Consider the following 57,667-nt stretch of genomic DNA (forward strand, 5'->3'; position numbering starts at 1 on the left):
ATAGGACATGTCATATATTTTGCTTTTTACAGACCGTGCTCCCATACAAAGGGCCGGAAATGTGGGGGGCTGTTCGCGGCCGGCCGTGGCCGTAATCGCGGACCGTGATTACAGGCGCGGCTGTGTGCATGAGGCCTAAACCAGTTGATCTTATATGACCTAGTGACAGGTTCTCTCTTCAGGGACAACACCTTTTTATATTGCAGCCGCTGTAACTCCCAGCAAACAGCTGACTTTGCCAGGGGTAGCCTCCTCTGTCCAGACGTTTCGGCCGCTGCAGGGACAATGCAGTCCCTGGTGGACATTCAGATGTATGGCGTGTCTAATACCTGGACGGCTGGAGTTCACTAGAACAGGAGCGTCTGGTACAAATAGTGTCCTGGGTGGAGGACCCCCCCCCCCCCTCTATGATGTCTACATACCTTAATATAGGGGGGTTGTCTTCATGAGAGAACTTTTTAATCTATGTGTGTCCCATTAAAGCCAACAATGTCCGTTTTTGCGGTTACAAAATTGTGGGACCGTGTGTGCACCTGGGATTTAATGCAACCCTATAGATTTGGGGGCCCTTTTACACCGGCCAATTATCAGGCAAATGAGAGTTCACAAAATGCTCCTTCCCGATAATTGCCCAACGATCAGCCAACGAACGAGCAAACGCTAAATCATCAGCCGACCGTATCGTTGATGCAGCATAAAATATCCTTGCCGGCAGCGGATCTTGGTGTGTATACAGTAGACGCGCTGCCGGCATGATGGAAATGTATGGGGACGAGCGATCGGAGTAACGAGCGCCCATCCCCATACATAGATCCTTGTGAACGGAGCTAGCGAGCGCCGATCAGCGAGCTGTCTTGTTGATCGGCGCTCGATTACACGACCCACGTCGGGCCGTATAAGAGGACTGGCGATAACGCAATCTAACGGATCGCAAAGTGCAACGATTCCATTGTATAAAGCGGCGTCCCGGCGTCAGAGATAAATAACGTCCTTCACCCTGCTGGCGGTGCGCTACAGAGACCCGCTCACAGTTTTGCTGCCATCAACGGCTCCTTTTTTTGCCGTACTGGGAAATGTGCGGTTTTTACATTTGGCGGTTTATGGTTTAGGGCGGGGATGAAAAGAATGCCAGAGCTTACCCCCTGTGTCATACCCCACCCCCTGTGTCATACCCCACCCCCTGTGTCATACCCCACCCCCGCCGGCCCTGCCCTAACTATAACCCATCGCCCAGGATGCTGTGCAACAAAAGGTCGCCACCGAGGACCCAACCTTACGCCTGTCTGCGGCCATTGATCTGTGAATGTTCTATGAATCCAGCAATATATATATGGGACGATTTCATCCTTTGTTCTCTGCTGCTAAGAAATCATGGATACTATTACACCAGGGAGGATGGGAGGTGTAGTACATTCTAATTCTACCACCAACGCCGTATAATCTGGTAAAATAAACCATCCTGCGCCTCCGGGAATGAGTCCACTGTTGGTTTTTACATGTTGTGATTTTTTCGTAGACCCGGCGGCTTGTTATTATTATTATTGGTCGTTAATTATTAATTAGATTGTAACGACTCCGGAGCGATGCAGGATGGGAGTGCTTAAGAACAATAACCCCCTCCCCCACCCCAACCATTATTAGACCAAATCCACGTCTTATTGTAAGGGGGTCTTGTATATCTCCAGCTGTTGTGGAACTATAAGTAGCAGCAGCTTACGTTTCCGTTACAGTGGCCGCAGGCTATAGATTGATTTAGGCTACTCCTGCATTGTCGCTACTCCCCCCCCCCCCCCCTGACATTGGAACAGCCGGCACGTCGCAGGACGGGAATATTCTGACCTCATCAATACCGCAATCATTTGCTCATCTGACATTTTTAACCCCTCCCATTCCAGCATTTGTAAGTGATCCCGCTACATTCACGGCTCGGGTTGAGGCTGGTTAACGTGGTTGGTCATCTCAAGAACTTCGTGTTCCACCAACGCCTGCCCGCCCTCCGTAGTCACTTGTCTCATCCTTAAGTTGAGGGAGCCATATTTTGTCCTTGGTCCCCTGGCTGTGGTGAATTTCCTCCTGCGGTAGAGCTCCCCTTTACATATAGAAACCATCAGCAGCAGGGAGAGGAGCGTTCCGCCCAAGGTGAGCAAGCCTAGGCCGGCGATGATGCACTTGTCTAGGTGCGAGCCCAGGCGTGCGTAGTAAAGCTCTAACCGCTCCATCTCTCGTGCGGACACAGAATCCGGGCTGACCCGTACTTCACGTGGTATGGTGTACGCCACAGCCACGAGGACTATGCCACCGACCAACAAGACCAGCGAACAGATAAAGCCATAATCCACGGAGCGCGCGCCCGACTCCGCTTCTCGGCTGTCCTCGGAGCGGGGGGATCCGTTCTCCTTTGCGGCCCATCCTCTCGCCTCAGATAAAGGACTCAAACCTCGGACGTCCGGTGGGTCCCGGCTGAAGGCGGTTTCCCCGATCTCTTCGTAGGATGGGTTCTCGAATCCTCTGATGGTGGCTGAGCTGCCCTGATAGGTGTGGTCATCCGCACCAGGTCTTGTACTGAGATCTCGGAGCTCCACCGTGTTGGAAGACGCCATTGATGGATTCTGGTTCTGTTCATCCTGATCATGCGGAACGTCTTCAGACTGAAATAGAAAACAAGGAAATGTAGAAACGGCATCGAATGTCTGAGCAGGAGCGGCTGCAGTGTCGGGCCAGTGTCACGCTGCAATATAACTTTTTTCTATGCAAGCTCAGACCCCCCCCCATACACTCAGACATACCCCCCCCCCCACACAAACACAGACACACCCCTCCCCCACACAGACACACCCCTCCCCCACACAGACACGCCCCTCCCCCACACAGACACGCCCCTCCCCCACACAGACACGCCCCTCCACACACAAACAGACACGCCCCTCCCCCACACAGACACACCCCTCCCCCACACAAACAGACACACCCCTCCCCCACACAAACAGACACACCCCTCCCCCACACAAACAGACACACCCCTCCCACACACAGACACACCCCTCCCACACACAGACACACCCCTCCCCCACACAGACACACCCCTCCCCCACACAGACACACCCCTCCCCCACACAGACACACCCCTCCCATACTCCGTAATAAGTATAAAATGCAGCTATATTACGTCATTACCCTGAGATCATGAAAGTGAATAATATAATAATAATGTAACCAGATCAACATCCTCTACTGTGGGACAAGTTACCCTAATAATGCGTCTACACCCTCCGGATCATAGATAGAAAGCAGAATGTGAGAATGTAGGGACTATAGAAAGCAGAATGTAAGAAAGCAGGGACTATAGAAAGCAGAATGTAAGAAAGCAGGGACTATAGAAAGCAGAATGTGAGAATGTAGGGACTATAGAAAGCAAAATGTGAGAATGTAGGGACTATAGAAAGCAGAATGTAAGAAAGCAGGGACTATAGAAAGCAGAATGTAAGAAAGCAGGGACTATAGAAAGCAGAATGTGAGAATGTAGGGACTATATAGAGCAGAATGTAAGAAAGCAGGGACTATAGAAAGCAGAATGTGAGAATGTAGGGACTATAGAAGGCAGAATGTAAGAAAGCAGGAACTATAGAAAGTAGAATGTAAGAAAGCAGGGACTATAGAAGGCAGAATGTAAGAAAGCAGGAACTATAGAAAGCAGAATGTAAGAATGCAGGGACTATAGAAAGCAGAATGTGAAAATGTAGGGACTATAGAAGGCAGAATGTAAGAAAGCAGGGACTATAGAAAGCAAAATGTAAGAAAGCAGGAACTATAGAAAGCAGAATGTAAGAAAGCAGGGACTATAGAAAGCAGAATGTAAGAAAGCAGGAACTATAGAAAGCAGAATGTGAGAATGTAGGGACTATAGAAAGCAGAATGTAAGAAAGCAGGGACTATAGAAAGCAGAATGTGAGACTGTAGGGACTATAGAAAGCAGAATGTAAGAAAGCAGGGACTATAGAAAGCAGAATGTGAGAATGTAGGGACTATAGAAAGCAGAATGTAAGAAAGCAGGGACTATAGAAAGCAGAATGTGAGAATGAAGGGACTATATAGAGCAGAATGTAAGAAAGCAGGGACTATAGAAAGCAGAATGTAAGAAAGCAGGGACTATAGAAAGCAGAATGTAAGAAAGCAGGGACTATAGAAAGCAGAATGTAAGAAAGCAGGGACTATAGAAAGCAGAATGTAAGAAAGCAGGGACTATAGAAAGCAGAATGTGAGAATGTGGGGACTATAGAAAGCAGAATGTGAGAATGTAGGGACTATAGAAAGCAGAATGTAAGAAAGCAGGGACTATAGAAAGCAGAATGTGAGAATGTAGGGACTATAGAAAGCAGAATGTAAGAAAGCAGGGACTATAGAAAGCAGAATGTGAGAATGTAGGGACTATAGAAAGCAGAATGTAAGAAAGCAGGGACTAGAAAGCAGAATGTAAGAAAGTAGGGACTATAGAAAGCAGAATGTGAGAATGAAGGGACTATATAGAGCAGAATGTAAGAAAGCAGGGACTATAGAAAGCAGGGACTATAGAAAGCAGAATGTAAGAAAGCAGGGACTATAGAAAGCAGAATGTAAGAAAGCAGGGACTATAGAAAGCAGAATGTAAGAAAGCAGGGACTATAGAAAGCAGAATGTGAGAATGTAGGGACTATAGAAAGCAGAATGTGAGAATGTAGGGACTATAGAAAGCAGAATGTAAGAAAGCAGGGACTATAGAAAGCAGAATGTAAGAAAGCAGGGACTATAGAAAGCAGAATGTGAGAATGTAGGGACTATATAGAGCAGAATGTAAGAAAGCAGGGACTATAGAAAGCAGAATGTGAGAATGTAGGGACTATAGAAGGCAGAATGTAAGAAAGCAGGAACTATAGAAAGTAGAATGTAAGAAAGCAGGGACTATAGAAGGCAGAATGTAAGAAAGCAGGAACTATAGAAAGCAGAATGTAAGAAAGCAGGGACTATAGAAAGCAGAATGTAAGAATGCAGGGACTATAGAAAGCAGAATGTGAGAATGTAGGGACTATAGAAGGCAGAATGTAAGAAAGCAGGGACTATAGAAAGCAAAATGTAAGAAAGCAGGAACTATAGAAAGCAGAAAGTAAGAAAGCAGGGACTATAGAAAGCAAAATGTAAGAGAACAGGGACTATAGGAAGCAAAATGTAAGAATGCAGGGACTATAGAATGCAGGGACTATAGAGCGCAGAATGTAAGAAAGCAGGGATTATAGAACGCAAAATGTAAGAAATCAGGGACTATAGAAAGCAAAATGTGAGAAAGCAGGGACTATAGAAGGCAGAATGTAAGAAAGCAGGAACTATAGAAAGCAGAATGTAAGAAAGCAGGGACTATAGAAAGCAGAATGTAAGAATGCAGGGACTATAGAAAGCAGAATGTGAGAATGTAGGGACTATAGAAGGCAGAATGTAAGAAAGCAGGGACTATAGAAAGCAAAATGTAAGAAAGCAGGAACTATAGAAAGCAGAATGTAAGAAAGCAGGGACTATAGAAAGCAGAATGTAAGAAAGCAGGAACTATAGAAAGCAGAATGTGAGAAGTAGGGACTATAGAAAGCAGAATGTAAGAAAGCAGGGACTATAGAAAGCAGAATGTGAGACTGTAGGGACTATAGAAAGCAGAATGTAAGAAAGCAGGGACTATAGAAAGCAGAATGTAGGGACTATAGAAAGCAGAATGTAAGAAAGCAGGGACTAGAAAGCAGAATGTAAGAAAGCAGGGACTATAGAAAGCAGAATGTGAGAATGAAGGGACTATATAGAGCAGAATGTAAGAAAGCAGGGACTAATGAAAGCAAAATGTAAGAATGCAGGGACTATAGAAAGCAGAATGTGAGAATGCAGGGACTATAGAAAGCAGAATGTGAGAATGCAGGGTCTATATAGAGCAGAATGTAAGAAAGCAGGGACTATAGAAAGCAGGGACTATAGAGCGCAGAATGTAAGAAAGCAGGGATTATAGAACGCAAAATGTAAGAAATCAGGGACTATAGAAAGCAAAATGTGAGAAAGCAGGGACTATAGAAGGCAGAATGTAAGAAAGCAGGAACTATAGAAAGCAGAATGTAAGAAAGCAGGGACTATAGAAAGCAGAATGTAAGAATGCAGGGACTATAGAAAGCAGAATGTGAGAATGTAGGGACTATAGAAGGCAGAATGTAAGAAAGCAGGAACTATAGAAAGCAGAATGTAAGAAAGCAGGGACTATAGAAAGCAGAATGTAAGAATGCAGGGACTATAGAAAGCAGAATGTGAGAATGTAGGGACTATAGAAGGCAGAATGTAAGAAAGCAGGGACTATAGAAAGCAAAATGTAAGAAAGCAGGAACTATAGAAAGCAGAATGTAAGAAAGCAGGGACTATAGAAAGCAGAATGTAAGAAAGCAGGAACTATAGAAAGCAGAATGTGAGAAGTAGGGACTATAGAAAGCAGAATGTAAGAAAGCAGGGACTATAGAAAGCAGAATGTGAGACTGTAGGGACTATAGAAAGCAGAATGTAAGAAAGCAGGGACTATAGAAAGCAGAATGTAGGGACTATAGAAAGCAGAATGTAAGAAAGCAGGGACTAGAAAGCAGAATGTAAGAAAGCAGGGACTATAGAAAGCAGAATGTGAGAATGAAGGGACTATATAGAGCAGAATGTAAGAAAGCAGGGACTAATGAAAGCAAAATGTAAGAATGCAGGGACTATAGAAAGCAGAATGTGAGAATGCAGGGACTATAGAAAGCAGAATGTGAGAATGCAGGGTCTATATAGAGCAGAATGTAAGAAAGCAGGGACTATAGAAAGCAGAATGTAAGAATGCAGGGACTATAGAAAGCAAAGTGTATGAATGCAGGCACTATAGAAAGCAGAATGTAAGAAAGCAGGGACTATAGAAAGCAAAATGTAAGAGAACAGGGACTATAGGAAGCAAAATGTAAGAATGCAGGGACTATAGAATGCAGGGACTATAGAGCGCAGAATGTAAGAAAGCAGGGACTATAGAAAGCAAAATTTAAGAAAGCAGGGACTATAGAAAGCAAAATGTGAGAAAGCAGGGACTATAGAAAGCAAAATGTGAGAATGCAGGGACTATAGAAAGCAGAATGTAAGCATGCAGGGACTATAGAAAGCAGAATGTAAGCATGCAGGGACTATAGAAAGCAGAATGTAAGAAAGCAAGGACTATAGAAAGCAGAATGTAAGAATGCAGGGACTATAGAAAGCAAAATGGAAGAAAGCAGGGACTATAGAAAGCAAAATGTAAGACTGCAAGGACTATAGAATGTAGGGACTATAGAAAGCTGAATGTAAGAAAGCAGGGACTATAGAAAGCAGAATGTAAGAATGCAGGGACTATAGAAAGCAAACCGTAAAAATGCAGGGACTATAGGAAGCCGTGTATGAATGTAGGTTCTATAGAAAGCAAAATGTAAGACTGCAGGGACTATAGAAAGCAAAATGTAAGAAAGCAGGGACTATAGAAAGCAAAATGTAAGAATGCAAGGACTATAGAATGCAGGGACTATAGAAAGCTCAATGTAAGAAAGCAGGGACTATAGAAAGCAGAATGTAAGAATGCAGGGAATTTAGAAAGTAAAATGTGAGAATGCAGGGACTATAGAAAGCAGAATGTAAGAATGCAGGGACTATAGAAAGTAAAATGTGAGAATGCAGGGACTATAGAAAGCAGAATGTACGAAAGCAGGGACTATAGAAAGCAGAATGGAGGGACTATAAAGAGAAGAATGTAAAAATGCAGGGACTAGAAAGAGCAGATTGTAAGAATGCAGGGACTATATAAAGCAAAGCGTAAGAATGCAGGCACTATAGAAAGTAAAGTGTATGAATGTAGGGACTATAGAATGCAGAATGTAAGGAGGCAGGGACTATAGAAAGCAAAATGTAAGAATGCAGGGACTATAGAAAGCAGAATGTAAGAATGCAGGGACTATAGAAAGCGTCCACACCCTCTAGTTTAACCTTGATAGGACACCATAGAGTCTAAGCTGTGCTGGAGCCAGACTCCCTGAGCCACAACATTATATTATTTCATTATTGTGGCTTTTAACTCCATCACCAGAAACAAACCTCCTCTGGGTGATAATAAAATGTTAAGATGCAGTCGTTTTAAAAAGAAAACCTCCTCGATCATCGATGTTGGAGCTGAACAGTGTGAATGGCGGCCAAAAACACAAGAATTGGCAGCGATCAGATCGGCGTCCCCATATGTATTCAATATCGAAATATTTCGCTTTGAATCCGACACATGAACTGATAAGTCCCTAACTAGGAGCAGTCGGAGAGTTCTCATTGGCTGAAGTAACGTTCCGCTATATTGTCACCACACACCAATGTGTTCCCAGACGTATCACCCGTACAGCTACTATGACAACACTGCACGTCTGACCTATGGAAATCTGCCTAACATCTACCTGACAAGTGACAACCCAAATACAGAAACAATGTTATAATGTAGCAATGCGTTCAGAAACATAAATAGAGCAGATGATGATGATGTCTGTGACAGGCAGCACAAGAGGAGGACAGCAGCGCGTACATCACAGACAGCCTGACATTCTTCTCATCATAGCAGCGCAGGGAGCTGCGTACATGGAGATCAGCTGAGGAGCTGTCCATTCAGCACCACACATCAGAACCAGCCCTTACAACTTCACAGCAATGCAACGCAACATCAGCGCTGAGCAACACACAGCATTCCGACCACCCTGCACATTGTGTGACTGATTCATTGTCCAGCTGTTCTTTACCAGTAAGAGGCAGGGTCCCTGTGGTCCCTCCACCCCTGTGAGTCCTCCAAGCGAGTGACAACACCACAGCAGGCACAAGGCACCGGGCTCCACAGCCTGTCATCTATAATCACATCCTCCCTATGAGAGCACCAGACACCTACACAAAGAGACTGTGCAAAGCACAACAGCAGACCCTTAATCCCCCCACCCCGGGCTGACACTGACCTGCGTGCACCCAGGGACTCGGTGGCATGGTCACCCCGACATTCCGTGCCAGTCAGAGGAGTGTGGCAGTCAGCTGTGGGTCTGCATTAGGTTATAGCTGCTATTAAATGACCCAATACATCGGCTCCATCATGAACCATGTGGGAGGAGACAGGAGTCACAGCGCCCTCCGTCGGTCAGATGTAGCATTAGTGTCACTGTGTCCTTAACAAGCATCGCCATCTTAAAGCACCCACTGCAGATGGGCATTTACTGGGTGGGCAAGGCTGGGTTTGGTAGCTGTGGGCACTTCTAGGATTAGGATCCCCCATTTATTCAGTACATTTATCTGCAGCTGCGTGATGCCCCTTCAGTGGGTGACTCAGTGATATTCAGGAGGCTCCCTGCCCGGACAGCTGGCAGAGTAGGACATACTGCCTTATGGAGCTGCCCCCGGGACCCGCCCTGTCCTGGCTGAGGAGGGAGCTGGTAAGATTAGTGCTGGGTCATCCACCATCTCATGTTGCTGCAATCACATTTCATCCCTCTGATGGTAGTGAGATTATACCCCACCACCCTATCGCTGCACACACAGCTGTCGTGTGCGGAGCATAGACAGGGAGGAGGGCGAACCACAGGAAGTAGAGAGTGAGGAAGCAGGGACTATAGAATGCAGAATGTGAGGAAGCAGAGACTATAGAAAGCAGAATGTGAGGAAGCAGGGACTATAGAATGCAGAATGTGAGGAAGCAGGGACTATAGAAAGCAGGATGTAAGGATGCAGGGACTATAAAAAACAGAATGTGAGGAAGCAGGGACTATAGAAAGCAGAATGTGAGGACGCAGGGACTATAGAAAGCAGAATGTAAGGATGCAGGGACTATAGAAAGCAGAATGTAAGGATGCAGGGACTATAGAAAGCAGAATGTGAGGAAGCAGGGACTATGGAAAGCAGGATGTAAGGATGCAGGGACTATAGAAAGCAGGATGTGAGGAAGCAGGGACCATAGAAAGCAGAATGTAATGAAGCAGGGACTATAGAAAGCTCAATGTAAGGATGCAGGGACTATAGAAAGCAGAATGTGAGGAAGCAGGGACTATAGAAAGCAGAATGTAAGAATGCAGGGACTATAGAAAGCAGAATGTAAGAATACAGGGACTATAGAAAGCAGAATGTAAGGATGCAGGGACTATAGAAATCAGAATGTAAGGATGCAGGGACTATAGAAAGCAGAATGTAAGAATGCAGGGACTATAGAAAGCAGAATGTAAGAATGCAGGGACTATAGAAAGCAGAATGTAAGGAGGCAGGGACTATAGAAAGCAGAATGTAAGAATGCAGGGGCTATAGAAAGCAGAATGTAAGGATGCAGGGGCTATAGAAAGCAGAATGTAAGAATGCAGGGACTATAGAAAGCAGAATGTAAGAATGTAGGGACTATAGAAAGCAGAATGTAAGGATGCAGGTACTATAGAAAGCAGAATGTAAGGATGCAGGGACTATAGAAAGCAGAATGTAAGGATGCAGGGACTATAGAAAGCAGAATGTAAGAATGCAGGGACTATAGAAAGCAGAATGTAAGAATGCAGGGACTATAGAAAGCAGATTGTAAGGAGGCAGGGACTATAGAAAGCAGAATGTAAGAATGCAGGGGCTATAGAAAGCAGAATGTAAGGATGCAGGGGCTATAGAAAGCAGGATGTGAGGAAGCAGGGACTATAGAAAGCAGAATGTAAGGAAGCAGGGACTATAGAAAGCAGAATGTGAGGAAGCAGGGACTATAGAAAGCTGAATGTAAGAATGCAGGGACTATAGAAAGCAGAATGTAAGAATACAGGGACTATAGAAAGCAGAATGTAAGAATGCATGGACTATAGAAAGCAGAATGTAAGAATGCATGGACTATAGAAAGCAGAATGTAACGAAGCAGGGACTATAGAAAGCAGAATGTAAGAATGCAGGGACTATAGAAAGCAGAATTAAAGGATGCAGGGACTATAGAAAGCAGAATGTAAGAATATAGGGACTATAGAAAGCAGAATGTAAGGATGCAGGGACTATAGAAAGCAGATTGTAAGAATGCAGGGGCTATAGAAAGCAGAATGTAAGGATGCACGGACTATAGAAAGCAGAATGTAACGAAGCAGGGACTATAGAAAGCAGAATGTAAGGATGCAGGTACTATAGAAAGCAGAATGTAAGAATGTAGGGGCTATAGAAAGCAGAATGTAAGGATGCAGGGACTATAGAAAGCAGATTGTAAGAATGCAGGGGCTATAGAAAGCAGAATGTAAGGCTGCAGGGACTATAGAAAGCAGAATGTAACGAAGCAGGGACTATAGAAAGCAGAATGTAAGGATGCAGGTACTATAGAAAGCAGAATGTAAGAATGCAGGGACTATAGAAAGCAGAATGTAAGAAAGCAGGGACTATAGAAAGCAGAATATAAGAAAGCAGGGACTATACAAGGCAGAATGTAAGAATGCAGGGACTATAGAAAGCAGAATGTAAGAATGCAGGGACTATAGAAGACAGAATGTAAGAATGCAGGGGATATAGAAAGCAGATTGTGATAATGCAGGGACTATAGAAAGCAGAATGTAAGAATGCAGGGACTATAGGAAGCAGAATGTAAGAATGCAGGGACTATAGAAAGCAGAATGTGAGAATGCAGGGACTATAGAAAGCAGAATGTAAGAAAGCAGGGACTATAGAAAGCAGAATGTAAGAAAGAAGGGACTATAGAAGGCAGAATGTAAGAATGCAGGGACTATAGAAAGCAGAAACTAAGAATGCAGGGACTATAGAAGGCAGAATGTAAGAATGCAGAGACTATAGAAAGCAGAATGTAAGAATGCAGGGGCTATAGAAAGCAGATTGTGATAATGCAGGGACTATAGAAAGCAGAATGTAAGAATGCAGGGACTATAGAAAGCATAATGTAAGAATGCAGGGACTATAGAAAGCAGAATGTGAGAATGCAGGGACTATAGAAAGCAGAATGTAAGAAAGCAGGGACTATAGAAAGCAGAATGTAAGAAAGCAGGGACTATAGAAGGCAGAATGTAAGAATGCAGGGACTATAGAAAGCAGAAACTAAGAATGCAGGGACTATAGAAGGCAGAATGTAAGAATGCAGGGACTATAGAAAGCAGAAACTAAGAATGCAGAGAATGTATAAATAAAATGTAAGAAAGCAAAATGTAAGAATGCAGGGACTATAGTGGGCAGAATGTAAGAAATCAGGGACTATAGAAAGCAGAATGTAAGAATGCAGGGACACTTTTTTTTTTATGGTTCTGAAGATTTCAGCTGGCTGATTTCATTGTCTTTTACCACAGACACGCTGACTACCACCACCATCATCCTCATAGAGTTGAGTGACTTTCAACAAGCTCATTGGTTGACAAGTCCTTCTCTTCCTTTTACACTTGCCAGAGGTTACTAATCGCTCCCATTTTTTCCTTTAGTCTGAGATGCGTATCCAGGACCAGTCTCTGCTGGCGCAGCTGAAGGACCTTCATGCAAAGATCCGCGAGTATCGGCTTGAATCTACATATTGGTCAAGTGCGCGTACTATTCAGGAGTCGCACGGAGTCAGAGGTCGTTCCACATCGGAGGAGATAAGCCTAAAGGAAAGCGGATCTCCGTCTAATTTACAGATGGTCCTCAGAAGAAATTCTGTCCCGTAGTGTCCATCTTTAAAGGGGTTGTAGGAGATAAGAAAAAAGGCCAGCAATAATTTATCAGCGGGGATCCAACCGCCAGTATGCCCGCCAATCAGCTGAATGAAAGGGGCCGCGGTGTTCCAGCGAGCGCCACGTCCCGGTCATTGTTTACCCAGGCACACCGCCATGCAGATCAGTCCCATTGACTAAGAAAGCATCATTTTCTTACAACTGTATGTTGTGCCGTTCCTCTGTTATTCCTCCTAGAAATGTATGAATAAATTGGCAACTGGGTTCTACCAGTTGGGGGGGGGGTGTCCCTACACGGACCGACACTATCCAATCAGTGCTGACAGAGAGACACTGTGTAGGGACACACCTCTTTGACAAGGGGAATGGTAACACCCAGTTGTCAAATTAGTCATACATTTCTAGGAGGAATAACAGAGGGACGGCTGTCTTTATACAGCCCGTCCAGAGGAGACAGCAATCATTGTGTCATAGGATAGAAGGATTTATGTCGTTCCACCTTTTAGCCTCAGAATGTGACAGCGCCAACATGTCCGCCAGTTCCACTACAATGGATTGGGCTGATTTACGACTGCTCGTAGTGATATCTGCTGTGTGTCAGCTAGCAAAAAGTTGGGTTTAGGGACAAAGATTGCAGCCATCAATCCAAGAAGGCGTCCGAAGTCCCTGGGAACCTCCATCTTCTCCGTCATTATCGTCATGTTGTATCAGCGTGAACATTGCAGATCTCCCGGATCGAGTGGAAGGGGTTTCCTGTTTATTTGTAAATAAATCTGAATAATTGTAATAGACTTTGTTTCAATTCCAATCCTAGCTGTCTGCTTGCAGCCAGTGAATAGAAGCATTCTATCTCTATGCGGGTTTGATTTATAGAATGAAGGTACATACTCGCACAGTCAGACAGGTTATGACCACCGGGGCCCAGACCTTACATGTGTGTATTTTAAATAATATATGTGAGTGGCTTCCCCCGTCTAGAGAGTACAAAATCATGACATCTGGGGGTGCGTTGAAGCTTCCAACTCGTCACAAACTGGGTCCTGTGATCCTTTTGGCACTGCTGACGGATTACCCTCATCTGTCAGGTGAGTGTGCGGTAATATCTGCGTGTATGAGGTGAGTGTGAGGTAATATCTGCGTGTATGAGGTGAGTGTGAGGTAATATCTGCGTGTATGAGGTGAGTGTGAGGTAATATCTGAGTGTATGAGGTGAGTGTGAGGTAATACCTGAGTGTATGAGGTGAGTGTGAGGTAATATCTGCGTGTATGAGGTGAGTGTGAGGTAATACCTGAGTGTATGAGGTCAGTGTGAGGTAATACCTGAGTGTATGAGGTGAGTGTGAGGTAATACCTGAGTGTATGAGGTGAGTGTGAGGTAATATCTGCGTGTATGAGGTGAGTGTGAGGTAATGCCTGAGTTTATGAGGTGAGTGTGAGGTAATGACTGAGTTTATGAGGTGAGTGTGAGGTAATGCATGAGTTTATGAGGTGAGTGTGAGGTAATACCTGAGTCTATGAGGTGAGTGTGAGCTAATACCTGAGTGTATGAGGTGAGTGTGAGGTAATACCTGAGTCTATGAGGTGAGTGTGTGGTAATACCTGAGTGTATGAGGTGAGTGTGAGGTAATACCTGAGTGTATGAGGCGAGTGTGAGGTAATACCTGAGTCTATGAGATGAGTGTGAGGTAATGCCTGAGTGTATGAGGTGAGTGTGAAGTAATATCTGCGTGTATGAGGTGAGTGTGAGGTAATGCCTGAGTTTATGAGGTGAGTGTTAGGTAATCCCTGAGTTTATGAGGTGAGTGTGAGGTAATGCATGAGTTTATGAGGTGAGTGTGAGGTAATGCCTGAGTCTATGAGGTGAGTGTGAGGTAATGCCTGAGTTTATGAGGTGAGTGTGAGGTAATGCCTGAGTCTATGAGTGTGAGGTAATATCTGCGTGTATGAGGTGAGTGTGAGGTAATGCCTGAGTTTATGAGGTGAGTGTGAGGTAATGCCTGAGTTTATGAGGTGAGTGTGAGGTAATGCATGAGTTTATGAGGTGAGTGTGAGGTAATTCCTGAGTTTATGAGGTGAGTGTGAGGTAATTCCTGAGTCTATGAGGTGAGTGTGAGGTAATGCCTGAGTTTATGAGGTGTGTGTAAGGTAATGCCTGAGTCTATGAGGTGAGTGTGAGGTAATACCTGAGTCTATTAGGGGAGTGTGAGGTAATACCTGAGTGTATGAGGTGAGTGTGAGGTAATACCTGAGTCTATGAGGTGAGTATGAGGTAATACCTGAGTCTATGAGGTCAGTGTGAGGTAATACCTGAGTGTATGAGGTGAGTGTGTGGTAATATCTGCGTGTATGAGGTGAGTGTGAGGTAATGCCTGAGTCTATCATCTGAGTGTGAGGTAATACCTGAGTCTATGAGGTGAGTGTGAGGTAATACCTGAGTCTATGAGGTGAGTGTGAGGTAATACCTGAGTCTATGAGGTGAGTGTGAGGTAATACCTGAGTCTATGAGGTGAGTGTGAGGTAATACCTGAGTCTATCATCTGAGTGTGAGATAATATCTGCATATATTGATAAGAGTGTGGGGTAATAGCTGCCTTTGAAAGGTGAATGTGAGGTAATATCTGCATCTATGAGGTGACTGAGGTAATAGCGATGTCTATTAGGTGACTGTGAGGTAATATCTGGATCTATGAGGTAACAGTGAGGTAATAGCCACGTCTATGAGGTGACTGTGAGGTAATATCTGGATCTATGAGGTAACAGTGTGGTAATAGCCACGTCTATGAGGTGACTGTGAGGTAATATCTGCATCTATGAGGTGACTGTGAGGTAATAGCCACGTCCATACCTCCCAACCGTCCCGATCCGGCGGGACAGTCCCGGTTTCTCACCGCTGTCCCGGGCGGTCTGCAAAATGTCCCGCTGGGCGCTGCAGCTGTATCAAAACAGCTGATCGCTGCTGACAGGCGCCCTGCATGCCAGACGTTTGCAGCAGCTGGGACCTCACCGGTCAGGTGACAGAACTGGTCCACTCCCGGGCCGGTATCGACACCAGTGAGAACGCCGCCGCAAGACTCCTGCCTTCTTCTGACGGTGAGTGACATCAAAGCAGAGCGGAGAGCGGCAGCAGTAGGGCCGGCTACCTCTACCGCTCTCCGCTCTGGCGGCATTGTGGTACAAAGTATAAGGGGGTTGTGTGGCACTATGTATAACGGGGAGGGGGGTTGTGTGGCACTATGTATAAGGGGAGGGGGGGTTGTGTGGCACTATGTACAAGGGGGGAGGGTGGGCTGTATGGCACTATGTACAAGGGGGAGGGGGGTTGTGTGTCATTATGAACAAGCGGGGAGGGGGGTTGTGTGGCACTATGTACAAAAGGGAGGCTGTGTGTGGCGCTATCTACAGGGGGGCTGTGTGTGGAGCTATCTACAGGGGGGCTGTGTGTAGCGCTATCTACAGGGGGCAGTGTGTAGAGCTATCTACAGGGGGCTGTGTGTGGCGCTATCTACAGGGGGGCTGTATCTGGAGCTATCTACAGGGGGCTGTGTGTGGCGCTATCTACAGGGGGCTTTGTGTGGCGCTATCTACAGGGGGCTGTGTGTGGAGCTATCTACAGGGGGGTTATGTGTGTGGCGCTATCTACAGGGGGCTGTGTGTGGAGCTATCTACAGGGGGGTTATGTGTGTGGCACTATCTACAGGGGGTTGTGTGTGGCGCTTTCTACAGGGGGATGTGTGTGGCGCTATCTACAGGGGGGCTGTGTGTGGAGCTATCTACAGGGGGGCTGTGTGTGGAGCAATCTACAGGGGGGCTGTGTGTGGAGCTATCTACAGGGGGGCTGTGTGGAGCAATCTACAGGGGGCTGTGTGTGGAGCTATCTACAGGGGGGCTGTGTGTGGAGCTATCTACAGGGGGGCTGTGTGTGGAGCTATCTACAAGGGGGCTGTGTGGAGCAATCTACAGGGGGGCTGTGTCTGGCGCTATCTACAGGTAGGCTGTATCTGGAGCTATCTACAAGGGAGCTCATGTGGATGATTTTTCCATTGACCGGTAGCAGAGTTACACAACTGGAAAAAAAAATCCCCATCATGTAACTCTGCTACCTGTCAATTGAAAAGTCATCCACCACAGGGTCTCCCTCTTGACTTTCATTGTTCTCAGCCCTTTGGTTTGTCCTGCAGCTGCTGCCGCCGTGATGAGCAAATGTTATACCCAAGATAGGAAAAGTAACATAAAGACGATATAACCGGATCCATAATATCTGTGATATCCGGACAGTCCAGAGATCCGCAGTGAGAATGTGCGCGCGTTATTTGCAGAACGATCTGGCCGTGATTTGATGTGTTTATGCGGGATATTGGGCGTGGTTAGGGGGCGTGGCTTAAAATGACCCTCTTTTCCGAATTCAAAAGTTGGGAGATATGGCCATGTCTATGAGGTGACTGTGAGGTAATATCTGCATCTATGAGGTGACTGTGAGGTAATATCTGCATCTATGAGGTGACTGTGAGGTAATAGCCATGTCTATGAGGTGACTGTGAGGTAATAGCCATGTCTATGAGGTGACTGTGAGGTAATAGCGATGTCTATGAGGTGACTGTGAGGTAATAGCCATGTCTATGAGGTGACTGTGAGGTAATAGCCATGTCTATGAGGTGACTGTGAGGTAATATCTGCATCTATGAGGTGACTGTGAGGTAATAGCCATGTCTATGAGGTGACTGTGAGGTAATATCTGCATCTATGAGGTGACTGTGAGGTAATAGCCGTGTCTATGAGGTGACTGTGAGGTAATAGCCATGTCTATGAGGTGACTGTGAGGTAATAGCGATGTCTATGAGGTGACTGTGAGGTAATAGCCATGTCTATGAGGTGACTGTGAGGTAATAGCCATGTCTATGAGGTGACTGTGAGGTAATAGCGATGTCTATGAGGTGACTGTGAGGTAATAGCCATGTCTATGAGGTGACTGTGAGGTAATATCTGCATCTATGAGGTGACTGTGAGGTAATAGCTATGTCTATGAGGTGACTGTGAGGTAATAGCGATGTCTATGAGGTGACTGTGAGGTAATAGCCATGTCTATGAGGTGACTGTGAGGTAATAGCCATGTCTATGAGGTGACTGTGAGGTAATATCTGCATCTATGAGGTAACTGTGAGGTAATAGCGATGTCTATGAGGTGACTGTGAGGTAATAGCGATGTCTATGAGGTGACTGTGAGGTAATAGCCATGTCTATGAGGTGACTGTGAGGTAATAGCGATGTCTATGAGGTGACTGTGAGGTAATAGCCATGTCTATGAGGTGACTGTGAGGTAATAGCGATGTCTATGAGGTGACTGTGAGGTAATAGCCATGTCTATGAGGTGACTGTGAGGTAATATCTGCATCTATGAGGTGACTGTGAGGTAATAGCTATGTCTATGAGGTGACTGTGAGGTAATAGCGATGTCTATGAGGTGACTGTGAGGTAATATCTGCATCTATGAGGTGACTGTGAGGTAATATCTGCATCTATGAGGTGACTGTGAGGTAATATCTGGATCTATGAGGTAATAGCGATGTCTATGAGGTGACTGTGAGGTAATATCTGGATTTATGAGGTGACAGTGAGGTAATAGCGATGTCTATGAGGTGACTGTGAGGTAATAGCGATGTCTATGAGGTGACTGTGAGGTAATAGCCATGTCTATGAGGTAACTGTGAGGTAATAGCGATGTCTATGAGGTGACTGTGAGGTAATAGCCATGTCTATGAGGTAACTGTGAGGTAATAGCCATGTCTATGAGGTGACTGTGAGGTAATAGCCATGTCTATGAGGTAACAGTGAGGTAATAGCGATGTCTATGAGGTGACTGTGAGGTAATAGCCATGTCTATGAGGTGACTGTGAGGTAATAGCGATGTCTATGAGTATGAGGTGACTGTGAGGTAATAATAGCCTGTTAGGTAATTCATCGAGATGTGATGCCGGGGGCGAGGCAGATCACGTGACTAGGACGCTTCACACTTTGAATTTCCCGCCAACAGATCCGCAGTTCCCGTCTGGTTTAAGTGGTTTCGCAGTCTGACTTCGTGTAAGTTCAGCTGACATTTCTCCCTTCCTCTAGAGGAGGCGGTCATAGAGGACTAACGCCGGGCTGCGTTCCTGCATTTTGCATAGAGTGACTGACTGTTGTGTGTGACGGTTATATGCCGGCCGTGGTGCGCTATGTAAACAACAGTAATTGAGGCGAAACGGTGCAAGGCATGATGGGAGTTGTAGTCATACTAGCAAAATAAATAATGATTGCAACTTTTTGTATAAATAATATTGCTTGTGACAGAAGGGTAGCTGGGAGTTGTAGTGTGTGCAAATAAATTAGCATTTCTATAAGCTTTCCGAATCTTATGAGTATAAAAATGGCTTTATTCTGTAAAAGCGTCTTGTCCGCAAATCTGCCTCTGGTATCCGCCATGGGTAAGGCGCCATTTGCGATGGCTTCAATACCGCCCGATTGGGCCTTACCTGGCGTAATTAGCACCAAACTTGGCGCATTTTGATCTCTTTGACGGTCAGAAAATCGAATCCACGCCTGCTATAATGGCGTCTGGATAAATATGAACGTTCTGCATTCTCGCCAGAAAACGGATAAATGTCCCAATGACGTCACCCACAACGTAAGATCCGCGTTAAGTTTTTTTCGTACATTTCCGTCATAGGAACAGAAGAACGAAAAACGGAAGTTCCATTGCATCGCAAACCCTAACGGTGCCCGAAGGAACCCATTGACTTTTACGGGTTCTGTCGGGTTTATGTGAGGGTGTTGGTCGTTTTACCGGAAAAAATTTCGCAGCGTGCCGCACGACTTCCTCCGGAACTGCGACGAAGGACCCTAACGGAGCCTCCGAAGCGAACAGATCCTAACGCAGCGTTCTTGAGTGTTTTTTTTCTTTTCGTTTTATCTTTGGTTTTCTATCATTTTACATTGATGCCCCCCCCCCCCCCCCCCCCGATGCAATGCAAGTGAGCGGCGGGTTGAGCTGCAGTACCAGGCGCAGCCACACAATGGTACGAACGCTACGGTGCCGGGTAATACACGCAGCCGTTTTCCTGCTCCGTACAAGTTGTACATAACTTTAATATGCCGTAAAAGTTTTTGGAGCCATTTAGACCTCCGTATGTGTCGGGTTTTATACAGAAGCGCACGAAGATGTGGAATCTGACAGAAAATAGGGTACCAAAGGCACAAACAGAAAGGTTATATGTCACTCAGAGTGACATGGTGGCTCCCACCAAGAACGGGGGTCCCAAACCCTCCGGTCCTCCTTACTGCACCCCCCCCCCGCGGTGAGGCGGAGCTTGAATGGAGCGGCAGTCGAGCACGTGTCTGCGGCTTCATTCAATGTCTATGGGCCTGACGGAAACAGCGAAGCGCTGTACTCTGGTGTTTCCGTCATTCCCGTAGACTTTTAATGGAGCAGCAGCGGCGCACAGGATCGACCACCGCTTCATTATAAATCCTTCTGCGATCATGCAGTGAGGAGGAAACGGGAGTCAGGACCCCGGTTCTGGAGATCGATGGGGGTCCCAGTGATCATATATTGATCACCGATCCTGTGCATAGGTGTAATTGTGGGAAAATCCTTTTTAAAGGGTCTCATCTCCTGGTTTTGGATTAAAAATTGCATGCAAAATCTGCATCAAATCTGCACTGTGTGAACAAGACAAGGCCTAAGGATTTTCGTTCCTGGCCAGAATAATCCTACAATAAGGTTTCTCTGAATAATGAAGACTTTCTGTACCAAGTTCACTCTAAATACCAACTCCGGGAATGTGTGTTCGGCTTCGGCTTCACGTGACTCACAGGCCGTATTCCAGTCCTGTGATGCAATGTAGTCAATCAGGGATCCCATGACAGTTCCTAATAACAAAAAAACCCTTAATGGACTCCAGTTGGACTGCTCAACTCTGCCGGGAGTACGTCTCAATGGAAGAGTTATTGCATAATGCTATCAAAATGCAGCTGGAAGCTCATCTTACGCCAATCATACATATAACACAACTTTATATATATACACATGCTGTGTATACAGGCGTACCTGCGCTATGTCTACAGATGGTCGCATGGTTCAGGTGGAGCTTCAGAAATTTGCTCAATTAACCCCTTCCCGCCGCAGCCCTTTTTCAGATTTTCATTTTCGTTTTTTCCTCCCCCACCTTCCAAAAGCCATAACGTCTTTATTTTTCCGTCGATATAGTACTAGGAGGGCTTGATTTTTGCGGGACGAGTTGTCGTTTTTCGTAGCTCCATTTATTTTGCCGTATAATGTGCTAGGAAACGGGAAAAAAATTATTTGTCGGGTAGAAAAAGAAAAAAAACAGCGATTCCTCCATTCTGTGGGTCAATACGATTACGGCGATACCAAATATATATCGTTTTTTTTCTAGATTTTACTACTTTAACAAGTAAAAACCTAAGTGTAAAAAAGAACATTTATTTTGTGTCGCCAAATTCCGAGAGCCATACGTTTTTTATTTTTCCGTCGATTAAGCGGTATGAGGGCTTATTTTTTGCGGGATAAGCTGTAGTTTTTAATAATACCATTTTGGTGTAAATGCGACGGTTTGATCACTTTTCATTTCATTTTTTGTGTTAGATGAGGTGACCAAAAAATAGACATTCTGGCGTTTACAATTTTTTTTTTTACGGCGTTCACCGTGCGGGTTAAATAATGATATATTGTAATAGTTCAGACTTTTACGGACGCGACGATACCAATTATGTTTATTTATTTTTTTACTATGCTTTAGTGGGAAAAGGGAGGTTTTTTGAACTTTTAATATATATATTTGTTTTTACACAAAAAAAAACTTTATTTAACTCATTTTTATTATTTTTATTAGTCCCCCCTAGGGGTCTTCGACCAGCGATCGTTAGATCGCTTGTACGATATACTACAATACTAATGTATTGCAGTATATCGTGATTCTGACAGGCCGGAGGCAGGGCTTAATAGGTGTATAAAGATGGCGGACCTGGGGGCCTTCATTAAGCCCCCAGGCAGCCATAGCAACCATAGCCCCCCCCCCCCCCCCCGCGATTGCGTTGGGGGGCATGATGTGCTGTTAGTGGGGGTCGCCCCCTCTCTCTAACGATTTAAATGCTGCGGTCGGTATTGACCGCAGCATTTAACGAGTTAAACGAGCGGCATCGCGCTTGACCGCGATGCCGCTCGTTACTCTGAAGTGTCGGCTGTAACAAACAGCCGACACCGGCATCGTATGGAGCGGGTTCACTCCGTGGGCTCGCTCCATACTTCCCCTACCCGACTTTGGCTTGGCGTATGGATACGTCAAATATCGGGAAGGGGTTAAAGTAAATATTTGTCATACATATTGCCCCGAGATTGGGTTATTCAATCTCCAACCGACCCGCATCTGGGGATGTGACGATGTTATTGGGCCCACAGTATGCTTTAATACCTTGGCTGCGATTGGTCACTGGGCTATGTGTCCCCATGCACATGACTGTGCCCGAAAAATAGGACATACTCCATAATTCCCGGCACGGTTCTACGGCATGGACCCCCATCTGTAGCGCTACGGAAAGGTGTCCGCAACCAATAGAACCGAATGGGTCCATAAAACCACGGACCGTGGTACGGTCCGCGGTTTTACGGTCGTGTGCATGGGGCCTTATCCTGTATGGACACTGGTTAAACAGCCTTATACTCCTCTCCCTCCTTTAGTCGCTTTATGTACAGTGTATCGTTTGCTTTATCTTCTGAAAACACAATAACAATAGAAATGTATTCAGTATATATAACAAAACTGACAACAATCACTCTCCATTTATTTCACAGCTGTAATCGTCTGTATATTTGTACCAGTGTAAGTATGTTTTACACCTATCTGCTTCTGGGCAAACGAGGGATCCTATCCAAGATCTGGATCGCTGCACACTGGGATAAGAAACTAACCAAGGCTCACATATTTGAGTGCAACCTCGAATCAGCCATTCAAAGCATCATGACACCAAAGGTAAGTGCCCCTTTCGCCGTCACATTTGGTACCTCATAGAGATAAATACATCAATTGTTTCTTACTTGTGTCATTACTACGTCATTAAAGGGCCACATAGGTAATCTGTTTCTCTAGGAGACAACTTTTTTTCCCTTTATCTGTGGACATTTGATTCTTCTAGCAAAAGGACTTCTTGCTTTATGGACATACTATATTGGGAGCCCTTCAAGTATCTGATTATCACACTATTCATGGGTGGTTAGTTCCTTTCAGAAGGGGCAGGACAATCACTCTTGGCAGGGCAGGGGGTCTCAGAATGTGCCCTACTAACCTCGGACCTTGAAGCTCAGCATAATACTTGTTACATGTAGTCGTTTATATGATTGCCCGCTCCTCCCTTCCACACCGATCCCTAGCATTGTTATTTATAATACACGATCCCCGTTTCCCTCCAAAACTGCAGAACTGGCTCACCACCCAACCACGGATCTGTAGTAGGGTCCATAACTCATCTCCCAGCTCATCATAATACCTTTAGGCCCTGTTCACACTGAGTTTTTTTTTACGTGGAAATCGTGTTGGAAAACGCGCCAAAGTTCAATGTGAGGCGGAGGCGTTTTTTCCCCTCGAGCGGTATAACTGTCTTTGCGGGAAAAAGAGGCGACGTGCCCTATCTTCGGGAGTTTACTTCTCTGACCTCCCATTGACATTAATGGAAAACACAGAAAGCGTTTTTTTTGCTGCGTTTTTGCCCGCGACGCTCAATGGCCGCAGGCAAAAAACTCTGCGAAAAACGCGGCAAACGTCGTGCAGGCAGATCAAAATCTGCCTCAAAATTCCGTCTGCCTGCAAAAAAAACTCAGTGTGAACAGGGCCTTATTGTAGAGGAAGTGCTCATTGGACCCCAGCATTATTCGCCATTCTCATACAGTGTCCGATTTTGTTTTTTTAATCCATAAATGATGACCGTTCACCTCAATAGCGCCCTAAGAGACTGCTTTCCCATCATGGCTTTTATTCTGAATCATTGTGGGTGTTCGGATCAGAAAGAAAACTCGTCCTATTTCTCAGTTACACATCATCAATAAATACTTTCTGGGAATTCTACTATTAGAAGTTTGTGATCCTGATTGTTTAAAATGATTCCTGCCCACCTTTTTGTTTTTTCTTATTAGCAACTTTCCCTTATAGTCAAAGATTACAAGGCTGAAACCAAGACGCTGAACAAGAATATTGGTTTAAAGAGAAAACTAAAATGCTCCTTTACTTCATCCGGCAGGTTGTGATCGCCCTTAGAACTTCTGGTCATTTACTTCTTGGAGTTGTACGGATATACCACCGAAAGGCAAAATATCTTTTAGCCGATTGTAACGAAGCGTTACTCAATATGAAGATTACGTTTCGTCCAGGTAATGACAACACCCAAAGCCCAAAACCTGCCGATTTTATTTTTATATATTATTTTATATATTGTAATTGTGTGTTATTTATATTTTTTGTTAATTCTACAGGAGCTTTGGATCTTACAGAGAATAACCAGGAGACCAGTTACAATGCGATCACTCTCCCTGAAGAGTTTCCAGACTTTGACATGCAGTTGCCTAATTTAAAGTATTACAACTAATTCGCTTTTTTTCTGTCTGGGTATATGGTCAATTTACCGGTAGCATCAGCCAGGTTCAGTTTGGTTACTTGACCACCGTAACCAGTAATACCGTAGCAATGTCTGTACCCCCTATACACGGTCAAGTCACATTATTATGAGCAGCTGCTAATATCCAGACAGCAACTAGACGGGAGTGGGAGTGACACAATAAGGTGCTGGTCAGTTGTCCCAGGTATCTGGTGCCGCTGACTGCAGAACATCCCACATTTGCTGGAGGGCACGCGGGGGGAGGATCCATAGAGCGAACAAGACGATTGAGGTCCCACAGAAGTGCAATTGGGTTCAAGTCTGGAGAATTAGGGGCCAGGGAAGTACTTGGGGGTCTTGGTCGGGCTCTTCCTATCGGATATTTCTAGCCGTGTGACATGTCGCATTGTCTTGCTGGAAGATTCCATCTGCCCCAGGGAAGACAATCAGCATGTATGGCGGGGGGACGTGATCTGCAGCATGTATGGGGGGACATGATCTGCAGCATGTATGGGGGGGGGACGTGATCTGCAGCATGTATGGGGGGGACGTGATCTGCAGCGTGTATGGGGGGGGACGTGATCTGCAGCATGTATGGGGGGGGACGTGATCTGCAGCATGTATGGGGGACGTGATCTGCAGCATGTATGGGGGACGTGATCTGCAGCATGTATAGGGGACGTGATCTGCAGCATGTATGGGGGACGTGATCTGCAGCATGTATGGGGGGGACGTGATCTGCAGCATGTATGGGGGGGACGTGATCTGCAGCATGTATGGGGGGACGTGATCTGCAGCATGTATGGGGGGGACGTGATCTGCAGCATGTATGGGGGGGGACGTGATCTGCAGCATGTATGGGGGGACATGATCTGCAGCATGTATGGGGGGGGACGTGATCTGCAGCATGTATGGGGGGGACGTGATCTGCAGCGTGTATGGGGGGGGACGTGATCTGCAGCATGTATGGGGGACGTGATCTGCAGCATGTATGGGGGACGTGATCTGCAGCATGTATGGGGGACGTGATCTGCAGCATGTATGGGGGGGACGTGATCTGCAGCATGTATGGGGGGGACGTGATCTGCAGCATGTATGGGGGGACGTGATCTGCAGCATGTATGGGGGGGACGTGATCTGCAGCATGTATGGGGGGGACGTGATCTGCAGCATGTATGGGGGGGGACGTGATCTGCAGCATGTATGGGGGGACATGATCTGCAGCATGTATGGGGGGGGGACGTGATCTGCAGCATGTATGGGGGGGACGTGATCTGCAGCGTGTATGGGGGGGGACGTGATCTGCAGCATGTATGGGGGACGTGATCTGCAGCATGTATGGGGGACGTGATCTGCAGCATGTATGGGGGACGTGATCTGCAGCATGTATGGGGGACGTGATCTGCAGCATGTATGGGGGGGACGTGATCTGCAGCATGTATGGGGGGGACGTGATCTGCAGCATGTATGGGGGGACGTGATCTGCAGCATGTATGGGGGGGACGTGATCTGCAGCATGTATGGGGGGACGTGATCTGCAGCATGTATGGGGGGACGTGATCTGCAGCATGTATGGGGGGGACGTGATCTGCAACGATGGATTCATACCCAAATCACTTCAGAGCCGTCCACATGGATGAGTGACCCAGAGAATGCCATGAAATAATCCCCCGACCATAGCGCTGCCGCCACCGGCTCGTGGTCTTCCAGCAATGGCTGCCGGGTGTTTGTTCTATCTTTCTTTCCTGACGCGCCAACGTCCATCCGTTCCATGAAGCAGAAAACGTAACTCGTTGGAGAAGACGACCCTCTGCCAATCATCGGTGGTCCTATTCTGATACTGCCGCGCAAATTGAAGCTTTTTTTTTTCCGATGCACCTTTGTTACATAGGAGCAGTGACCGTCCGTCGGCTTTGGAGCCCCATATACAGTCGGGTTCGCTGGACTGTTGTATTAGACACACGTCTAGTCATCCCCTGGGTGATTTTCATAGTGAGCTGCTCCATGTAGCGTGTCGTTCAGCCCTCGTACACCTTCGTAGCCGACGTTCACCCCTCACATCAATGGCACGTTGTGACCCGCAGTTTCCACATCGGTTATTCCAAATGGCGCCATTTCTCCGCTCACGATACACGGTCACCACAGCAGCACGAGAACAGTTCACAAACCGCGCTGTTTGAGAAATTCTGCCACTCTTGGCCCAAAAGCCGATAATTATCCCTTATAGCAACTCTGATAAATCGCCCCTTTTACCCATGTCAACAATGAGTGATATGTGATCAGACAGCCGACCACACCCCTTATATACCCACCAAGCCCACCACCCATCACTGCCTTTATGGGCTACGCGCTGCCGACATTGAAAGTAGGAGGTGGTCATAATAATGTGACTCGACTGTGTAGCTATCCTTACAAAAAAAACTTTCTCCAGGACATGTGCCCTTTAAATTAGACCATTAATAGCAATGTCGTCGTCCCCCCAACCCGTGGCTCTCCTGCTTTTGCACAACTATAGCTCCCAGCATGCCCTGACATCAGCAGGCTGGGAGTTGTAGTTTTGCAACAGCTGGATAGCCAGGTAGGAGAACACTGCTCTATATGATAGATTATCGGCACTAAACATTTGGGCTCCCTTCTTTGAACCCTCTTGGACACATATCTACATTTAATTCTCTCTGGTATATTTTTATAGTTTAATTCATATGGTTGATCATTTCACACTGAACCAGAGCCGAGCGGAAGACATCACAATTCGAGAGGAGTATGACAGACCGCTTACTCTTCATGAGGGCTTTGGTGAGAACATAACTAGTTTGTTAATCATACACGTTTTACACACATTGGGCCATCTCTAACCAGAATTAGAATAAGGCACCCGTCATTTATTTGGATTCTGCCTACCCTTTTTCTTTGCACTTGTTTGTAGAAACCAGCCACAATATTTTACAGCATAAAATAAATAATTTACAGGCTGGTAACAAAGGCCCCCTGCATACGGCCGTAACTATAAACCCGCTCCGTGATTACGGCTACGGCCGGCTGCGGACAGTCACCCGCATTTGTGGGGCGTGCTTCCATTATAAAATATGTATTGTTGACCCCACTTACATGTAGCATTTCATGTGTTTGTGTTTTTTTTCCTACAGGAGATGATCTAGATAGACTCCGGCGTGACTCTGCAAGTGATGCCTCTTTTGAAGTTAGCACAAACAGTGTTTTACCTGAGCAGAGTTCTGCCCTCTTTCCTGGGGATACAAGAGATCTTTTTGCTGATGACTTGTTTGGAGATGAAGGAGGAACAACAGATTTTTTTGGTAAGAAAACATACACAGATCAATTTGGCCCCTGGTTATTAAAGTGACATACATTATATATAGAATAAGATTATACTGCTTTTTTTTTTTATTTAAGATAATCAGCTTTTTAATGATTCCAATGAATTGAGTGTTGTGGACAAAGATATGAACCAAGACGTAACGCTTCCACCAGAGGATCAGCCACCGGAGGGTGAGTGCTGTGCTGTGAAATTATCAGCCAAAATGCAAATAGGAACACTTGATAAATGATATTATGTTTATCCAGCATTCACATATTTGTATTATCACTCTCAGTAACTCAATATTATAAAAGGAACCTTTGTATAATTGCTGAGATTGGTTTTACTTTAAATGGCATGGGCACTTTATTTTTCGTTCCTTGTATTGCGCCAACATATTCCGCAGTTCTGCACAAAATTTTTCACCATTCACAGTAGTTTTTAGATAACCACATCACATGTAAATTACTTTTAAGGGGTGTTTACTTAATAAAAGTTTGACAAACTTCTGACATGTCATCGTGACATGTCAGAAGTTTTGATTGGAAGGTGTCGGAGCACTGAGACCCCCACCAATCGCTAAAACGAAGCGGCAGAAACGCTCGTTTGAGCGCTTCGTGTTTATTCGGCTTTTTCCGAAAATCTATGTATCAGAGTACGGACTCAATAGAAAGTCTATGAGCCCCTACTCCAATACATCAGCTTTCTAGAAAAAGCCGTATAGAAACGAAGCTGCTGAGCACTCATATTAGCGCTTCTGCCGCTTCGTTTTAGCGATTGGTGGGGGTCTCAGTGCTCAGACCCCAACCAATCAAAACTTCTGACATGTCGGGGCGCTCGCGAGCTGCTAACCAAGATGGCCGCATGCTGAGGTAGCTCCGCGACTCCTGGGCACAACAGCTATATAAAGCAAACATTTGAGGTGAATTCACTCGCCCTTTTACCCTTCTTCTTCCTCCGGAGGATCTTCTGCCCGGATTGTTCATGGTTCGGAAGAGCGCAGTGGGCCGAAAGGACTCGAAACCGGAGTCCTCCGTCCCTGCCCCCCAGCCTGAGACTGCAACTTCGCCCGCCATGTCGGCTGTTTCGGACGACGACATACAGGCCTCGCCTGAACTTATTGCAGGCTCCCAAGAAGACGGCTCGCAGATACCTGAACCCCAGTTCACCACCAGGGACGCTTCTTTGCTGCAGAAATTTAAACAGCTCCTGCAGCAAGAATTGCAGCTCACCGCTTCTAAGCTGTCGAGAGATCTTACCAAAGAGATACGTGAACTGGGAGCCAGGACAAACGTCTTGGAAACTAAGATGGACGACACCATTGAAGTTTTGAATGCGCACGATGCCGAATTTGATTCACTGAGAGCAGACCTGGATTCAACGATGCTACGCCTGGAGGACTTCGAGAACCGTGCACGACGGGGGAATCTCCGGATAAGAGGTCTGCCCGAGACATACGAGGATCTTAACTCCTCCATTACGGCCCTATTCCAAGAGCTGGCACCGGATCTCCCGGTGGATAGGCTGGAGATGGACCGGGTTCATAGGTCGCTAGGCCCTAAACGACAAGATGGCAAGCCACGAGACATAGTGGTGAAGCTCACTTATTATGCCACCAAAGAAACCCTGTCTCAAAAGGCTAGAGCCACATCGTCCCTAAAGTTTCAGGGCCACGAATACCAAATATTTGCGGACCTTTCTCCGATAACTATACAGAAAAGGCGAAATATGAGAAACCTACTGGCTGTTCTACAAAGCCGCCATATCAAATATCGATGGGGATACCCTTTCAAGCTCCAATTCTCTCTAGCCAACAAATATTATTCGGCCAGCACGGCAGAGGAGCTTCGGCAAATTTTGGTCACCCTACAGCTTCTACCGACAGACGCCGCCCGATCAAGTCAACTTTCTCAGGAACGTCGTGATGGGCCGCCGCTACGTCCTATTTGGAGCAAGGTCCCCCCCCGCAGACCACCCGGGAGATCTGGATCCGTTTATGATATTCGAGATGACCCCGACTGATGGATGAGTACTTTTAACATGTTTCCACCCTGTATATTGGTTCTCTTGCGGCGGGGACTGATCTATTTGCTGAGTGGCGGGCGGTAGCGGAGGCCATGTTTTGCTGTATCTGGAATAAGTTTGCTGCTTAACTAGATGCAAGGTTTATTGACTTGGCACTAACCATTTATTTTTATTTTTTTCTATTAATGTGGTTGTCGTTTTGCTGTCCTGCCGGCTAGACATACTTTGCCTTGCCTTTTGGCGGCACTGTGTGTGTGGCCTGCAGGAGGTCAACCGGCAAGATAATTCCAAGTAATTGTTGCCTTGATTGATGGCTATGTTTAATTTTGGTTATATGACTGAACGCGACTCGGCGTGCCTGGTCCGCCATCTTACTTGGGGCAGAATGTTCTGGAAATTCTGTATCTGGAATAAGTTTGCTGTTTAACTAGATGCAATGCTCATTAACTTGGCACTAACCATTTATTTTTATTTTTTCTATTAACGTGGTTGTCGCTTTGCTGTCCTGCCGGCTAGACATACTTTGCCTTGCCTTTAGGCGGCACTGTGTGTATGGCCTGCAGGAGGTCAACCGGCAAGATAATTCTAAGTAATTGTTGCCTTGATTGATGGCAATGTTTAATTTTGGTTATATGATTGAACGCGACTCGGCGTGCCTGGTCCGCCATCTTACTTGGGGCAGAATGTTCTGGAAATTAATGTTCTCTCCCCCTGGCCCATACTCCCTTGCTAGTTTTCCCCTCTCTGTCATTGCTTTCCCCTATATGTCATGACATGGTGTTTAAGTTCACCTCAACAGATTGCCGTTACCACACCTTTGTGCCCAGGTGTTGGCGAACCCGAACTCTATCAGTAGTATCCCCTGTGCTACTGTCCACCCTTTTCGGTCGATTTTCGGACGAATTTCCCTCTTCAGTTTTCTAAATGCATAATTGTCTCTACACCCCTTTTTACCTATTCTGTTTCTCCCTCCCCTCTCTTTCCAGCCCTTCTTTCCCTTTCCCCCTGCCGGTCAGAACTCATTATAAAATCATCAGATCATACATATGGCTACTTCTGCCTTGAAAATAATCTCTCATAATGTCCAAGGCTTCAATTCGCCACATAAACGATCGAAGGCATTTCATTTCTACAAAGCCTGTCATGCGGACATTGTCTGCCTCCAGGAAACCAGGTTCTCTGTTGCCTCCAAACCACAACATCTTAGTGCACACTTTCCTGTTTTCCATTGTTCTTATGCCCATGAAAAGCGACGCGGGGTAGTTATTGCCTTCAGAAAGAATCTCCCTTTTCTTTGTAACAAGGAAATTCTTGACCCTACTGGTCGATATGTGATTCTGGTCGGTACTCTATTTGATGTAGAGGTGACCCTAGTGGGATATTACGGACCAAATGAGTTTCAAACAGAGTTTTTTTCTCACTTATTTAAACAGATAGATGCCAATCGAAAGGGCTTGCTAGTGGTCATGGGCGACTCAAACCTGGTAATTAATCCAGCTTTAGATAAATCCCCGACCCTGACATCATCCACACCTCAAACTTCCTCGTCTATGTTTAGTGACATGCTACAGGCTCACGATCTACATGACCTGTGGAGGGAATTACATCCCAATACAAAAGATTTTACGTTTTACTCCAACCCCCACTCCTCTTTTAGTCGCATTGATCACATATTCACGTCTCAGCGTTCATTACCACTATGCTCCGCCGCAAAGATACTTAGCACACCCTGGTCTGACCACAACCCGGTAGAGGTCTCCTTCTCTTCTCTAATCCCACGGGGGCTATCCTTTAATTGGCGACTAAACGACTCCCTTTTGACATCCAAAGACTCATTCGCACAGATTGAAGAAGCGGTTAAGGAATACTTTAACTTAAATGTAGGTTCCACGTCTTCGCCGATCATACTATGGGAAGCCCATAAAGCCACCCTGCGGGGGACTCTCATTAGGTTGGGGTCTATTAAAAAAAAAAACAGAGAAAAGAAGATAACAGACTTATACCAAACACTAGCACAAAAAGAAAATGCTTGGAAACAGACGCCTTCGCATGCTAATAAAGCGTCAGTTGAGGCTACCAGATTAGAGCTTGACCTTTTATTGACGGAACAGGCTGAACGTAAGCTACGATGGTCCAAGCAGCGCTATTACTCGCAAAGCAATAAACCGGGTAAACTTTTAGCACGTCAGCTGCGAGTTCCCGCTGCGCCAAAAGAACCAATTAGATTGCGGACAGCCTCCGGCACAATAACAGCAGACCCTAATAAGATTGTTTCCCAATTTCAAACTTTCCTTTCCAAATTATACTCATCCCCCCCACCTTTTGATCCCTTGAAGGCTGAGGGCTTGCTAGCTAATTTGGTTTTTCCAGATATTACCTCCTCTAATCTCGAAGCATTGGAAGCTGAGATATCTGAGACTGAAGTTCAGGCAGCTATCAAGGAATTAAAACCTTCCAAATCTCCTGGCCCAGACGGTTTCTCCCCATTATATTACAAAAAACTTTCTCCGCTCCTAAGCCCATATTTGACCCAACTCTTTAACACTATCAGAACTGGCACAACCCTTAGGACACCAACCCTGACAGCCCATATTGCAATGATCCCCAAACCTCAAAAGGATGCTCTTCAAATTACCAATTATAGGCCAATATCCCTCCTGAACACTGACATAAAAATTTTAGCTAAAATCCTGGCGGTTAGAGTAAACCGCTTCCTTGACGGGATTATACATGGAGACCAAGCAGGCTTTGTCCCTGGAAGACAAACAAGCGACTGTACCAAGAGAGTTATATCCTTGGTTCACCTAGCACGCAAGAGAAATGTGGCGTCAATGCTTCTCTCGCTCGACATTCAAAAAGCCTTCGATACAGTATCTTGGTCTTACATGGATTTTGCCTTGGGGAAGTGGGGTTTTGGTAGCCACTTTATGTCATGGGTGCACGCCCTCTACTCCAACCCTACTGCTAAAGTCTGCTACGCGGGCTACCAGTCTGCTTCTTTTCCTATTGAACGGGGCACCAGACAAGGATGCCCTCTATCCCCTATTCTATTTATCCTAGCACTTGAACCCCTAGCCATGATGATTCGCCAGAATCAGAACATTAGGGGACTGGAGTTAGGGGGAGTGCAACATAAATTGTCCCTCTTTGCAGATGATATGCTACTCATGCTCTCCCAACCCCTTATCTCCCTTCCTAACTTAATGCAAACTCTATCAGATTTCGCTGCTATTTCTGGACTTACTATAAACCCCGCAAAATCTATCGCTTTAAATGTTAATCTATCACAACAAACCCTGCACTCACTACAAAGCCATTTCCCCTTCCAGTGGGCCGGACACTCATTGAACTACCTGGGTATCCAGTTGACTCCCTCCTATGAGCAGCTGTATTCCGCTAATTACCCCCCCCTTATTCGCTCAATAACATCTTTGATGACATCCTGGCAATCCACCTATTTATCTTGGATAGGCCGTATTTCTGCAGTCAAAATGACCATCCTTCCAAAGCTTCTTTATTTGTTCCAAACCCTGCCAATCAAAATCCCAGCACACATTCTGCGCCTCATCCAGAATCGGATCTCATCTTTTATTTGGAAGGGAGCACGCCCTAGAGTATCCAAGTCCACCCTCTGTTCACCAAAGGCAGATGGGGGACTGGGGGTTCCGAATGTCTCCAAATATTACCAGGCAGCTATGATAGCACCCTTAACTAAATTGCATGCTTCTGCAAATATGCCTCTATGGGTGTACCTGGATATTCCGGAGATGTCGCCAACCCCGATCCAATCAGTGCCCTGGTTACCTCCCTCTTTCCGCTCCTCCCACCTATCACCCCCACTCATGCACATTTTATCGGTATGGGACTCAGTTAAATATTCTAGCAGATTGATCTCGCCGCATCTTCCCCTCCTTTCCCTGTGGCATAACCCTTTATTCTCCCCAGGTACAGACAATTACCAAGCCTTTAAATGGTGGTGGACTAGTGGTATACTCAGAGTCCATCATCTTCTAACGCCCACCCATTCCCGGATTCTCTCGTTCTGTGAGCTTCAGACCTCTCAGCAGATTCCCAACGGCGAAGTGTTCCGATATCTACAACTTAAGAATTGGATTACTTCTCTTCTCCACAACAAGACTGCTTCAGACTCTTACTCACAGTTCGAGCGAATCTGCGAAAACAACCCTAATACTAAAGGGATCATATCAGTCTTATATAAATGGCTCCTTAACAACCCCACACCTGTTCCCCACACATACGTGGATAGATGGCACCGGGATCTGGGGGTGACGCTCGAACCAGCAGATTGGCATAATATCTGGAGTATAGTATCACACTGCTCCATTAACACAAATATTTTAGAATCGGCTTATAAAGTCATGATGAGGTGGTATTTGGTTCCTAGCAGACTTGCACGTGCCTTTCCCACCTACCCTGCCTCTTGCTTTCGTGGTTGCCACTCTCCCGGTGACATGCTCCATATTTGGTGGTCCTGTCCTAAGCTTACCCGATTCTGGAGTAGGGTATTTGGTCTCGCCCAAAGTCTGTTTGGCATTATTATAAGAAGAGATCCGAAGATAGGCCTTCTCCATCACAAACCCCCAGAGCTTACGAACGCACAATTTCGGCTATTCTCTTATATCCTTTTGGCTGCAAAAATAACTATAGCCCACTCTTGGAAAAAACATACAGTAACTTTTGCAGGGGTTAAAACTAGAATGGACCAGATGTTTGTGAACGAAAAACTCACAGGAATCTTACTAGATAGGGTTGCCGGGTTTGAGTCGCTTTGGTCGCCCTGGATTAGCTACGCATACCCTCACTTACCTGCCAATATGATCACTGCTTATTAAGTCCAGTGACTTTTCTTTTCATTCTAGATTTCTGACCGGCTCCTCCCCCCTTACCAATCCCAGTTTTCCGCTATATTCTTCCCAACCCTTCTATTCCCCCCTCCTCTGTCTCTTGTTGTATAGGATGTTTCCTTTTCATATATTGATCCTACATTTACTGTCATTGCATTCACGAATGCTTGTCATTTTGTTTTTTATAACAACATTATAATTCATTGAGTGAAATGGTTTATATTCAATTTTATTTTAATCTGTTTTTGATATATGTCTTTTACCTAAATGCAAAAATGTTCAATAAAATTTGTTGAAAAGAAAACTTCTGACATGTCACTATGACATGTCAGAAGTTTGTCAAACGTTTAGTTATCCTTTAGGGTATGTTCACACGAGGGCGTCCGTTACGGCTGAAATTACGGGGATGTTTCAGCCTGAAAACATCCCCGTAATTTCAGCCGTACCGGCATGTGCAGGCGCTTGAACGCCGCGTCCATTACGGCCGTAATTAGCGCTGCTATTCATTGGAGTCAATGAATAACGGCTCCAATTACGGCCAAAGAAGTGACAGGTCACTTCTTTGACGCGGGCGTCTATTTACGCGCCGTCATTTGACAGCGGCGCGTAAATATACGCCTCGTGTGAACAGACAAACGTCTGCCCATTGCTTTCAATGGGCAGATGTTTGTCAGCGCTATTGAGGCGCTATTTTCGGGCGTAATTCGGGGCAAAAACGCCCGATTTACGTCCGTAAATAGGCCGTGTGAACATACCCTCAAAGAGGACCTGTCAGCTCTCCTGATATGTCTGTTTTAGTAAATACTTCAGTAAAATAGCAGTTCCGGAGCATCTTTTCGTATAACTCTCCGTTGTACTGTTCCTCTGTTATTCCTCCTAGAAAAGTATGAAGAAATTGACAACTGGGTGTTACCAGTTTGGCGATGTCCCTACACAATCTGACACTGTCCAATCATTATTTACAGTCTCAGACAAGGGAAGTTGTGACATCCAATGGTTAATTAATTTCTAAATTTCTAGGAGGAATTACAGAGGAAGAGCACAATGCAGTTTTTTAAGAATAGATGCTCCAGAGTTTAGATTTAATGGGGATTACAAGTATTTACTAAATAAGACGTATAGTACAGACGTATAATAGGTAAAGTCCAGAGCTGCATGCAGACGCTGCTGTGGGGCTGCCATAATAAATCTGCTGAAAAGTCCATTAATGGAAACAATGTCGCTCCAAAGAGGTCTATTATTTAGCCATGAATGCTGTGTTATGCTTTCATTTACTTAGGCCTGATTTACACGAACGTGTTAAACGTCCGTGGGACGGCCGCTGAAACAGCGGCCGTCCCACGGACCTATGTAATTCAATGGTGCCGTTCACACAGCCGTTGTTTCAGCAGACCGTGTGAAGGCTCCGTGCGAAAATAGGACATGTCTGTTCTTTTCGCACATCACGCATCCCTCCATAGACTCTCAACTATGGGGGATGTGTGACATCGCGTCCTTCATCGCTGGGCACGGATGCACTTCGGACGTGAAAAACTGCAGTTTTTCACGTCCGAGATGCGAAGCGTTTGTGTAAATAAGGCCTTACAGTGATGCTGCAGGCAAAATTAACATAAGCAACAATGCTACTCTTCTATGTATAATAAGCAATCCAACCGAAATGTAGTTACCTGGAGTTATGGTGGTTGTTGTTTCCTCTGTAGGCTTTTCTAGGCCTTTTAATTTCAATAACCTACAATGCAGAAGCTCTTACTAACAACCTGTATCATTATAAAGGACAGTTTTTCCTAGAGACAGTGAATCTAGTGCTCAGTATTGATAAACCAATAACTCCAGCAGGTCTGCAGTAATATGTTGATGCTTTCCTATGGAGAATATACATAGGTTACAAGCTCCCCTTAATATAGATTTGTACATGCAGCTTATTTAGACAACACAGAAGATTTACCGTTGGAAGATGTTCCAGCTGCAAACATCACCACCCTGGTATCTAATGAAGAAATTGCCTTTGTCCTGGAGCCTGTCGATGTTTCAGGTACAAACTACAGCATGAGTAAACAGGCATAGGATATACAGTGGCCGTGATGTATTAAAATTTGTAGGATATAGATGTAAGTGAAAATTTTATGGTACTTTATTACCCGCTTGCACTGGGGGTAATAAATTACCTGTGATTTTTTTCACTTACATCTACTATATATATATATATACATATGTGTGTGGGTGTGTGTGTGTGTCCATAATTATGGAAGCGCCTATAGACTTCTATGGGATGTCTGTGCCGTAATTACAGACAAAAAAGCACATGTTCTATAATTTCTACACCACGGATACCCATCCGTAAAAATACAGAAAGGCGTCTGTAGCCCATAGAAATGAATGAGTCCTCAAGTACGGTCGTGTGCATGGTGCCTAAGCTGGGCTTTCAACAATGCAGCAAAGTAAAATCAGAAATGACGTAGAATTGTCTCTAAAAAGCAGTCTTCATTTATAAGTCATAGAAAATAAAAAACGAAGTAGGAGGAAGCGTAAGTTAATGGTGGATGATTTGAAGGAGATCCCAAGCAGTCGCATGCACGAGCAGCTGAAGGATACATCGGACACCATCAGGACTTTAGATATTGCTCCCCCAACCCAGTACCTCATGGAGTGGAAGCAAATCGGAGGAGTGCAATGGCTGCTGTCTCACCCAAGTCAATCCATAATCAACTCTGACCTGTTACTGGTAAGGAGCATCTGCACCTAAAACATTTTGTGTCTATTCACAGTGGTTAGCAACATTACCCTCACTGGTGTTCAACTTTATCTTTTGCTTACTTATGTATGATTGCAAATAGGTGACGCCTCCTACACACGGAATTTCTGTAGCATGACATAAGTAGTTCTTAGCAATAATTTGCATTGAGTTAGGCCTTATTCATACGAACGTGTCCGTTTTGCGCGCGCAAAAGTTCAGTGCGACATGTGTATATGGTGTGTGGCTGCGTGATTTTCACGTAGCCGGCATCATTATGATACTCCCTTTTTATGTGACGACACTGTAAAGAAGGAGGGGATTTTATGTTTCCCTTCTCTTCTTTACCAGTTGTAGCGCGAATCACTCGCGTCACCCGGAAGTGCTCCCGTGTGCCGTGCGCGATTTGCACGCACCCATTGACTTCAATGGGTGCGTGCTGTGCGAAACACGGGCAAGTATAGGACATGTCGTGCTAATGAATTGGACCCCCACTAACTCCCATCCCACAAAGTGTGAAAGAGGTTTTGTTTTTTTACACAATTGGTAAAGATGCTTATTTGACAGGTTATTGTGAGCTTAACCCCTTAACGCCGAAGGACGGATATATCCGTCCTCAGCAGCTGCTAGTTCGCGCAGGAGGACGGATATATCCGTCCTGTGATGGCGCGGGTACTGAGACTGTACCCACGCGATCAGCGGCAGGAGCACGGCTGTTATACACAGCCTGGCTCCTGCTGCAACTGCCGGAATCGAAGCACGCGCCGATTACGGCAGTTTAACCCATTAAATGCCGCTGTCAACAGTGACAGCGGCATTTAATGTGTTTGACAGAAGGGGGAACTCCCTCTGTCTCCCGATCGGCGCCCCCGCAAACAAATCGCGGGTCGCCGTCGGGTTTCCATGACAGCCGGGGGTCTAACAAAGACCCCCAGGTCTGTCTTCAGCATCTGCCTGTTAGGCGATGCCAGAGGCATGACCTAACAGGTTGCCCGTCAGTTTTACACTGACAGGCAATAATGCTTTGGTATACGAAGTATACCAAAGCATTATATATGCGATCTGCACATCGCATAGTGAAGTCCCCTGGTGGGACTAAAAAAAAAAAAGTAAAACCGTTAAATAAAGTTTGTGAAAAAAAAAATAAAAAAAATTACAGTCAAAGTCAAATAAAACTACTTTTTTGCCCCAAAAAGTGGTTTTATTTAATAAAACGGTCAAAACAAATCACACATACACATATATGGTATCCCCGCGATCGTAACAACTTGACCAATAAAATGAACACATTAATTAAACCGCCGGATGAACGGCGTCCAAAGAAAACGCAAAAAACAACGGCAAAATTCTCTCTTTTCTCCCATTCCCCCCATAAAAAATAAAATAAAAGTTCATCTATAAGTCCTATGTACCCCAAAATAGTACTAATGAAAACTACACATTGTCCCGCAAAAATCAAGCCCACGTACGGCCACATCAACGGAAAAATAAAAAAATGACGGCTCTTGGAACGCGGCGATGCAAAAACAAGTAATTTTTTTCTAAAAGGGTTTTTATTGTGCAAACGTAGAAAAAACATATAAAACCTTTACACATTTGGTATCCCTGTAATCGTGCCGACCCATAGAATAAACTAAACATGTTATTTACGCTGCATAGTAAACGGCGTAAATTTATAACGTGAAAATTAATGCTGGAATAGCTGCTTATTTTCAATTCTCTCCTAAAATAAAGTTAATAAAAGTTAATCAATATATTGTAAGCATCTAAAAATGGTACAATTACAAAATACAACTCGTCCCGGAAAAAACAAGCCCTTATACGGCTATGTCGACGGAATAAAAAAAGAGTTACGACTCTTGGAATGCGAACGTGGAAAAACAAAAAATAATCCTTGGTCATTAACGTGCAAAATGGCCCGGTCATTAAGGGGTTAAAGGGGTTTTCCTATGAGAGACATTTATGACATATCCACAGGATATGTCATAAATGTCAGATAGATGCGGGTCCCACCTCTTGGACCCGCACCTATCTCTAGAACGGGGCCCCCCTATCCCCGTTCTACCTTTTTCTGCTCCCTTTGCCTCCCCGGCCACTTCCTGACTATATGGTCGGGAGTTACAAAAAAAGCGTAGCTCACTAAGCTACGCTGTTTCCGTAACTCCCATTCAGTTTCCTAATTCATGGTCGGAATTCACCTGCTTCTGCCACAACATAGAGCGGCAGAACGGGGTTCAGGGGGCCCTGTTCTAGAGATAAAGGTGGGACCCGCATCTATCTGACATTTATGACTAAGGCCTAATGGACACGACCGTAAAACCGCGGACCATAACACGGTCGGCGGTTTTACTGACCCATTCAGTTCTATTGGCCGCGAACACCTTTCTGTATCGCTACGGATGGCTGTCCGTGCCGTACAACTGTGCCGGGAATTATAGAGCATGTCCTATTTTGTACTTTGTATGGGAGCAAGGCCCAAAAATGTGGGCGGCCGTAGGTGGCTGGCCGTGCCCACAATTGCAGGCCGTGATTACGGGCACAGCCGTGTGCATGGGGCCTTATCCTGTGAATATGTCATAAATGTCTCTCATGAGAAACCCCATTGAAAGGGGAAAGGAGACCAGAACAGGGATACAACTGGATGGACTTGAGAGAAAAGGGGACATTTATTTGAAGACAGTAGAAACGGTTCTTGGGAGCTTCGTATCAAGGGAAGGCTGTCTGTGTGGAAAGGTTGGAAAGACAAACAGCTGAACAGAAGAGGGAATTAATAAAGTGCACGGTAACTATAGTTACATCCGTATATCAACCGTCAATGCAAGTCAGTAGGAAACATATTGAAACCATATCGTATACATTTCAATATATTTTGCATGTGTTTTATCTGTTGCTTATAAATGTACAACACTCCAGTATGGAGGAAAATATAGTGTGCACTCAGCCTATGTGTTTGTATGTGTCGTTTATATTGGTAATGTCAATCTTCTATGTTTATGTCTCGGCTCATTTATAAGTAACAGGTTTTTTTACATAAGCAAATGGTTGTTCTGAAGTGTAATGTCAAACACTGACACTGATAAGTATTTATTTCCATACAGCTTTTTACACAAATCCAGAAGGTGGATATCCCTAGAGATATGCAGGAAGAACCAGAAGCCACTGAAATCGAAACACTTCGTCATGAGCAAGAAGAGACAGGTATGAGTACAGATAATATGCCACTGCCTCAGTATGATGTACATTGATATACAGTGATAAAGCAAGGAATATGGCAGCCCCTACTGGACGCCCTGTATCACAATTGTCTTTGGGAAGTGTTTTTCTTGCCTAGAACACCGTGAAATCATCTGTGCAATTTATAAAATAAAAGCTTAAAGGGGTTGTCCGAGATTTAATGACTTTGTGTTAATACTTGTAATTTATAAATGTAAATACATTTGTAATATACTTACATTTTCCAAAGTGGCCCCGTTTCCAGATCCTGCCGTGGGGTACCTGACGGGTGACGTCACTCTCTGCACTGGCTCTGGCCGCTTTGTTGATCTTCAATTCTTTGCCGGGTATACGACACGTCACTTGTGACGTGGTGTGTATCGGCTTGTTCTGTTGTAATGCGCGGCCCCTGCTGTTATCTCGAGAACAGCAGGGACCGCGAGAACAGCAGGGACAGCGCATGCACGTTACGGGCTGTGAAGCAGAACAAGCCGATATGCACCACGTCACAAGTGACGTGTCGTATACCCGGCAAAGAATTCAAGATCAACAAAGCGGCCAGAGCCAGTGCAGAGAGTGACGTCACCTGTCAAGTTCCCCACGGCAGGATCTGGAAACGGGGCCACTTTGGAAAACGTAAGTATATTACAAATGTATTTACATTTATAAATTGCAAGCATTAACACAAAGTCATTAAATCTCGGACAACCCCTTTAACTCTTTTTTTTGGTTGCTATATATGAGAATGTTATACCTCATATATATGATAATCTTTTACCTCAATCTATATTTGTGCTTATCTGTGTTCACAGATTTACCCCAGCTGGAGGTCACAGATGTCAGCTCCTCCATTGCTGAAGATCCGCTATGTACAACGCTAGAATTGAATGACTATCATCAAGCAACGAGTGATATAAACAGCTCCGTGCATGAGGTAAAGATTCATGCTTTGTGCATCAACACAAAAAATACTGGTGCTAATCATTCTATATGTGTCCTGGGGGTCAGTTGTCAAAACAGAGAGAATCTATCATCTACACAGATTCAGTGATCGTTGAGGATGTTTTTACTGCTTGTATTTGTGCATAACGTCGAAGGCCCCCCCATGCACACGACCGTAATTTTGATCTGCAATTAAGGATCCGTAATTACATAGTTACATAGTTTGTACGGTTGAAAAAAGACACATGTCCATCAAGTTCAACCAAGGGATGGGAAAGGGGAAGTGGGATGGAAAAGGGGAAGTAAAAAATTTCTAATTGTGGATCAAAGTACGGATCCATGCATTTCTATCGCCCACGGACACCTTTCCGTATATTTACATGAAGATGCCCGGGCCGTAGAAAGGATCTGCAAAAATTAGGATATTATTATTATTAGGATACTATTTTTTGAATTTACGGACCATGCTCTTATACTTTAGAATGGGAGCACGGCCCGCAAATGCAGGTGACTGAATGCAGCCGTCCACGCCCCTTAATCACGGACCGTGTATAGAGGGCCCTAAATGTGTGCATTGCCCTGCCCAAGAGTACGTGTGGAGACATGTAGCAATGCATGACATGTTAACGTGTTACTATGGTAGAGATCTTACATTTTTCCAGGAGAGTAAAACCAATACTCCCACCTCAAAGGTGCTCTTGTGGATTCCCAAATATGTCTCCTCAGGGTGCAAGCAAAGCATCCCATAATTGTTGGTCAATGCCAAGACTTTTTGACTGCTTTACCTGCCCCCACACCAAGCATTGTTGAGCAGGTTAAAATCAGTTTGCCATGTATTTTGCTACACTATTTGTAAGCCAAAACCAGGAGCGGGTCCAAAACACGAAAGAGGTATAAATTTCTCCATTATGCTTTCTCAGTTTATGTTCCACTCCTGCTTTCGGCTTCAAAATACTGACCAAAATACTGCAGTGTGAAAGAGGCCTAAAAAGTGACGGCTCTTGCTGTCTGCAATCTTGGGAACCCCTTATTAGATTCTAAAGAACACTAGAATTCTGCGGAAGCCCTTATTACAAACACAGTGCTTTTATATTTTTTATAATAAATGTCTCTTGGAAATTAAATGGTTTTATCTTATCCCTTTCTTTTCCTTTACTCTTCATGTGGTGCATTTAGTCTGTTCCTACCTTTATTTTATGCTATGGTGTAATAAAGGTCCGAATAAATTCCATCTTTCTTCTATATGATGCATGAGGATTTATATTCAAAGTGTTCTTGGCTCTATTCCAACGACCAACTTGTCTCCCCTTTAAGACAAGCAACTCTTATTGGAAACCAAAGGTCATACAGCCTGTCAATTTTATGATACAACTCAACCAATAGACTCCCTGATTTATTTGCCACTTGAAGAATTAACAACCGGAAGATTTCTCTACTTCATCAAGGATGCTCTTTTTCAACTTTTTCTCGGTTCAATCTTTTTATTAATTTCCAACTGAAATAAGTATGACAGTAAATACAATTACAGCTTATACATAGTGTAAATCCAATCATACATTGCCGTCAGGTAGCTAAGAAGCATAGGAAACTCAGAATTAAAACAAACAGACAAACATAGGAACAGTCCACATGGGCCAATCGAACCTCCGTAGAGGTCATTTATCAAAGCTATCGATTATTAAGTCATCAATGCATATGTCATGTTCAAAATACATCTTCATTAACATTATTATCAAAGTACATTCAATAACATGTGAGTTATACCTTTTATTTATGCTATTGGGAAGTGCAATTTAAATTATTTCTCCATGCGTCCCAGATTTCCAAAAATGAATGGAAAGAGTTTGATCCATATGCTATAATTCTTTCATATAAATAAGTGCTGTTGATAGAAGAGACTACCTCCATTATAGGGGGAATGGATGTAGATTTCCTGTATCTTGTCACTACAATTTTCGCTATTATCAGTATTTTACATATCAGAATTCTATATCTCGGAGGAATAACATGAATACCTATAAACAATAGAGCTAGTTGAGGTGATCCAAGTACGGAGCTATTAACGAGAGTTGAAATGAGGCTGAAAATCGACCGCCAATAACCTTGTAGAAATGGACATTGCCATAAAGTATGAAGCAGGGTACCTCTGTGACCGCATCCCCTCCAATATAAATAGGAGGAATTGGGATACATTTTACTCAAGCGATCCGGAGTATAATACCATCGTAGCATAGTTTTCATTGCAGATTCATAGTGCGAGCTACAACTTAACGATTTATTTACCCATCGAAAAGCATTGGACCAATCCCCACTCTCAAAAGTAGTACCCAGGTCCTAAACCTTTGTTTTGGTTAGAAAACAATTGAAACATGGAATTGTTACAAAAGAACTTCCTATGACTAGGAGTCGCTAAAAAATGTTTGATCTGCAAATATTTATATCTATCTATGGGAGAATTGGTTCTATCTAAACGGGTATTAGAATGAGAGTATTCATGAAATTTTGTCCAAAGATTAATCTAAGCCGTAGTCAACGGAGAGACGCATAGAGGAACAGGCAGCTTCCAACAGGAGGCCAGCAATAACATTCAATCTGTACCCAGTGTTTGCTGGTATCCATCTGCCACCAGGAAACCAATGGAGATACTAGTGAAGCTATATAATAATGGTAGATCTCAGGCACTCCCACTCCCCTACTATCCTTAGTTAGCAATGTATATGAAGTTCTGGGCTTACGCCCTGCTCAAATAAATTTCGATATTATTCTTTGTATGGATGTAAAAAATGACCTAGGGATCAAGATAGGAAGGGTACGAAATAGATATAAAAGCTTAGGGAGCAGCATCATTTTAAAGGAGGCTATCCTTCCAATCCACGAAATGTCAAATTTAGTAAGCCGTTGCGTCTCTAATTGAATAGTATGTAACATTGGTTCATAGTTGCGTTTATAAAGATGCTTATAGGAGGAAGTCAGGACAACCCCTAAGTAGTTAATACATTCTGACTGCCATTTAAAAGGGAATTTATTTTTCAGGAAGAAAAGCGTGGGTTGAGGGAGATTAATAGGGAGAAACTGAGACTTTAAAGTGTTCAATTTATAATACGAAATAAGCCCAAACTCCGCAATCATTTCTACAACTCTATCAAGAGACTCCTCTGGATCAGAAAGTGCGAGAATAATATCGTCAGCATACAGTGAGATCGTATGTGTACAATCCCCTATCGTTATTCCTTTTGCTAGCGGTTCTATCGAGAGGACAAATATCAGAGGTGATAGTGGACACACTTGCTGCGTCCCTTTGGAGATAGAGAACTCCTCTGAAAGGGACCCATTGGTAAATACCCTGGCTGAGGGTGCAGAGTATAGTGCCATGATGGCGGTCAATATGTTACCACTAAAGCCCATATGTTCAGGAACCGAGAAGACATACGACCAGCTAATGTGATCAAACGCCTTCTCGGCATCCAATGATAGCAAAACCGAAGGAATTCCTCTAGACTCCAAATAATGTAGGATGTTGAGTATACGTCTAGTGTTATCAGGAGCCTGTCACCGTGTAACAAACCCAACCAGATCCGGTATCAGAGGAGCTAAGCAAACAGCCGATAATTTAGCATATATTTTTAGGTCCGAGTTAAGCAGGGATATAGGTCTAAAATTTTGTGGCATATCAGGGTTTTTCTTTTTCAACTTTTTAATACTTTCAAGTCTTTGTGATCCTTTTTGGTTTTATCCAACTATTGTGAAAAGTACCCTGAAAATTGGAAACTTTGCAATAAGAAATAACAGGAGTTGTGTTCCCTGTTATCAGCCATTTCAGCCTAGAAATATAATGATTGTATTGTTCTTCAATGTCATGACGAACATGAGGTCCAGAAAAAAAATCCTGTCATTATCACTGCTTTTTTTCTTTACCCCTTTCGGCATAACGGCACGAGTGCAACTGCAACCTCAGCAACCCCAATAGCTACGCGACTTTCAAGGGATATAGATCCGTGTTCCATGCTGAATTTTATGAGATTATTAACAACAATCTGTATTTGCTATGTCGTAGATGGAAAGCATCAGGCTTTTGGTGTGTTCACCGTTCCTTTCCGTGCACTAACAGACGTGATATTGGCTTTCTAAGTTGTTTGGTTATAGAATCTGGTATATCAGTCATTGACGTCTTGATTGCTCATTCCACAGTTTATGCGGCTGTTATGAAAACTGAGAGGTCCATGGATGTCGGATCTGGTCTCTGTAGCTGGTACATAGTTCATTCAGAAGTTCTGTTCATTCATTTTCGTTTCTTTCCTAGCCTTTCATTGCTCTCCGAGGTTTTTCAGAAAAACTGGAGCGATCATGGGAAACATTCTGCCTTTGTTTTAGGTTTCTGATCTTCGTGTAACCTAAGGAGGCTGGTACCTTGGAATTAAACCCCATTATTGGACATGTGGCCTTCATATATGATGATGTCACTAACCTATGTCTGCATTGTTGTAGGAATATGTTGATGATTTGTTGGGTAATTCTCCGGGATGTCTGGATGAAGAATTTAGGGTGAGTATTGGGGACCAAAGAGTAATTCGACTTTGATCTTCAAATTCTGCAAATTCAGTAAAGTGCAGGCACAAGTATTAAACTAGTATTAATTGCTGTTTTATCTGTGACTACTATGCATGTTGTTATATCCTCAGGATCCAGCACCGGGTGTCCAGAACAATGATGAACAACGATGGAACAAAAGAACACAAAACCTCCTCAATGGCCTGCGAGTAAGAACCATGTTCATTGAGACAAGTAGAAGAATGTATTGCCCTTACAAAATATGGCAAAAGCCAATGCCGTAATTAATGGTTGTATAATGTAACAGTAAACACATAACAAACCATAGAAAAGAACCGTGAAAGTGAACAGTCCAGAGTGAAATGTTTTATTTATTGTTTTGTACAGAAGCTGAACCAGTCCGGCGTGAGCTCCTTCAGTTTGCAGAACGTCTGTAAAAACAACAAGCGGAAAAAGGTATCTACAAACTTCTACAGTTTCCTGGTGCTAAAGAAACAGTCTGCCGTGAAGATGACACAGAACGTTCCGTACGGCGACATCACCATCGTACCAGGGCCCACGTTCCATACCCTGTGAATTACAGCTCTCTAAACCCAGGCATGAGCTAAGGGGGCACGCTATTATTTATTCCAAAATCTCTGTTTGTCTCTTGTAATTATAAACTTATTTTAATTATAAACAGGTAGATGTATCTTAAGTTGAACACCCCATCACCCACAATCTTGCACACTCCACGCTTTCATTGTAGTCATTTCAAGCCACACATCCGAAAGGTTATGTATAAATTACACATTCATAAACCGGACCCATACTTTGCAATAAATACCACTAGACTAAGGCCTCATGCACATGGGCTCATACCGTACTTCTGTGTGCCTATTTTTATATACAGCACGAGGCTCTTTTTGTCATGAATGTTCCAACACACCGTATTAAAAAGAATACAAAGGCACCATACAGCCGCACGTGGAGTGCCTACAGGCCTGTAACGCGGGTCAACTTTGACATTGAGCCCTATAATTTTTCAATATACTCACTGTTAAAATTTGGCCATAAAGCACTAATGTGCGTCTTTGGGGGAGGATGCATCCCATCCATACGGCAACAAGCGTATATAATAACCAGACAGTTGTGGTCTCCAAGATCAGCACAGGGAACAATTCCAAATTTGTTACCAGTATACATTTTTAGGACACGTCTCAGTTATAGGATTTGGTCATCACATGACCGTATCACCTGTATATAAGTGACCGCTATTCTGCGGATCATGTAGCTACAGACCACACAAGCTTGAGCATCATTATGTCATATGAATGTGTAATCTCCATTGCTCCACATATAATATCTGCAAAATCCAGGGTGCATTGACTGCAACAGAATACAATCTACATAACTGGAGCTCCATAGAGTAACAACCTATTTAATGCATTATGAAGTCGTGTTGTCAACCATTTATTTCATTTTATTTATATACTTTTCTTCAATAAATTATTATACACCTGTTCCTGCATTGTTGTAAAGGCCATGTTTTGTTTTTACTATAATGCTAGAAACTATATCCCAGATTGCATGTTCTAATGATTCTGTGTAAAACAAAATATATCAGACATTAGACTGGAACTGGGTTTGCCCATCAGGGACATTTATGGCATAGTCACAGGCTATGCCATAAATGTCAGATAGATGCAGGTCCTACCTCTGGGACCGGCACCTATCTCTAGAATGGGGACCCTTAAACCTCGTTCTATCTTACTCGGCTCCCGCTGCCTCCCGTCCACTTTCTGATGTACATGGTCGTAAATTACGAAAACAGCGTAACTCGCTGATCTACACTGTTTCCATAACACCCATAGAAGTGAATGGCAGTTACGGAAACAGCTTAGCATGCGAGCAATGCTGTTTCCTGATTACATGGTCGGAAATTACAAAGTTGCCTGGGGAGTCAGCAGGAACCGAGAGAGGTAGAACAGAGTTTAGGGGGCCCCGTTCTACAGATAAATGCGGGTCCCACCTCTGGGACCCGCACCTATCTGACATTTATGGCATATCCTCTGGATATGCTATAAATGTCCCTGATGGGCAAATCCCTTTAACCATTAATGTATTTCCCTGTATTACTACAAGGGCCCTAATCACTACCTGGCTGTTCTCCTATCATCAGATACAGGTGACGGCTACTGTATTCTGTCAAGAGAAAGACCTCCGGGTCTGGTCCAATGTGCCGGCAGCCATCACTACAGCCCCTTGTGCATTACCAAAATAAAGCCACAGGGTTTTTATTTCATTCTAACTTTCCACTTGCAAAAGAAATACAATGGGACAACTTTCGCTTCGCAGGGATGGCCAACTAGAATGCTGCTCGGTACTACCTGGATTGGGCATGGGCAACCAATATCACCATGTAGCCTAATGTGGATCTAATAGATTATAGTGTGCTTTTATGGGCAGGTGTTTGTTCACACTTCTACATGCTGCCTGAACGAGCCTCCACCACTACAAAACCAAATTTTGTCTTCACACAATTTGTTTGCATAGTTTCCACAGCACTTATTGGTGCAATAAACCAAAAAAGAAATGTCAGAAAATACACCATTTAAAAAAACAAAAAACATATATATATAATTTTATTAGTCCACATATAAACAAACATAACCCCCCTACAAATACCTATAAACATATACACAGCCGGGTACAATACCATCAATGTCGTAATTCACAGATAACAATAGTTACACGCTCGCGCAATATATCTAGAATTGTATCCCCGCCTGTAGAACACACTGGATAATTGTAGCTCTCAAAAGTTTGAGCTAATACTCAATAATTAAAGTCAGTTTACCTGTGGAAGACATGATGTCAGTTGGACCGTACACCTGGAGAAAACACCTCGACACGCGTTTCGCAACCTTTGTCGGGAGTTGAATAAACTACTCTTTATCCGGGTTTAAATGCTGAGTGGAAAAAGCGATATCCAATGGCGCATGCGAATGCCGCCCAACGCTACACGCAAACATGCCCATAAGCGATAAACATCTTGTTTGCGTGTAGCGATGGGCAGTTTATTCAACTCCCGACAAAGGTTGCGAAACGCGTGTCGAGGTGTTTTCTCCAGGTGTACGGTCCAACTAACATCATGTCTTCCACAGGTAAACTGACTTTAATTATTGAGTATTAGCTCGAACTTTTGAGTTCACAGTCTGTGAACTTTGGCATGCCCTGACGTTGCTAGGGCAATGGATCCGTCAAAACCTTCCATCAAAGCCTTCCGTTTGCTTCCGTTTTTTTAACGGACCCATTGACTTCTATGGTCCCCACGGTCACGAAATCACTGACCAAAGTAGGACATGCTCTACTTTTGACGGAACGGAATAAGGGAAGTGTGCATGGGCCCATTGAAATGAATGGGTTCAGGGTGCGATCAGTGACAAAAACGGATCTCAACCTGAAGGAAAAAACTGAAGTGGGCATGAGGTCTAAGGATCAGGATATATACAGGTTATAGCACTTGTTGGTGCGTCTACATTACCCACCTCTGCATTTTACTGGCGCCCCCATCTGGGGCTTTAGAACAAACCGAAAACATCACAACATATCATCTGGTAAAAAAATTAAATTAAAATCCGTTCCCTCGTGCTCATATTATCATACATCTCCAGCGGGGCTCAGTCTCCTTCCATATCACACATATTATCATACATCTTCAGCGGGGCTCAGTCTCCTTCCATATCACACATATTATCATACATCTCCAGCGGGGCTCAGTCTCCTTCCATATCACACATATTATCACACATCTCCAGCGGGGCTCACAGTCTCCTCCCATATCACACATATTATCATACATCTCCAGCGGGGCTCACAGTCTCCTTCCATATCACACATATTATCATACATCTTCAGCGGGGCTCAGTCTCCTTCCATATCACACATATTATCATACATCTTCAGCGGGGCTCAGTCTCCTTCCATATCACACATATTATCATACATCTCCAGCGGGGCTCACAGTCTCCTTCCATATCACACATCTCCAGCGGGGCTCACAGTCTTCTTCCATATCACACATATTATCATACATCTCCAGCGGGGCTCACAGTCTCCTTCCATATCACACATCTCCAGCGGGGCTCACAGTCTCCTTCCATATCACACATATTATCATACATCTCCAGCGGGGCTCACAGTCTCCTTCCATATCACACATATTATCATACATCTTCAGCGGGGCTCAGTCTCCTTCCATATCACACATATTATCATACATCTTCAGCGGGGCTCACAGTCTACTTCCATATCACACATCTCCAGCGGGGCTCACAGTCTCCTTCCATATCACACATATTATCATACATCTCCAGCAGGGCTCACAGTCTCTTTCCATATCACACATATTATCATACATCTGCAGCGGGGCTCACAGTCTCCTTCCATATCACACATATTATCATACATCTCCAGCGGGGCTCACAGTCTCCTTCCATATCACACATATTATCATACATCTCCAGCGGGGCTCACAGTCTCCTTCCATATCACACATATTATCATACATCTCCAGCGGGGCTCACAGTCTCCTTCCATATCACACATATTATCATACATCTCCAGCGGGGCTCACAGTCTCCTTCCATATCACACATATTATCATACATCTCCAGCGGGGCTCACAGTCTCCTCCCATATCACACATATTATCATACATCTCCAGCGGGGCTCACAGTCTCCTTCCATATCACACATATCATACATCTCCAGCGGGGCTCACAGTCTCCTTCCATATCACACATATTATTATACATCTCCAGCGGGGCTCACAGTCTCCTTCCATATCACACATATTATCATACATCTCCAGCGGGGCTCACAGTCTCCTCCCATATCACACATATTATCATATATCTCCAGCGGGGCTCACAGTCTCCTTCCATATCACACATATTATCATACATCTCCAGCGGGGCTCACAGTCTCCTTCCATATCACACATATTATCATACATCTCCAGCGGGGCTCAGTCTCCTTCCATAAAGTAACCAACATTATGTCCATTGTTTTTGGAGTGTGGAAGGAAACTGGAGAACCCCCTCATACACGGGGGAAACATACAAACTCCATGCAGGACCCCCAGTGCCAACCAGTGAGGCTACATCTGTGGCCATGAAGCCAGCCATCTCCTGGTTCATAGACCCACTACCCCCACTTTTTTAAAGAGCTTACAATCATGCGGTGTCATGATCTTGACCTTCAAAAAGTTAAATATTTCAGCACTTGTCATGTAGTTTTTAATATATTTCATTGTAAAATGAAAAGTTCTGCAACTTTCTAATATAATTTGTTTCGATTTCTCATAATTTTGAAGATCTCTGCTTGCTGTCAGAGAATGGGAACATTCTTGTTTAAATCCAGAGGCTGAAAATGAGTCCTGATCGTGTCTAATTAACACAGGTGCAGGGGTCCTTACAAGACAGTACTCTGATACACTGTAACGAGTGGATTCCACATGTTGCTGTTTGTCTCCTTTCCTCACTGGTCGTTATATGCGAGCCCTGGTGCCCCCTTAACTTGAACCTGGTCCTCACATTTACGTGTTAGCAATTAATGGTTGTTGCTGAGGTGTGGGCATAGAGGAAGTCCACCAGCTCATAGACCACCCGACGTTACCACTAGCCCGCTATGTCACCCGGCCATGCCTCCGATTTCATACAGAGTTTTTTTTCAAAAATTTGTGGCGTGTTCCATCAGATGTTGTAATACGGAGACATTGTTTCCAGGGGAGAATACGGCGTCTCACGGGGGCACCACAGAGCGGCACGTGATGCTCCTACGGCTCCGTAACATGGACCCAGTGTGGAGCTGTATGGGCAGTAGTGCCAGGTGTATGGACTTTCACTTACATTGAGGTTGGCCCATTGTGACCTATAAAAATCCGTTCCCCCAAAATCTGTAATCCTATCAGAAATAATCTATAATAGGGGGGATTGTACCCGGGATCAGGTGTCTGGGGGGAACCCAAGATCCCCATATAAGGACACCAGTGCTATAAATGGCTTTTGATATTTGGGGGTCCATCACTGCCTGTGCCCCCCAAAATTGCAGTCCTAGCACATGGGCTCTTATACCTGCTCACCCCATCATTCTTTGCGATAGATCAGGAGGCCGCGCACTACAAGTCCCAGCATGCCGCCGGGCTCCTCCCATGGGGACGGCTCATCCAGATCTCCGCTTTTCGCTACATGGTCTGTGTCTTTAAGTGAACGTGCGATGACGCAGCGACTCCTCCCCCCGCTCCCCGGTGTCCCCCTGCCCGCACCTCTCCTCCCCGCACTCCTCCTCCGCCGGCCGGAGCTGCGGCAACATGATGCAGAGCCCCGCAGGTGACACCGCCCGGACCGGGGCTTCATGCCGGGGGTGGAGGGGACACATGGGGGCAATGTACGGGCATAGAGCCCTGTGCAGGCGGCGTGGGAGTGCAGCTCTGGAGGATGCAGGGGGGCAAAGTGTTGTGTCATTAGGAAATACAGTGCTGCACTGCGAAAGATAAGGGGGTGCAGAGTGTTACACTAAGCGATTAGGGGGTGCTGTGTTTGCGCTGCGGAGGATGGGGGTGCTGTGGAGGATGGGGGTGTTGTGTTTGCACTGTGGAGGATGGGGGTGCTGTGTTTGCACTGTGGAGGATGGGGGTGCTGTGTTTTCGCTGTGGAGGATGGGGGTGCTGTGTTTGTGTTTGCACTGTGGAGGATGGGGGGTGCTGTGTTTGCACTGTGGAGGATGGGGGGTGCTGTGTTTGCACTGTGGAGAATGGGGGGTGCTGTGTTTGCACTGTGGAGGATGGGGGGGGTGCTGTGTTTGCACTGTGGAGGATGGGGGGTGCTGTGTTTGCACTGTGGAGGATGGGGGCTGCTGTGTTTGTACTGTGGAGTATGGGGGTGCTGTGTTTGCACTCTGGAGGATGGGGGGTGCGTTGTTTGCGCCGTGGAGGATGGGGGGGTGCGGTGGAGGATGGGGGTGCTGTGTGCGTGCACTGTGGAGGATTGGGGTGCTGTGTGCGCGCGCTGTGGAGGATGGGGGTGCTGTGTGCGCGCGCTGTGGAGGATGGGGGGTGCTGTGGTGGATGAGGGGTGCTGTGTTTGCGCTGTGGAGGATGGGGGGTGCTGTGGAGGTTGGGGGGTGCTGTGTTTGCGCTGTGGAGGATGGGGGGTGCTGTTTGCGCTGTGGAGGATCCTCCACAGCTCCCCACATACTCCACAGCGCCCCCCCATCCTCCACAGCGCACACAGCACCCCCATTCTCCACAGCGCGCGCACACAGCACCCACATCCTCCACAGCGCGCACACACACACAGCACCCCCATCCTCCACGGCACCCCCCATCCTCCACAGCACACACAGCACCCCCATCCTCCACAGCGCGCACACACAGCACCCCCATCCTCCACAGCGCAAACACAGCACCCCCCATCCTCCACAGCGCACACAGCACCCCCATTCTCCACAGCGCGCGCACACAGCACCCACATCCTCCACAGCGCGCACACACACACAGCACCCCCATCCTCCACGGCACCCCCCATCCTCCACAGCACACACAGCACCCCCATCCTCCACAGCGCGCAAACACAGCACCCCCCATCCTCCACAGCGCGCACAGCACCCCCATCCTCTGCAGCGCGCTGTGGAGGATGGGGGGTGCTGTGTTTGCGCTGTAGAGGATGGGGGTGCTGTGTGTGCGCGCTGTGGAGGATGGGGGTGCTGTGCGCGCGCGCTGTGGAGGATGTGGGTGCTGTGTGTGCGTGCGTGCTGTGGAGGATGGTGGGTGCCGTGGAGGATGGGGGTGCTGTGTGTGCGCGCTGTGGAAGATGTGGGTGCTGTGTGCGCGCGCTGTGGAGGATGGGGGGTGCTGTGGAGGATGGGGGGTGCTGTGGAGGATGGGGGGTGCTGTGGAGGATGGGGGGTGCTGTGGAGGATGGGGGGTGCTGTGGAGGATGGGGGTGCTGTTTGCACTGTGGAGGATGGGGGGCGCTGTGGAGGGTGGGGAGCTGTGGAGGGTGGGGAGCTGTGGAGGATGGGGGTGCTGTTTGCGCTGTGGAGGATGGGGGTGCTGTTTGCGCTGTGGAGGATGGGGGTGCTGTTTGCGCTGTGGAGGATGGGGGTGCTGTTTGCGCTGTGGAGGATGGGGGGGCTGTGTTTGTGCGCTGTGGAGGATGGGGGGCTGTGTTTGTGCGCTGTGGAGGATAAGGGGTGCTGTGCGTGCGCTGTGGAGGATGGGGGTGCACTGTGTGCGCTGTGGAGGATGGGGGTGCACTGTGTGCGCTGTGGAGGATGGGGGTGCACTGTGTGCGCTGTGGAGGATGGGGGTGCACTGTGTGCGCTGTGGAGGATGGGGGTGCACTGTGTGCGCTGTGGAGGATGGGGGTGCACTGTGTGTGCGCTGTGGAGGATGGGGGTGCACTGTGTGCGCGCTGTGGAGGATGGGGGTGCACTGTGTGCGCCCTGTGGAGGATGGGGGTGCACTGTGTGCGCTGTGGAGGATGGGGGTGCTGTGTGTGCGCTGTGGAGGATGGGGGTGCTGTGTGTGCGCTGTGGAGGATGGGGGTGCTGTGTGCGCGCTGTGGAGGATGGGGGTGCTGTGTGCGCGCTGTGGAGGATGGGGGTGCTGTGCGCGCGCTGTGGAGGATGGGGGTGCTGTGCGCGCGCTGTGGAGGATGTGGGTGCTGTGTGTGTGCGTGCGCGTGCTGTGGAGGATGGGGGGTGCCGTGGAGGATGGGGGTGCACTGTGTGCGCCCTGTGGAGGATGGGGGTGCACTGTGTGCGCCCTGTGGAGGATGGGGGGTGCTGTGTTTGCACTGTGGAGGATGGGGGTGCTGTGTGTGCGCGCTGTGGAGGATGGGGGGTGCTGTGTGTGCGCGCTGTGGAGGATGTGGGTGCTGTGTATGTGCGCGCTGTGGAGGATGTGGGTGCTTGTGTGCGCTGTGGAGGATGGGGGTGCTGTGTGCGCTGTGGAGGATGGGGGTGCTGTGTGCGCTGTGGAGGATGGGGGTGCTGTGTGCGCTGTGGAGGATGGGGGTGCTGTGTGCGCGCTGTGGAGGATGGGGGTGCACTGTGTGCGCTGTGGAGGATGGGGGTGCTGTGTGCGCTGTGGAGGATGGGGGTGCTGTGCGCGCGCTGTGGAGGATTGGGATGCTGTGCGCGCTGTGGAGGATGGGGGTGCTGTGCGCGCGCTGTGGAGGATTGGGATGCTGTGCGCGCTGTGGAGGATGGGGGTGCTGTGCGCGCGCTGTGGAGGATGGGGATGCTGTGCGCGCTGTGGAGGATGGGGGTGCTGTGCGCGCTGTGGAGGATTGGGATGCTGCGCGCGCTGTGGAGGATGGGGATGCTGTGCGCGCTGTGGAGGATGGGGGTGCTGTGTGTTTGCGCTGTGGAGGATGGGGGTGCTGTGCGTGCGCGCTGTGGAGGATGGGGGTTCTGTGTGCGCGCTGTGGAGGATGGGGGTTCTGTGGGGTAGTCGGCAGCTGATGTGGATAGATTTGGCGTTGTCTGATTTGATGGCCGCTGCTGATCAGAGGTGACCTTATTATTAATATGGTAATGTGCTGGCGGACTGACACCAGTTCACATAAAGGGGAACTCCACTCTCCATTCGTTCTGCTTGTTGGTTACCGCTGGGGTTTGTTGTTTCTTTATTGGCTTGCGCTTATTGCAGACGGAGCACAAAAAGTTTTACTGATTTTGAGGCAAGTTTATGTTCAACTTTTTGGGAAATGTACTTGGAGTTGTGTTTTTTTATTTTTTATTACCATAGGTCCCCCCCCCCCCCCCTTCATTTGGTGCCGGTGATATTTCCAGCCTCGTGTGGTATATACCATAGCACTATATATGGGGGAGTTTGCGTTCTGGTGACTGATCTTTCTTCGGGTTGATACATTGTTGCCAGTTGTCATTTATGTAAACCACCTACAGACTGGATTTATATAATGATATTGGAACAGTCTAATTATTCTGCATTGATTGGCGTCTGATATTGGGGGTCAGTCGTTACTATTCCCCGGTTTACATGTGACACTGGCCACAAAATATGGGCACGCTGGTGTTTGCGTGTTCGGTTTTCTGGAAGGACGGCTGCTCAGTATGGGGGTAACGGTAGACACTTATGTACTCCATACATTGACTCAGGTTGTATATGAGGCCACCATCATGATGGGGGAAGGGTTCTGTTCGTCGTAATGGGGGACAATGTCTCTTCGGAGGTGCTCATTAGGCTTCAAGGACAAACCGTCCAGCGACTAGTCCCCAAGAGCTTGCAGTCGTGTGCTTGGCCCCGCAGTCACGCACCTGCGCTGGTTATTAATACGACCTTTGCTCTTGTCATAAAGGTGACTTCTCTCTATTCCCTCCGGATGTCTGCGCCGGCTCGTCCGTGCCTTTGCTGTTATTGTGAAGGTCACACGCAGCTGTAGCTTTACCACCCTCATGATCCGCTGTGACGGCCGCAGGGTTGGGGCATCTGTTCTCTCTCCTGTTTTTAAGCCTCCATCAGCGAGCTGCGCGCTTGATATGTGGGTGGATCTCCTGCAATTCTGCTGAAGAAGTGCGAGCCGTGTAGTCCGAGGGTGTGATCGCTGGATGTGAGCGTGCGGGATTTCTGCACGTTTATTTATAGATCCTTCTGCTGACTGTCGCTGTATTTTCTGGATAGTTTTGGGGAGGGGGGGGGGGTCTCTGTCCTGTTACTGGTTCATGCCACTAACCACCTTAACCCCATCCTGGGGCAGCTGGTCACGGCTCTTGTTGGTGATGAGACCCACAGACCTGTTCTTCTCTCCCTCATTGCAATCCTTGAAACAGATGGGACTACCCGGGGCCCTAGTTCTGCTGACTGTCATTGTATTTTCTGGATACAGTCCACGGGGGGTCCTCATTGTCATGGGCCATCTCTATGATGCTGCATGTAAACCATGTTACACTATACTGAATGCAACTTAGGAGAAGGGGACTCCAAATATCACAATGGGGGTCCCCTTCTGGGTCCACAACCCCTGCCCCATCCTTAAGCAGAAGGCCTGTCACTTCATAAGGTGGCATGACCCTGAGCTTCCTTCTCCCTCGTTGGCACTGTGCTGCTTTAGAATGGAAGAGCCCACCAGACCAATGGGGCAGAGGGTTGGTGCCAACTGGAGCTGCCCCCCTTTTTCCATGAGCCCCATAAAATATCAGGGCTGGCACTTAACTTTTTATGGTTTTTTATGTTCATGTCTTTTATAAACCTTCTAACCCTTCTCCATCCCGGCCCTTGTATATAGAACTGCAATATCTCACGCTAGACCTCTACTATACAGGAAAAGGGACCCTGTGGGGTGTTCTCCTTCTGTTGAGGGTTCATAGCCCCACCCCCCAGCTCTATCCTGGGGCAGTGGGTTTAGTCGTTTATCTCCCCCATGGCATCTATTGTAGGAGAGAGGATTGCATGACCTGAGGTTTGGTTCCCACCGCCCTTGTTTACTAATGTCATGGTGCCCATGTAGATGGCAGCTCTGCTTAGGATGAGGAAGGGGGATTGGCGCAAAGCTGAGCTGGTGCCCCCTCTATACTGGCGCCTTTGGCATCTACATGGGCTTTTCCTATGGTACTTGTACAATGTATGGGAGTCAGGAGATGTTGTGTATAAAGGGCAGAGCCCAGGGCTGTTGTTAAGGTGCCC

The 57,667-nt window shown here is 45.9% G+C and overlaps 2 protein-coding genes and 1 long non-coding RNA gene across 9 annotated transcripts; 2 read left to right on the forward strand and 1 right to left on the reverse strand.

Annotated features, from left to right (window-relative positions):
• Positions 1–1,796: 1,796 nt before the first annotated feature.
• TMEM74B (transmembrane protein 74B) lies at positions 1,797–9,472 on the reverse strand. 2 transcript variants are annotated; one of them, XM_075845873.1, is made up of 2 exons: positions 9,018–9,472; positions 1,797–2,648 (listed from the first exon to the last, which is right to left on the reverse strand). In XM_075845873.1, the coding sequence occupies exon 2, from the start codon at positions 2,598–2,600 to the stop codon at positions 1,920–1,922; it is 681 nt and encodes a 226-aa protein (XP_075701988.1). In that variant the 5' UTR covers positions 2,601–2,648; positions 9,018–9,472; the 3' UTR covers positions 1,797–1,919. The 2 variants fall into 2 exon arrangements, with proteins under 2 accessions (XP_075701988.1, XP_075701989.1); XM_075845874.1 differs by lacking the exon at positions 9,018–9,472 and adding an exon at positions 8,811–8,888.
• Positions 9,137–13,482, forward strand: LOC142666015 (uncharacterized). Its single transcript, XR_012851622.1, has 2 exons — positions 9,137–9,485; positions 12,468–13,482. It is a non-coding gene; the product is annotated as an uncharacterized LOC142666015 (long non-coding RNA).
• A 2,197-nt stretch (positions 13,483–15,679) lies between these two features.
• RAD21L1 (RAD21 cohesin complex component like 1) lies at positions 15,680–47,476 on the forward strand. 6 transcript variants are annotated; one of them, XM_075845914.1, is made up of 14 exons: positions 15,680–15,785; positions 22,540–22,717; positions 23,979–24,108; positions 24,211–24,310; positions 27,025–27,128; positions 27,479–27,646; positions 27,744–27,839; positions 36,457–36,570; positions 37,031–37,260; positions 40,368–40,467; positions 41,295–41,416; positions 45,910–45,966; positions 46,104–46,181; positions 46,360–47,476. In XM_075845914.1, the coding sequence occupies exons 2-14, from the start codon at positions 22,574–22,576 to the stop codon at positions 46,546–46,548; spliced, it is 1,632 nt and encodes a 543-aa protein (XP_075702029.1). In that variant the 5' UTR covers positions 15,680–15,785; positions 22,540–22,573; the 3' UTR covers positions 46,549–47,476. The 6 variants fall into 6 exon arrangements, with proteins under 6 accessions (XP_075702029.1, XP_075702027.1, XP_075702030.1 ...); XM_075845912.1 differs by lacking the exon at positions 15,680–15,785 and adding an exon at positions 17,053–17,141; XM_075845915.1 differs by lacking the exon at positions 15,680–15,785 and adding an exon at positions 18,568–18,587.
• Positions 47,477–57,667: the final 10,191 nt, after the last annotated feature.

Source organism: Rhinoderma darwinii, chromosome 13 (assembly GCF_050947455.1).
Source record: "Rhinoderma darwinii isolate aRhiDar2 chromosome 13, aRhiDar2.hap1, whole genome shotgun sequence".
Classification (NCBI taxonomy): domain Eukaryota; kingdom Metazoa; phylum Chordata; class Amphibia; order Anura; family Rhinodermatidae; genus Rhinoderma; species Rhinoderma darwinii.

What these genes read in the sequence shown, in the direction of transcription:
- TMEM74B (XM_075845873.1), bottom strand. Translation starts at nt 2,600, where the DNA reads ATGGCGTCTTCCAACACGGTGGAGCTCCGAGATCTCAGTACAAGACCT.
- RAD21L1 (XM_075845914.1), top strand. Translation starts at nt 22,574, where the DNA reads ATGTTTTACACCTATCTGCTTCTGGGCAAACGAGGGATCCTATCCAAG. An exon ending in AGGAACAACAGATTTTTTTG is followed by an intron (nt 27,647 to 27,743) that starts GTAAGAAAACAT and finishes TTTTTATTTAAG; the next exon opens with ATAATCAGCTTTTTAATGAT. An exon ending in TCAACTCTGACCTGTTACTG is followed by an intron (nt 37,261 to 40,367) that starts GTAAGGAGCATC and finishes ATTTCCATACAG; the next exon opens with CTTTTTACACAAATCCAGAA.